Below are 72,089 nucleotides of genomic sequence, written 5' to 3'. Positions count from 1 at the left end.
TTTTAGAAATAAACAAAATAAAATTCAACAAATGTAAAGACAAGGAAACTTAGTAATTAAAGAACGGAAGTTACGAGCAATTTTTAATTTAAAATACTTTTAGCACTTCGAAAAATTTAAAAATTGTAAAATACTCGGTTGATATTTAAATTTGAAAAAGTCAGTTTCAAAGTTAGCATATTTAACCTCTGCAACTTTCCCCCGTAGCCAAACAGAGTACTAGAGAAAGCACGAGTGAAACACTTAATTCTATTCAGTGGCGTTAAAAATGGAGGTTTGAGAAGCAACAATCTGACTTTGTTGGCCTAATACGTGGGTGCTTAGTGTGACAAGATACTGATTTCCAGAACATTAAGAAATTAAGCTTAAAACAAACATTGAGATGAATCTAAAAAATAATTAAAAATCAATACGAGCAAATAAAAATTAAACTCTTAAAACGGAATGTAGATGAGCTTAAAATTAAATGACTACGAAAATGGCTCTTACAAAAATTAAATTTCAAGTAAAAAGGGAAGAAACGTACCTGAATAAGCTGGAGAGTGGAGACCAGAAGTTTGAAAGATCGGCGCAGTAACGAGAGGTTTGAAAGAAAAAAAATTATTCATAAACTTATCCCTAATATTTGGTTAAATTACAAGTTATATCGTATACAATATTAGGATTTATAAATTAGTCTCTAAGATTACACCTAAATTCATAATGGTCCAAAATTTAACGGATATTTAGTTGGGCGGGAATATGTGGGGTGGGCGGATGTGGGGCGGGTAAGGCCTCAAACCCATTACCCGTCCACTATCCGCGACGGGTATCACTTTCTAAATCCATACCCGCCCACTACCCACTAAAATTATACCCATCCCCGCCCCAAGTGGAGTGGGTACGGTGCGGAATCCACGAAATTATACTCGTTTGCCATCCCTACTTTTCATATAATTTTAATTTTATTATTTCTATATTAAATAATTTAAATTACAGCTACATAGCAAGGCAAGTACGCAATCAATGTGCATACGTTTATTCTTCTCGGATTCATACAACAGCACCCACACGACCATATCAATAATCTAAAAAATGAATAACACAAAATCAACTTATTAAATTACATATTAATGTCACTTTACAAAAAAATTAAAATAATTACACTTCTCTGCTTACCACACCACCAGCCTACTGACAGTTTCAATGTGTCAACGTCAGCTACTGTAGCGTGTTGGTTTCCGAATGTGATAACAAGTTTGCTACATCATAATGTTTTAATATTTTTTTAAATAACCACTTAAATAACATTCACAAAGTAGTATTACTACTTACCTTTTTTATAACAGACTATTTCATATATAATTGCACATTGCACTTTTAAATTCTCCAATCTATCATGGTATTTTAACCTGAGCCAATAGAAAACAATATTAGCCGCAACACAAGAATTCAATTTTTGTTATTAATCTTAGCTTTTGTTTTTTTGTGTGGTGCAGGACAATCAAAATCCAAACCCTCAATCGAATTATCATGTGTCCCCATTTCACCTCATCAATTCAATTATCTTTTTTTTTTCATTCTTTACCTCTTTCACTCCATCCAACAATTCTTTATCATTTTTTTCAAGTGTTCCAAGATAACTCTTTATCTCATTATGTAACACCTAAATTCGATTTAAAACGAAACCCAGTGGGTTTAGACATTACACGAGACCATCGAAGTGGCCTAAATGTAACACCCAAATCCGATTTAAAATGAAACTCGGTGGGTTTGGGCATTACATGGGACCACCGAGGTAGCTAACCCAAAATTTTTCTTAAAACATTTCATTTTGCAAAATCATAACTCATTGTCTTGAAGCAAATATAATAAAATAATTAAGTTTATATAATATGGGAGCTCCCATATAAATTCTCAAAATACATCAATCCAAGAGTAACAACTTAAATACAAAAGGGTATATGAAAATACATGCCCACTAATATAATCAAGACATACTCTGCATCTGCTGATATATGGAATATGACTGATTGGCGATAAGCCCCCAAGTCTGGAACCTACTAACTTGCGAACGAAAACAATTTCGAACGCTAAGCTACAATTGCAGTGCCACATAAACGACTCCAGTATACTACATGCATTCATTAACTACGAATGCTTAGCAAGTTAATTCATATTGCAATGAAATGCATTAAGCATAGATCACAACATAAGGATATGTAATAATACATCACATGAGCCGTAATATGGGCTTGCCATTAAATCACGGAAATGTCTTAGCACTAATTCTAAAGTGCCTCAGCACTGATACAAAATTGCATTTGCACTGATACAAAAGTTCCATAGCACTGGAAAAGAGAATCTGGATATCTCTACTTACATATTTGAATAGTACATGCATATGCTCAAGTATCCCAGGTGTCCTCGTTGTTTCCCAATCGTCAAAAAAAGGCTAGTTTATGCCACATAATTTAATGTTATTTTTCATAAGGGTTTCAGTTAATATTCTCACTTATAGTCTCATTTAAAAACCTTCGATGCCTTCATAATCCCCTTTTTAAGCTTACGAAGTTAGCAAAGTTTCCTGCCCAAACAGGACATCAGTACCAATATTGGGACTGTCAGTATCGATACTACCCTGAGTATTGATATCAATTTTAGCTTTGATGTTCCAATTTAATTCCCAGTATCAATACCTCGGTGAAGAGTATCGATACTCCCCCTTGGTATCGATACTTCTATGAGTATTAATTAGTACCTAAATTGCATTTTGGAAGCCTTAAATTGTCCTCATATCGATACTACCCCTTGATTATCGATATGAGACCCATAGTATCGATACCCCTTGAAGGAGTATCGATACTTCCTTCATTAAACCCTCGTTTTTGTCCTATTCAAAAGAGAAGTATCGGTACTGTTCTTCGAGTAACGATACCCCTACTTAAAAATGCCCTGTTTAGGTATAAAAATGACTTCTTAGAGTCCCTCATAAGCCCCTTTAAGGCTACCCAACATTTGTTAAGTCTTATGGGGTTTATTAACATCATAAGAAGCCATTTTAACATAGTAAAAACATAAAAAAAGGCATGCTACAATTAAAACCCATTTTATAACACATAAACTCAACAAGCAAGCAAACAAAGATTTATGCCATACATATAGTAGGGGTTATTCATGTGTTACCTTAGCTCTAACTGATAGAAGAGTCCACAAAAGATCACCCTAGTACAAGTTTCTCCTTGTTCTTGCTCTTGGAGTTCTCCCACACTTCTTTTACGAACCAGGCAAACAAAGGAATTAATATCACGTTTTGAAGCTCTAAGTGTTTAGAAACATGTTTCTAAACACTTAGAAACAATTTAAAACCACTATTAGGCCCTAAAATAAAACTGCTCTAAAGTTCATACTTTGGTCACCATGGCCAAACCTCAAGGTTTTGAGCTAGAAAAGAAGCCCTAAGGATGAAGATTATTTTTCTTACCTTCAATTTCCTAAACTAACTATGCAAGACACTCAAGCTTTAAACTTTAAAGCTCACAAGAGGAAAAATATGAAGAATAGGAGAGGGAAAATATGAAGAATATGAGAGGGAAAATATGAAGAATAGGAGAGGAAAAAAAAGATAAATGGTGAGTAAAATGAGAGAAGAGTGTTTTCAGCTTTCCCCCGTTTACATAGTCAATCTTAAATGAAAATCAACCATATTTTCAAACAATGGTCTAATTGCCCCTTTAGTGTAATGCCCCGAAATATGTGTTAGTAGTTTTGAGTTATGTGAATGGACTTTAGAATAATTTTTTGTAGTATACGAAGTGTTGGACCTAAGTAGATTTTATTTGGGCTTGGGATGAGCCCAAGCTTGAAAAGGGATAATTTTAATCATGTATCAAATGAAGGAGGACTAGGGAAGTAATTAACCAAATTTTTGAAATAAAGGCCGAATCCAATTAATTGGGAATGATCTCATGTCTTATTTTTGTGCTATCTCTTTTTCTTCATCATTGTTTTGTCTTCTTTTTCTCTACTCTTTGCTTTCCTTTCTCTTAAAGAACAAAACAAAGCTAGGATATTTAAGAAATTCAAGCCTCTGTTATGAATTCTAAGGTAAGATTTACCATCTTCATCCTTCAAGCTTTCATTCAAACCCACTTTGGTAAGTTTTGACCAAGTTTTACAAAAAAAGGTTTAGTGAGGGGTTTTGAGATTCTAAGTTTTGGTTCGTTTTGATTGGTAAAAATTGTTATTGCTTCTCCCTAAGGTTAAAAAATGAACTAAAAACTCATTAAACTTGTTTTGATTAGTTCAAGAGCAAGGAGAGACCTCCAAGGCTAGAGGCAAGGAAAAGCTTACCCTTAGGTGATTCAAGGGTGTTTTCAGTCACTTAAACTCAAGGTAACACGATTCTGACTTGTCCATACCACATGTAGTTCATTGTATGTGGATTATGATTTGTTTAGTTCATGAAGCATGCTAGAGTAATTTCCATGGCAAGATTCATATTTGTGTGTTGCAAGCATGAAAATTAGTACCTTTTGACCTCTAAGAGACTAGAAAAGATGTTAAGCATGTTTGCTAGTCTTAGAGGAATTATTTGGTTAATTTTTTTTGGGTGTTTCCCAGGCTTAAGTAAGTCATTCCCAAAAAAAGGATCGATCCCTCGACCAAAGGGATCGATTCTAAAGTTTCTGTCTAGTAAAGGATCAATCCCTCGACCAAAAAGATTTATCCCAAACTTTATATTGTGCATAAGATCGATCCCTTTTCCAAAAGACAATCCCTCAAGGAAAAAGATCGATCCCTCGAAAGAAAAGATCGATCCATTTGTTGTTTACTCGATGAAAAATGGTGAACTTGCATTCTTAAGGGGTCTGAAGTATTAAGAAATGTGGTCTTGACCTCAGCATGTTTGAATGAGTTCAATTTGGTTCATTAATTGATTTGCTTAAATACTTAAACCCTTAATCTAGATATCATCGATAATGAACAACTCGACTAATAACATTATGAAATAAATTGACATAAAACTAGCCTTTGTTCGATACTCGAGAAATGACTATGACACCCGAGTTACTCTAGCATTATGATGTTTGCCTATTATGTTATATTGATATCTGAATATCTTTTGTTTGGGTACACATCCGATGCACGGAAATTTTGAGTCGTACTGGTATGAATTTCGATGCACGTAAATTTTGGAATTGTACTTTATGCTCGATTACGTACGGGATGTGAGCTTTTGATGCACATAAATTTTGAAACTCTCTTGACTTCTCGAGGATCCGAGGTAGACTAAGGGCTTTAAGTTTCGATGCACGTAAATTTCAGTTCTTACCCTGAAGCTATCATGTTATAGATAGGCTAGTGTATTGTTTGAGATGCACGTAATTCCTCTGACCACATTACTTGGCCTATCTCATGTTTGATATGTATTTATGCATGTTTATGAGTCTGCATACCAACATGTTCATATAGAGAATGTATGTAGTATCGTTTAGTTATTTTCGTGGCACTGAGCTTATGAGCTCAGCTATGAAATGTGTTTCCATGCGTAGGTTAGTAGAGGGGATCATTGAGAAGGCTTTCACATTCGTACATTCTAGACTAGAAGATTACCAGAGTATGAGTTGAATTTATTTTAGAGGGAATATATTCAATATAAACCTTATATAATCATGTCATAACTCTATTTTGGAGTTTTAAATTCTATGATTATGGTTTAGATATTTTGGATGACTAATATATTTTGTAAACATTGGATTTGATTTCTGTTGCAAGTGTGATTTATTCTAATGTTAACAAATATTTTCAAAGAAAATTTTGGGTTGACCATTTTGATAGTTCCATGTGGCATCGTAATCCATAGATCTTCGTGTCAGATTGGGTTAGGGTGTTACATTTAGTGGTACCAGAGTGTTTAGGTTTAGTCATTCCTAGGACCCGCAAGTCAGATTCAGTAAGTGTCTGTGTGCGTACATGCCCCTAGAGTGTCAATGGTACTTAAGATTCTGGAATGGTGATAGTGACCTCTCTTTTCCCTTAAATTACAGAGATAAGATATGATTGATGATGACATCCCTAGTTGCGAGTTCTAGGAGGAGAGTCGCACCTCTCTGGGTGGAGATTTTGGTGACTCGTTCGCCCCTGATTATGAGAAGAGGATACCTACAGACGCAAGAATCGATGAGCTGACTTTTTTCCACAATCTGACCTCAACCCTTAGACAAATCATCTGACCTATTTTGAATCTGTCTGTTACGCCACTTCCCCGTGTTTACCCTAGTTCAGTTAACCATGATACCTCAGGAATCCCCGATCGAGAGACTTCGTCATTATAGGACGACTGATGTTTATAGATCTGGAGACGATGACCCTATCTCCGTAGATCAGTGGCTCTAGGAGACGCTCTGTATTCTTCATCAGTTGCACCTAACTCCCGAGGGAAATTTAGAGTACATCACCACCCTTTTGAATGGTGATACAATTGACTAGTGGGAGACTGTAGAGTTGGTGATGGACCCAAAGAGACCCACCTGGGAGTATTTCCTATCCGAGTTTTATGAGAAATACATCGGAGAGGCTCATATTGATGATTTACGCGACCATTTTTTACACTTGAACAAAGTGGACATGACCATACTCAAGTATGATAATGAGTTTCTCAGGCTGAACAAGTACGCACCCAAACTTATTTGGACTGAGTTTTACCATTGTAGGAGGTTTAAAGATGGCCTCCATTTGGATATTCAGAATCAGTTAGCAGCCAATCCCTATCACGTATTTATGGATCTGTCTAACCAGGAAAAGACAATATAGATATGATTCTAAACAAAAATGCTCAGGTAGCGAACGACTCAGTGGGCCAGAATAATAGGGTTTTAGAGATATCTAGGCAGTTCGAGTCATCAAAAAAGAGAGCATGGGGGCCCTAGAGTTTAGGGAGATCGTCGTTAAGACAATTTAGAGAAGTGGCTCAGAGTTCGTACAACGGAGGTAGATCTGACTACCGTAGGAGACCTTTGTCATCAACGGGTGGTTCGAGTGTTGGTAGATCTGAGAAGACACCGTCTCACCCAATGTGTTTGACTTGTGGCCGTAGACATTTCGAGGAGTGTTATAAGGTGAAAGGAGGTTGTTTCAACTATGGATGTTTAAACCACTATGTCAGGTATTATCCTTGAGCATAGAGTGCATCCCTGCATTTTTGCAGAGATGCATACATTCTGTTCAGTGAAGTCGAGGGTCCTCGAGGGGTGACAGAGCCAGTTTAGGACAGTTTGATAGGGACACTTCCATATTCGTGTCCGTTCAGGAGCCCAGAGTAGCCTCGCGCCAGTATGCGGTCAGAGCCTAAGAGGAGTGTGACGCCGCAGATATGATTTTAGGTATATTCACAGTATTCTCTATTCCTGTTACCACTTTGATAGATCCAAGTTCCACCTACTCTTATATTTGCTATGACATAATCCGAAAAAGGAATATCTCAGTCGAGAATTTAAGGATTGGAGTCAGGGTGTCTAGTCCCTTAGGATTAGACGTGTTGGTTGACAAGGTTTACCATCGTTGCCCCTTAGAACTCCAAGGTGAAGTGTTCTTATCTGATTTGATGGAGCTTCCGTTTCATGAGTTCGATGTAATTTTAGGTATGAATATGCTTACCAAGCATGACACGAGTTTAAGGTGCAAGGTTAGACGACTTAAACTTTACAATGATGATGAGACCATGGTAGTTATGACCAGTGAAAGTTCAGGTTGCACTACCAAAGTTGTTTCGACAATCAAGGCTCAAAGATTGTTAAATCAGGGGTACAAAGCCTTCTTGGATCATATGGTGGATATGCGAGTTTCTGTCTTGACGGTTGAGGACATCTGCACCGTTTAGGAATTCTTCGAAGTATTTCTAGAGGATTTACCAAGGCTATCTTCTGAATGGAAAGTCGAGTTCAACATAGAGATTGCACCAAGTTCAGTTCTGGTGTTCATTTTACCCTATCGCATGTCCTTGATGGAGTTAAAAGACTTAAAGAATTAGCTTCAAGAGTTGTTGAATAGGGGTTTCATCATACCGAGTATTTCACCTTGGGCAGTGCCAGTCCTAATTGTCAAGAAGAATGACGGATCGATGAGGCTGTGTATTGATTATCGATAGTTGAATAAGTTGATGATCAAGAACAGTTACATGTTTCTCGGAATTGATTATCTATTTGACAAACTTAAGTGCGTCTGTTTGTTCTCCAAGATTGATTTGAGGTCTGAATATTATCAGTTAAAGGTCAAGGTTACAAATATTGTCAAGACCACTTTCACAATGAAGTATAACCATTATGAGTTTCTTGTGATGTCGTTTGGACTCGCCAATTCCCTGAAAAACATTTATGGATTTTATGAATCGAGTCTTCTAATCTTATTTTGATCATTTTATGGTGGTTTTTATCGATGGCATCCTTGTGTACTCTCGGTCCGAGTAGGAGTATGATCAACATCTCTATATCATTATGCAAATGCTTTGGGAACGTTAGTTCTATGATAAGTTTGGGAAGTACGAATTTTGGTTAACTGAATTGGTGTTTTTGGGTTATGTAGTGGCAACTAATGGTATATGGGTAGATCCTCAAAATATTAAGGTAGTGTTAGACTAGGAACCGTCTAAGAATATTATCGAGATACGCAACTTCTTAGGCCTTGTAGGATATTATCATTGTTTTGTTAAGGGATTTTCTATGATTGCGGTACCGATGAACATGTTACTTTATAAAGGGGTTTCGTTTGTATAGAATAAAAAATGTTAAGAGGGTTTTGACCGGCTAAAAGAAATCATCACGTAATCCCCCATTCTAACACAACCAGAGTTTGAAAATTACTTTACCCTATTTAGTGATACGTCACTAAATGGTTTGGGATGTGTTCTAATGAAAGAGAAGGAAAAGTTATGGCTTATGTGTATTGTCAGTTAAAGCCACACGAGCAAAACTACCCTACACATGATTTAGAGATTGTCGTAGTGGTTTTCGCGTTGAAGATTTGGGGACACTACTTATTTGGGGGGAAAGTGTCACTCTTCACGAATCACAAGAGTCTTAAGTATTTTCTCACTTAGAAAGAGTTGAACTTGAGACATTAAAGATGGGTAAAGCTTTTGAAGTAATACGACTGTGTAATCAATTATCACCCGGGTAAAGCGAACGTTGTGGCAAATGCCTTGAGCATGAAGATCGTAGTAGAGTCGAGATTTATTAGTACATCTATGTTTGTCGAATTCAAGTTTTCTACTAGATGAGTTAATAGCTAAACCGAGCTAGTAGGAGAAGTTAAGAGGTTGTAAGGTTCAGATGACCGATTGAAGACTCGAGTAGAGCAAGTCCTCCGAGGTGAGGCTCCGGGTTTTGAGCTCTGCGATGGATGCATATTGTACTTCCGAGGATGTTTATGTGTGTCATCCGATAAATAACTTTGTGAAAAGATCTTTCATGAGTTGTAGCCCCTTCACTGTTTATCCGGGAAGTAATAAGATGTACTAATAGCTCCGACCATGGTATTGGTGGAAGGGCATAAAAAGAGAAGTATCTAAATTTATTGTCAAGTGTCTAGTATTCCAACAAGTTAAGGCAGAGCATCAGGTTCCCTCTAGATTAATGCAACATATCCAGATTTTGCAATGTAAATGAGAGAGAGTAACGATGGACTTTGTAGTCTATTGATGATGAGGTTTCAACATGATATCGTATGGGTCATAGTAGATCGATTGACCAAATCTGCTTATTTTCTTTTGGTTTGGATGGACTTCACGTTAGAGACATTAGCATAGTTGTATATCCGTGAGACCGTGAGGGTTTCATGGAGTCCCCATTTCGATCAAATCTACCAGATATTCGTGTTTTACCTCTCGATTTTGGAAGACCTTGCATGAGGCTTTGGGTACTAAGTTGCACTATAGTACTACCTTTCATCCTCAGATAGATGGAAAATTCGAGCGTGTTATTTAGATTCTGAAATATATGCTCCGATGAACCTTATTGGATTTTGAGGGTAGTTGAGAGGATCATTTACCTTTGGTGGAGTTTGCCTACAACAATGGTTACCAATCAATTATTCTGATGGCCTTGTATGAGGCTCTTTATGGGCGCAAGTGCATAAATCCTTTGTATTGGACAGAGCTCAGTTAGGGCAAGAAAGTAGGCCTCGATTTGATCAGAGAAACTAAAGAAAAAGTTCAACTTATCCAGAATCGTCTGAAAGAGGCTTCCGATAAGCAAAGATCGTATGTCAATTTAAAGTGCAAAGATATTAAGTTCAAGAATTGAGTCAAAGTGTTTCTCAAAGTCTCCCCATGTAAGAAAGTACTCTGGTTTGAGTGCAAAGGTAAATTGACACATCGATTCATCGGACCATATGCTATTTTAGAGAGAGTTGGGCCAGTGACTTATCGTTTGGCGTTGCCTCCAGAGCTTGAGCACATTCACAATGTGTTCCACGTTTCTATGCTTCAAAAGTACCGATTCAATCTTTCCTATTTTATACCCCTTGAACAAGTTAAAGTGAGACAAGATCTGACTTGCGAAGAAGAACTGGTTCGAATCCTTGCCAATGACGTCAAATAGCTTCGAAACAAGAGGATACTTTAGTAAAGGTTTTATGGAGAAACCATGGCATCGAGGAGGTAACATGGGAACCTGAAGTGGATATACAACTTCAGTATCTGTACTTTTTCTATTCAGGTAAATTTCGAGTCCCCTTACTGTTCATCCGGGAAGCAAAACGATATACCAAGAGCTCCGACCATATTGGTGGAAAGTCATGAAAAGAGAAGTGTCTAAATTTGTTACCAAGTGTATAGTTTCCCAACAAGTTAAGGCGGAGCATCAGGTTCCCTCTCGATTACTGCAGCCTATCCAGATTTCAAACTGGAAATGAGAGAGAGTTACGATAGACTTTGTAACTAGTCTATCGATGATGAGGTTTTGACACAATGTCGTGTGGGTCATAGTAGATCAATTGACCAAATATGCTTATTTTCTTTCGATTTGGATGGACTTTACGTTAGAAAGATTAATGCAGTTGTATATCTATGAGATCATGAGGTTGCATGGAGTCCCCATTTCGATCATATCTGAAAAAAATTCGCATTTTACTTCTCAATTTTGAAAGACCTTGCATGAGGCTTTGGGTACTAATATGCACTATAGTACTGCCTTCCATCCTCAGAAAGATATGCTCTGAGGCACCGTATTGGATCAGAAGGGTAATTGGGAGGATCACTTACCTTTGGTGGAGTTCGCCTACAACAACGGTTATCAAGCAAGTATTCAGATGGCCACGTATGAGGATCTTTATGGACGCAAGTGCAAAACTCCTTTGTGTTAGATAGAGCTCAGTGAGGGCAAGATAGTAGGCCTCGATTTGATATGGGAAACCAAAAAACAAGTTCAGGTTATCCAGAGTCGTTTGAATGAGGCTTCCAACAGGCAAAGATCATATGCCAATTTGAAGTGCAAATATATTAAGTTCAAGAAGATAAACAAATTGTTTCTCAAAGTCTCCACATAGAAGAAAGTACTCCGGTTTGGGCGCAAAGGTAAATTGACATCATGATTCATTAGACCATATGAGATTTTAGAGAGAGTTGGGTCAGTGGCTTATCATTTGGCATTACCTCCAGAGTTCAAGCGAATTCACAATGTGTTCCATGTCTTTATGCTTCAAAAGTATCGATTTGATCCGACCCATTTTATCCCCCTTGAACAATTCAAAGTGAGACAAGATATGACTTACGAAGAAGAATCAATTCAAATCCTTGTGAACGAATTCAAAGAGCTTCGAAAAAATAGGATACCTTTAGTAAAGGTTTAATGGAAAAACCATGGCATCGATGAGGTAACATGAGAACCCGAAGAGGAGATGTAGCTTCAGTATATGCACTTCTTCTATTCAGGTAAATTTCGAGGACGAAATTTCTTCTTAGGATGAGAGACTCGTAACTTTCCAAAATATGAGTGTAGATGCTCGTTTTTGTCCGGGGCTAGGTCGCTAAACCTAACCCCAAATCCGTTGAAGGCCCGATTCAAGTCCAATATTCCTCAGCAGAGCAAACCAGTCCACGTGAAGCCTGGAAAAAAATGGTTAGAAGAAGTTAACAAGGGTGAAAAGACAGTTAACAAAGAGGAGCACGACTGGGGAATTAAAAAACTGAAAAGGATCAGTTTAAAGGGGGTAACCACTGAAAACTAAAAGAGGAGGGAGGAGATAACACATAAAGAGGAAATTAACTAAGTGAACAAAAAAGGGGGGACCCCACTGATTCTTTGTTTTGGGAGAGAACAGACAGACAGAAAAGGGGAGGGGGGAAGAACAGAGAATTTTTACACAGACACGAAAAAAAGAGAGAGCATTTGAAAGGGAGGAGACACAAAAAAAACGGAGTCCTTTAGATTCGTTTTTACAGAGCAAAGCAAATATAAAAACGGTGTAAATAATATTCCATCACCGGTGTTCAAAGAGCAAGCAATATAACGGAGATTTAATTCCTGTAAGATTTTCTTTTCATGACTATTTACAGTTACATTTTTTATATTTGTCTTAATAGCTTTCAAAATAAGTACGAAACTCTAAATAAAAATGAGAGAGGTTGGGTTTACCTTCGGCTATGTGTGAAGTCTAGGTAAATGAGAGATAACTATTAGGGTTCTTTCGTCGAGATTACAATGTCGCCAGAGTTGGGTCCAAGGCCGAGGCGTTGGGGATTTTTCGGGAGGCTTGCAGGGTAATATTAGAGTTTAGTTTTCGTTTAGAGTTTTTAAAATATCAAAACATAAAATAAAGAATTTAGGAAGCAAAGTAATTTTCTTACCTCAGTTATTTGAGTCCATCACCGAAGAAATAGAGAGTCATCGTTGAGAGTGGATTTTTTGGGAGACGGAAAATCGAAGTGGTTAATCGAATTGGGTTGGGGTGATGCACGGTTGTAGTCGAATGGAGGGAGGCCATCGAGGCGGTGGTCGGCGTTAGCTCTGCTGGGTCTCGTTCGAAGCGATGGTGGATATTTTTTTTTCTCTGGCCCCTGGTTTTGTCGAATGAAAGAAGAAGAAGATGAGGGGGTTGAGATAGTGAAGGGTTGCATGGGATGGTTAAAATGATAACTAGGGCCATACTTTTAGTCTAAGTGAGAATATAAATGAAGTATAAAACGACAGTGCTTAGGCTTAGGAAAATTCAGTGCCTGAGAGGGTTATTTGCAGAGCAAATTCTTTTTTTTAATGCATTTAATCCATGTCTCATATTTTTAAAGTTTCAATTTTTTGTCATCAAATTCTACACATGTTATATTTTGGTCCTAGACTACACTGTTTAAGTTTTCGGTTATTTTACATTTTTGACATAATATTTTTTTTACATATAAGTCACTGATTTATTTCTAATTTACAAATTTAATTTTACATTTACTTGAATTTAGTCATTATTCTAAAATTAGTGTATTTAACTTAAATTAATTCTCGCAATTAAGTTTCTTTTAATTTAGTCCTGTTTAGGTTTGTTTTCTTTAATTAGTTGTTTATATTTATTTTGTATGATGATATGCTTACATAGGTATGCGTATGTAAATAATTCAGGAGTAAATCGCATGATATTACTCTTTGCACAATTTGTATGATATCCTCATTTGCATAACTCGACATATTACATAATCGGACTAAAGGGTAATACCCATTTAATTTAAAATTGTCATGAGTGGCCTGTCTTAACTGATTAGAGGGTCATTTTGACGATTTTAAACTAAAAGTGTATCCCGAAAGTGAAACAAAAAAATTGATTCGTCACCTAAAATTTGGGAACGAGAGAAAAGGAAAAATTTATCGAGAAAAGGTTGTTATAGCTTTAAGATCTGGTCTCGATATTTGTAAATAATCGAACATTCTTTATCTTTCTAAAACGACTTGGTAATTTTTAATTTAATTTATTTGAGTGCTTTTGATTTTTTTTTAATTTACATATTTGTTTTATGGGATCAAAAGCCAAATTAAGTTCGAGTTTATAAAGTTCATTGCAAAGTCGTTAATTAATTGACTAGGTACCGATTTAGGGCGTTGTGGGGGTGCTAATCCTTCCCTACACGTAACCGACTCCCGAACTCATTTTTTGGTAATGCAGACCTCAATTTGTTGTTTTAATTAAAATTAATTTCTATTTAAAATGACAAATCATTTTTGGGTGCCCAATCACATCCTAATCAAAGATTGGTGGCGACTCTTTGAACCGTATTTTTTCGATTGTAAAGAAAATCTAAAATTTTTCGAAACTAGAGGTCTTTTAAATCACATTTGTTTTTAAATTAAAAAGTGGTAATCAATAATTAATGTGGTTTTCAAAAATCTCACTTTTTCACCTTTAAGGAAAAAAATCGTTTCGACAGCTTGGCTACTCTACTGGGGATTTCTTTTTGATAGTCAGGCTGATAGTCGATTAATTAATTGTCTTTGCAATTGAAAATTATAAAATTGTTTTAATTTGGTTTTTGATCCCTTGCTTTGTTTTTAATAAGTTTTGTTTGTATTTTGATTTCTTTAATTTAATTTGATTGATAATTAAATAGTTGTACTGATCTGTTTGCTAATGGTTTCAGATTAATTGTGTGAATTTAGGAAATTTTGAGTGTCTTTATTGTGTGTTTTTTTTCTTTTCGCTTTTCCTCACACACTGCACAGTTGCATTTTCATGATATGAGCTAAAACCTCGCTCCGTCCTATTTAAGTAGGAGTGAGAGACTATGCCCTCATGTGGTTTTCACCTCCGCATGGGATAGTGGATCGCTCCTGGAGCTCACGCCTTATAGTCCTCGTGATGGTAATTACCTCCGCATGGACATAAGGAGGTGTGTTCCCTTGAAATTGAACTCGATCCCCTAAAGCCTATGATGGGCCAAGATTGAGGGTTCAACAGCCCAAGGGGGCACCGACAAGGATAATTCGAGAACCTATTACTTTAGAACCGAACCCAGCATATAGTAAACATAGAGTCTCGTGAAGAGGGTACACAAGGAAAAGCTTTTTGAGTCATTTATTTTCACTTTTCGAATAAATACATGCGAACTAGAAATCATGCGGTTAGGTTTATTTTTCTCGAACAAGCATGCGAATTAGATATCATGCGGTTAGGATTTTTGTGAATAACAAAGCATGGGGTAGATATCATATTGGGTAGGATATACTAAAGCATGATTGGGTAGCCAACATGTAAGGGTAGGTTTTATTTAATGATTATGATATTTATTATCTTGTTGCTGATATTATGTGTACTAACCCATTTTTTTTCATGTCTATTTTATTTTGATTTTATTGCATTCGCATCTTCATGTCATCACAAGGTGTTAATTTGCAAGTGATTGACTAATAAGAAGGCTGGTCATATTGAAACAAGAAATTCTTAACCATGTAGTCAAAATCAGGAGATTCAAAGATGTTCAAATGATCCATGAAGAAGGACATCCGATGAATGAAGAAATCTGAAGCTGATTGAAGACTTCCTTTAAAGGAGTGAAGGCCAAGATATTCATTTAGAAGATAGGTACAATTATACCAAGGACAAGAAGACCCTTCACAAAGACATGAAGATCACTTCGTATTGAAAGTAAAAATGGAGACCTCAAGATTCAATTTAAAGACATCTGGCGTCATCAAAGGTGATAAAGTACGCCGACAACTTTGGGTGCAATATTAGATTCCATGAAGAGTACGACTCAAGAAAATGAAGAAATGAAGAATCACATTTATATTTTGACTACATGGTATACTGAATTCTTGTTGTCTAAATGAATGTTGTTCTATGGTGGTCACTTTTAGAATTAACACCTTGTGCATTTGCATTCTTATTAGCATTAATTTATTTATTTTGCTATTATTGCGTTTTGTCATTTTGTTATCTCATTTGTACTAACTTGTTTCTATGTTGTTTTTCCTCTTTGTACGCATTACATGATCATGACATATTCAAAAGGTGTTGATTTGTGAGTAGTCATCATAGTAAAAGGTTTTCATGACGAACAAGGGGTTTTGTGATCAAACAGACTATAACACAGTCAAGAAATGACATCCTGAGAAAGCTTCGAAAATAGTGGAGAGTTGCGCACATAAAGATCATATGTTTGACAAAGAGCGCAATGAGATAAGAGAGATAAAAGAGAAAATGTCCAAGATGATGGATATAATAGATGTTTTACCCAAAGAAAGAGAGACTTCTACAAAAGAAAAGAAAGAACTCAATAAAAACAATCTCGAGGTGTCAGATACGCAATAGACTACTTTAGAACCTGTTGATTCTAATCAATATGAGAAATCACGCACAATCATTGTTCGTATCAACAAGTTGTTTGGAAATGCCAAGGAAATAGTGGCAACTATAGAAGTTCATAAGGATGAAAATAAGACATGCAGTCAGAACTCGTTGGTGTTTGATAGTCTACTCCTAACATCAGGGGAAATAAAACTAGAAACTCCAATTCAACCCAAGTTGAGAGGTGGCTCTCCTTGTGATTTCATCCCAATATCATATAAGGAGTTGTATGATGAACTGTTAGAAGCCCAGGAAGTGGCCCCATATTATGTGAAACCTCTGCAGCCTCCATATCCAAACTGGTATGACGTCAACGTTCGTTGTGAATATCATGCCAGAATTCAAGGACATTCTATTGAGAATTGTTCTACCTTCAAACGTCGAGTCCAACTTCTTCTAGATCATGGAGTATTGGAGTTTGAATTGAAAGGACAACCCTGTTTGAAAACGGATTATCCTATTGAGTTTGAATCAAAAGAGACCAAAGGTAAGGGTATAAGTGAGGACATCCAAGAAGAAAATTGTTTGCCAAAATATGAAACTCTGATTCGCCATTTAAGGAGTGAAAATGATAAATTGAGTAGAGAGATAGAAGCTATGCAAGATGTTTTTCAAAGGATCAGTCAAGCTTTTAAATTTGCTGGTATAGGAAATGTCCCAGATGAGTGGATAATAGGGGTCACTAAACTTAAGAATGATATTGAACAATTGAGAAAGAATTGCAAGGTGCACGAAGGTCGAGCCGAGAAGTTTTCTCATGATTTACAAATTGCAGAAAAAATATGCAATATAACTGTTGATAATTTGGGAAGATATCAGGCCAAAAATCAGATGTTGAATAGGTCCATTGCCAATATGGAAATTTTATATCAACTCCACAAGCGAGAGAATGACGCTGAGCTAGAAGTCGTTAGAGCCAAGAACAAGAAGTTGATGAATATTATGGATGATTGTAGTGATCTTATGCAAGAGCTTCATAACCACAATGACTTTCTTGCAAGGAAGATTCAACAGCAGTGTCTACAGCTCCGGGAATCGACACTCAAGATAGAGAAATGGGACAAAGTCATGAAAGAAGCTATGACCCAAGCAAGCAATGTGGCTCACAAATGGGTTGACTTAGCTGGCTTTGCAAGAGAATTGAAGCAGATTGACAACTCGACCCCCGAGCATGAGTGGAAATTAAATTGGCTTTTGAAGGAGATATAAAAGTTCGGAGTGAAAGTTGTCCATTATATATAAAAGTTTGTTTGATGTACCGAGACCTTTGTGTTCAATGAAAGTTGTTTTAAGATGATCACTCTGGAATGACACCTTTTGTATTTGCATTTGGCATTTGGCATTTTCATTTGCATTGCATTTATTTATTTAGGTATTTTACATGCATTAATTATAAAAACACAAAAATAACTTATGGAAGGTTATGTGACAGTAGCAACAAGATCATTCATTCATACTATTCCTTATAGTCATGAACAAACAAATAGAAGCAATGGAACAATCTAATGAGAAATTACAAGATCGGTTACAAGAGCAGTTAGTCGGGTTACAACAAGATATGAAGAATCAAGCATCGGGTTCTCTGCAAGGGGTATCAAATCAAATGACCCAGGTGTTGGCAACTAAGGCTGCTGATATAGAGGAAATCACTGATAAAGGATACCCGTCTCATCAGATTATTACGTCGAGAATCATAACCTACCCTGGAGCATCTAACTCAAACCAAGGGAAGAGCCTCGTCAATTATGAGCAATTTGAAGACAAATTCAGGTGGTTGAATGAAGCCATTAAAGATATAAAGGTTGTTAATGCCCCTCACAAGGAGTTAGAAGCTAGAGAACTCAGTTTGGTCCCTGATTTGGTCATCCCACATGAATTTAGGGTGCCTAATTTTGAGAAATATGATGGCACTAGTTGTCCCCTAATTCATCTGAAGATATTTTGTAGAAAGATGGAATGGTACCTAAATAATGACAATTATTTGATTCATTACTTCCATGTTAGTCTTGCTGGGCCAGCTGTAGTATGGTATAACCGTTTGAACAAAGAGCAGATCAAGACGTAGGTCAACTTAGCTGATGCTTTTCTGGGACAATATCAATATGTTAAAGGCTTAGCCCCAAAATGTCATGACCTTCAAAGGATAAGAATGAAAGCTACTGAGAGCTTTAAAGAATATGCCCTAAGATTGAGAGGAGTGGTATCACAAGTTTAACCTCCTTTGTTAGAAGACGAAATATCATATATATTTCACGATTCACTTCCAGCTCCTTTCTTTGAGTTAATGTTGGGAAAGTCGACGAATAACTTCAAGGATCTTATGAAAGCTGGAGAGTTAATTGAGGATGCAATCAGCAAAAGGAAACTTGAAAGACACTTCTAGAAACCCAACCGATCAAAAGGAACAAACTGATGAGGTGAATGAATATTACGTCCAGAGCTCTCAAAGTCGTAAAAGAAAAGGGGTAGCGGGTTACTCGAGACGTCCAAAGAAAGTCCCAAGATCGAAAAATGCTTTGAAAGTGTTCCAAACTCCTATCTCAGATCTGTATCCCCATTTGATTGAAGGTCAATACTTCACACCGAGGCCAGTGAAAGTGCAACCAGACCCTTCTGCTCATAGCTATGATCAATATAGTGTCTGTGATTTCCACTTGGGGGCATTGGGACATTCTACGGGAAACTGTAGGCCGCTGTTAAAGGAGATAGAGACGCTTGTGGTAAATGGGACGTTAACAGAGGAATTAGTGGAACAGTGGATGACGAGCTCGAGTGGGGCATCAAAGAACAATATGTAATATCCGTTTGAGTTAAGTACCATGACATTAGATGGGTAATGGGGCATCCTAGGTAGGAAGAGATCATTTCATTCTATCATGAAGCTTTATTCCATTTGCAACATCATGTTTGAACTTGTTTTTCATCATTTCTCATTTTTTTTTGTAATGATGTTTAAATAAATTCATGTTACTTTAAGGATGGTGAGCATTGAATCAAATTTGCAACTTGATATTCTTTGAATATCAACTGAATTAAAAAACTCTGTAAATGGTCAGAGTTATTGTTCTTTGACAAAGTGACATGATTGAAAATTGGTAAAACAAGGACCTTGAACCTTACCCCCAGGATATACAATCGAACACCATACCCTTTCTTGCAGGATATAACATTCTCCTCTTATAAGGGAATGAACAAGAGGCTTGGTATTCAGGTATGTATAGGAGCGGACAACGTGGGGCATCTTTTGTGTATGATGTCACGAAACTGAATAGACCACACTTTTGTTGATGACGTTCAATGATGATTATGATCTTTACGGATGGAATAGTCGAGTAGGTGAATCTAGTCTAGGTCAGTTGCTTGGGAATTGAACTCTAACGATGAGATTTTCTGACTTTCAACAACACCTAGACTATGACAGGTTCTTCTTAACAAGCTTAAGAAATTGGATCCGTTTACCCAGATTATAATATTATATGTATTAAATAAAGCTTGAGCTGTCCCTCTAGAGCAATTGGTTAAACGCCCCAGCTTTATGGACAGAATTCAGCTAGCCTAATAAAGGTGATGATATTATATATATACAATAAAGCTGAGCTATTCCGCTAAGGCAATTGGTTGTAGAGAAAACTCGAATGCCCTGGCTTTATGAATAGATTATATTCAAATCATGATCTTGATCGGGTACTTGGCAATTCAGTGTATGCTCAACTGTGATTGTCAAGTCAAAGACTTTGTGATGAGATGAACCCTTCAGCTAGCCTGATAAAGGCAAATTACAATAAAGTTGATTTCAGTTAGCCGGGCAATGGCAAATTAAATCAATTTTATAAATAAGGAGTTTCGGTAAAGATGGACTAAGGGAGTCAAGTAACACCTGTTATAGTCAATTTCACACGAGCACTCAGAAATTTCATTTTTAGACTGATATTTCTGCATTGCCTTTGTTAGAGGAGTCTACGAAGCTTGAACAAATGGAAGATTTCAGAGAACTGAAATAGAAGTGTTCTAGAAAGTCTAGTAATTGATTATGCTAGTTGCGCCATTTTGTCCGTATCCGATTAAAATACCAAGCCAGAAGGAGGGGCATGTTGTGATGTTCTCAAGGACCGAGAAAGAAATGTAAGTTTGTTGGCCGAAACCTTAAAAAATAAGAAGCTAACCCATCAATTTTGACACTTGTCAAAGAGTTATAACTCTGAAAAATTAAATAGTTATTGATTATTTTGATATTCTGTGAACTCATGGTTATAATTTGATTCGATTGTGAGCCTGGATTAAGGGGCAATGTTTTATAAAAATCCTTTCATTCTTTGATCCCTATAATAAGAGAAGAGAAAAACATTTTCAAACAGGACAGTCTCAAATGTCAAAGGTCCTTGAAGTTGGAAAGATTCATTCTGCCTCTGTTGTAGAAAAAAATAAATGATGACAGAATAGTGAAGCATTTCACAGTATTGAAAGTAAGTGGTCCGAGAGATTAGAAAGACTAAAGAATACAACTTGTAGCATTTCCTTGTGACGTTGTTAGTAACCCACTAAGAAGAAGATGGTCTCATTTTGGAAGGGCCCTTATCTCGCTTGTAAAAATGCAAGACATTTTTAAAAAAGTTGATCACTTCTTAAGTGTTTATGGAAACATGAAGAGAAGCCCTCGAGCTATTTGCCACTACTATGTAGTGACACTAGATTGAGACTATTCAAGATTAAAATATTTTGGGCACGAAGGGAGCAATGAGTACCCACATTGGGGTATAACTAGAAACCCAGATCATGTTGAGATGACAAGATTCAGACCAATAAGACATTGAGAATGAGTCTTACCACTTGAATGTCAGGGCAAACCGTGAATTGAGTAGAGCTTACCTTGTAAAGCAACCAACCGAGCATCAATCAATGGCAGAGTCTGAAAAGAACACTTAGAAAGCGTAATGAGACAAGGATGAAATAGGCACACAGTGGTATTTCTGATCATAGCAAGAAGTTGAGAGAGAAAACAATTTCTCCGAAATGAAGATAAAAAAATGAAGACAACAAGAAGATAGAAGAGATCAGAAGGCTCTTCAAAAATGCAAGTTGAAAATTATGAGTTGTTTTACGGATATCTAAGTAACCCCGAAGAGGAATGATCAAGAAGAAGACTAAGTTTGTCACTTTGAGGTCAAATGAAGATGGAATCGACATTTATCATTTATGAGAACATCATTTGCATAAAGAAAATGCATTACATTGATTCATTTAATTTCATTCATTTTCATGCATAAACCATGATTTTGACAGATCTTCCAATGAAAGAGAAAATGCAGGATGTTAAAATTCCGACGATTGAAGGTAGAAGTCAAACATCAAATAAGAAAGTTTCTTACCCAGTAAGCAATTTAAGTCCTTAGTGTCATCGTAAGTCTTTCGAGCATGATGATGAAGTCCTTCGGGCCATCAGTAAGTCTTTTGAGCATGATGATTAATCATTCGGGTAATTTGTAAGCCTTCACCAAAGAGTAGTGAAGCACCATCTTAAGCCTTCACGAAGAGTAGTGAAGCAAATCCATCTGTAAGTCTTTACAGCAAGATGATAAATCTTCGGGACATCCGTAAAACCTTCGGGTAAGATGTTTTCACATGAATTTGAAAATGAAAAAACCATGTTTTGAGAAGATGAAATTTTGAAAATAAAGATGCAATTTCAAATTTCACAATTTACAAGTCCTTCGGCCATCAGTAAGTCTTTCGAGCATGATGAAAAATCCTTCGTGTCATCAGTAAGTCTTTCGAGCATGATGATTAAATCCTTAAGGTAATTTGTAAGCCTTCATGGAAGAGTCGTGAAGCAAACCCATCAGTAAGTGCCATCAGTAATCTTTCGAGCATGATGATGAAATCCTTCGGGTCATCTGTAAGTCTTTCGAGCAAGATGATAAGTCCTCCGGGCTATTTTAAGCCTTCTCGGAATAGTGTTGGAGCAAGCCATCAGATCATCAGATGTGGGAGGAAATTGAAGGTTCTAGAGTACAAAGAAGCGGATCAATTGATTAAAAGAAAATGCGCACGGGGAGTCATTAACCAATTCAAAGTCCCAGGAAGAGAGGTTAGATGGCATCGAGTCCAAGAATATTCTCATATCTAGTTGTGCGAGATAAGCTCCCTCAAGAGAAATAGATTCTCAAAGATTCTCTTAAATTCTAAATTTTTCTAGTATAATATTTTTCAAATCTTCAGCATACATTAATAATGGAAACGTTAATTTTCAGGTTTAACCTTTGAAGTTGAGCCCTCATGGAAGAATAGTGAAGCAGAATCATACCAGAAGATTGTTCGAGTTCTACTCCCTGAAGCAAGAGGGAGCGAACCCGTAGGCAGAAGATTGTTCGAGTTCTACTCCCTGAAGCAAGAGGGAGAGAACCCGTAGGTAGAAGATTGTTCGAGTTCTACTCCTGAAGCAAAAGGGAGTGAACCCGTAGCAAAGATTGTTCGAGTTCTACTCCTTGAAGCAAGAGGAGTACCCAAACAGAAGATTTCGGTTCTACTCCCTGAAGCAATAGGGAGCGAACCCGTTTTTAAAAGATTATTTGAGTTCTTTAATCCCTGAACAAGAGGGAGCGGACACATCATTTGAATATTTTTCAAGTCTCATTTATCCCGAAGTAACAATGGGTGGTTTAATCTTTTGAAGTTCTCAGAACCGGACAAACTCGATCATCTTTTGATCTTTGCTATATTCTTGTTACACGATAACGAGCAAAGAGGGGAAGCTGTAGATGCTCGTTTTTGTCCGGGGCTAGGTCGCTAAACCCGACCCCAAATCCGTTAAAGGCCCAATTCAAGTCCAATATTCCTCAGCAGAGCAAACCAGCCCACGTAAAGTCTGGAAAACAAAAATTATTAGAAGGAGTTAACAAGGGTGAAAAGGTAGTTAACAAAGAGGAGCACGACTGGGGAACTAAAAAACTGAAAAAGATCAGTTTAAATGGGGTAACCACTGAAACTAGGAGGAACACTGGAGTAAAAGGGAGGGAGAGATAACACAAAAGAGGAGGAATTAACTGAGTAAACAAAAAAAGGGGGACCCACTGATTCTTTTTTTGGGAGAGAATAAAAAAAAAGGGGAGGAGGGGGAAGAACAGAGAATTTTTACACAGACACGAAAAAAAGAGAGAGCATTTGAAAGGGAGGAGACACAAAAAAAACGGAGTCCTTTAGATTCGTTTTTTACAGAGCAAAGCAAATATAAAATGGTGTAAAATATTCCATCGCCGGTTCAAAGAGCAAGCAATATAACGGAGATTGCCCTACCTTTTTTCGAAAGCGATACAAAGCAGATTCAAAATTTAATTCCTGTAAGATTTTCTTCATATTTACAGTTACATTTTTTATTTGTCTTAATAGCTTTCAAAATAAGTATGAAACTCTAAATAGAAATGAGAGAGGTTGGGTTTACCTTCAGCTATGTGTGAAGTCTAGGTAAATGAGAGATAACTATTAGGGTCCTTTCGTCGAGATTACAACGTCGCCAGAGTTAGGTCCAAGGCCGAGGCGTTGGGGATTTTTCGGGAGGCTTGCAGGGTAATATTAGAGTTTAGTTTTCGTTTAGAGTTTTTAAAATATCAAAACAGAAAATAAAAGAAATTTAGGAAGCAAAATAATTTTTTACCTCAGTTATTTGAGTCCATCGCGAAGAAATAGAGAGTCATCGTTGAGAGTGGATTTTTTGGGAGACGGAAAATTGAAGTGGTTAATCGAATTGGGTTGGGGTGATGCACGGTTGTAGTCGAATGGAGGGAGGCCATCGAGGCGGTGGTCGGCGTTAGCTCTGCTGGGTCTCGTTCGAAGCGATGGTGGATATTTTTTTTCTCTGGCCCTGTTTTGTCGAATGAAAGAATAAGAAGAGGAGGGGGTTGAGATAATGAAGGTTGCATGGGATGGTTAAAATGATAACTAGGGTCCACTTTAGTCTAAGTGAGATATAAATGAAGTATAAAACGGCGTGCTTAGGCTTAGGAAAATTCAGTGCCTGGAGGGTTATTTACAGAGCAAATTCTTTTTTTAATGCATTTAATCCTGTCTCATATTTTTAAAGTTTCAATTTTTTGCCATCAAATTCTACACATGTTATATTTTGGTCCTAGACTACACTGTTAAGTTTTCGGTTATTTTACATTTTGACATAATATTTTTTTACATATAAGTCACTGATTTATTTCTAATTTACAAATTAATTTACATTACTTGAATTAGTCATTATTCTAAAATTAGCGTATTTAACTTAAATTAATTCCCGCATTAAGTTTCTTTAATTTAGTCCTGTTTAGGTTTGTTTTCTTTAATTAGTTGTTTATATTTATTTTGTATGATGATATGTTTACATAGGTATGAGTATGTGAATAATTCAGGAGTAAATCACATTTGCTTTTAAATTAAAAAGAGGTAATTAATAGTTAATGTGGTTTTCAAAAATCTCACTTTTTCACCTTTAAGGAAAAAAATCGTTTCAACAATGAGTTAGGAGTTTCGGGTTATGCGAATGGGCTTTAGAATAATTCTCTTGTAGTATATGAAGTGTTGGACCCAAGTAAATATGATTTTGACTTGGGATGAACCTAATAAGCTTGAAAAGGGATGATTTAATCATGCATCAAATGAAGAAGGACTAGAGAAGTAATTAATCTAATTTTTGAAACAAAGATTGAATAAAATTAGTTGGTAAGTTTTTGCCAAGTTTCACAAAAACATGTTTAGTGGGGGTTTATGAGATTCTAAGTTTTGGTTTGTTTTGTGGGTTTTGATTGGTAAGAAAACGTTCTTGGCTTCTCCCTAAGGATAAAAAAAATGAGCTAACAACTCATTAAACTTGTTTTGATTAGTTCAAGAGTAAGGAGAGACCTCCAAGGCTAGAGGCAAGGAAAAACTTACCCTTGGGTGATTCAAGGGTGTTTTCAGTCACCTAAACTCAATGTAACACGATTCTGACTTGTCCATACCACATGTAGTTCATTGTATGTGCATTATGGTTTGTTTAGTTCATTAAGCATGCTAGAGTAATTTCCATGGCAAGATTCATATTTGTGTGTTGCAAGCATGAAAATTAGTACATTTTGACCTCAAAGAAACTAGATAAGACGTTAAGCATGTTTGCTAGTCTTAGGGGAATTGTTGGGTTGATTTTTTGGGTGTTTCCCGAGCTTAAGTAAGTCATTCCTAGAAAAAGGATCGATCCCTCGACCAAAGGGATCTATCCCAAAGTTTCTTTCCAATAAATGATCAATCCCTCAGGATGATCAATCCCAAACTTTTTGTTGTGTATAAGATCAATCCCTTTTTCCAAATGATCAATCCCTCGGGGAAAATGATCGTTCCCTTCGCTGTTTTGCTCGATGGAAAATGATGAAATTGTATTCTTTAGGGGTCTGAAGTATTGAGAAATGTGGTCTTGACCTCAGCATGTTTGAATGAGTTCAATTTGCTCCATTAATTGATTTGCAAAAATATTTAAACCCTTAATCTGGATATCATTGATAATGAACAACTTGACTAATAACATTATGAAATAAAGTGACATAAAAATAGTCTTTGTTCGATACTCGGGAAACGGATAAGACACCCGAGTTACTCTAGCATTATGATGTTTTTATGTTATGTTATTTTATATTGATATCCAAATATATTTTGTTTGGGTACGCATCCGATACAAGTAAATTTTGGGTGTACCGATATGAATTCTGATGCACATAAATTCTGGAATTATACTTTATGCTCGATTAGGTTCGGGATATGAGCTTTCGATGCACGTAAATTTTGGACCTTCCCCGACCTTTTGAGGATCCAAGATAGACTAAAAGCTTTAGGTTCCAATGCACGTAAATTTCAGTTCTTACCCCGAAGCTATCACGTTATAGATAGACTAGTGTGTTATCCGAGATGCACGTAATTCATCTGACCACATTACTTGACCTATCTCATGTTTGATATGTACTTATGTATGTTTATGACTCTGCATACCAATATGTTCATGTAGCGAATGCATGTAGTATCGTTTAGTTATTTTCATGGCACTGAGCTTGTGATGTCAACATATGGAATGTGTTTCCGTGGCGTAGGTTAGTAGAGGGGATCGCTGAGAAGGCTTTCACATTCGTACATTCCAGACCAGAAGATTAGCAGAGTATGACTTGAATTAATTTTAGAGGGCATGTATTAAGTATAAAATGGCTGACCCTTTTTCCCATATATATGGGGTAAGGGGGAGGTAAGATAGTAGGCTACCCCCAACACCAAGTTGAGAACAGCTTCCGTAAGAGACCTCCGAATTATGAAATGCCCTCCGTGGGACTCGATCCCACGACCTCAAGGTTAAGAACCTTGTGCTCTACCAACTGAGCTGGATGGTTTCATGTATTAAGTATATACCTTGTATATCAAAAATCTATTTTGGTTTTTTAAACTCTATAGTTATGTTGTACGTATTTTGGAGGACTCTTATATTTTGTAAAAATTGGATTTGATTTCCGTTGCAAGTGTGATTTATTTTGATGTTAACAATTGTTTTCAAAGAAATTTTCGGGTTAACCATTTTGATGGTTTCATGTGGCATCGTAATCCATAAATCTTCGGGTTGGACTGGGTTAAGGTGTTACATTTAGTCTTTCCTCTTTCAAGCCCAAATAAAAAATGCCACTTTTATCAACTTGTGGGCTTTCTTAAAAGCCTAAAACATTTTTTTTATTTTGGCCCAAAGGAATTAAATTGATATTATAAGCATTCTAAGCCCAACGACAATACCCGAATCTACTAACCCGGTTTTCGGGGTGTTACACATTTATTTAAGCCTTATTTTCAATAACTTTAGTCGCCACTCCATTCTTTTTCAATTCATAATCTTATCAATGAATTTCTTTTCCATTGACCCAATAGAACTATTGTTCTCCTTCATTTTACCCCTTATTTCATCAACACACTATTGATTTTTCGTTACCCCTAATTCCTCTTACGTCAATCAACACTCTATCCAATTTTCTTCATACTCATTTCCGTCATACATGAGATTCTCAATCGTCTCTTGAATTCTAATTTGTCTATCCAAACAATTAAAAACAACTAGTTTAATCTCCATCAACTTAAGCATACAAACTTCAAGATTCTCCAATATCGTATCTTCCCTTAAATCAATCTTTCTCTTCAGGTTTTATACATCAATGGAAAAAGCTTGAAAAAATTTAAATGACAATATTAAACAAGTTTTTTCAATGTTTCATATCACAATCTTACTTTTACTTCTTTTTCTCTTCTTTGGTATTTCCACTTTCAACTTTGCCATTATTACACATGCGAAGTTAAAAATAAAACAAATAAACTTGCAAGATTCAATGTAGCAATTAATCCAAGTAACTGAATAAGACACGAACCCAAAGTAATAACGAAATAAGAAAATAAATTGAATGGAGAAATAATTCTCTCAAGAAACTTTTATTGACTCCTTTTTTTTTCTCTTTCTCTTAAAAAATTCTTTCGTCCAATTACAAAATAAGAGTGCCTATTATGGGCTCCCAAAGCCCTAACAAAAAAAACTAACATCTTTTCATTAATTCTAGATATACTTAATTAATAAAAGTAATGTTAAAATAATGAAAAGATCCTAACTGCGTAAATAAATAAAGAAAATATAAAACTGAATTTAATTATAAATAATCCATAAAATAATTGAAAACTCGTATAAATCTAAATTATTATATTGGACCCATACTCAATTTTTTGCACGTGCAGTCTTCGCTAAAATAAGCATATCTTGAGTTCTCGATATTCGATTGAGACATTTCAAAATGCACTGGAAAGTTAACCGAAAGCTGATTTTATATCAAGAGGATGTCATTCCCTGAAAACGTTTGGATCTTGATTGAAAATTTATTGCAAGTCGAATGATGTTCCAGACTTCAAAATAAGCTCAATAAAATGTTTGGGCCTTGGAAAAACTAGGCCGGACGAAAATTGGATATTCACCAACGTATAATGTTATACAACACATTGTTTCCATGCAACATATAAAGTATCAACACTTTCTGATTAGTATCAGTCCTAAACTCAAACCCTAAATCCAAATCTTAAACTTTGAACTCAAACCCTAAATTTAAATCATAAATTCAAAAAATTACAAAATTGGGTCTCACAAACATACCTATCTACTTTTCGAATTGCTATTTTAGTTTTGTTCACACCCTCTCTGAAAGTATCGATACCAATTGCTCTCATGGAAATTGGATTTAATATAAGAAAACCCTTTTTTCTAATTCAAGTAATGCCTTTCTCTTACCTAAATCGATTATGTTATTTATAATTAATTAATACTTTTCCCTAAGTATCAATATTTGTAGAAATGTTTGATACTTTACATAATTTTCATTTTCCATTTTATTCTAAATTCGAAAGTGTCAATATTTTTGTAAAAGTTTGCTACGTTCCAGTCTTCCCATTTCCATGTTTTTTAAAATTCGATAGTATCGATATTTATGTAAAGTATCAATATTTAAGTAATAGTTATAACCTAATATATTACATATAAACGGATTTGTTATAGGTTATTATAATATAAACGATTAAAGCCTTATAACTTAACCAGTTTAAAAATAAAATCAAGGCACACTTATTACGTTACCATCGAAACTGGATTTGTTATAGGTTATTATAATATAACGATTAAAGTCTTATAACTTAACTAGTTCAAAATAAAATCAGGTGCAACCTATTACATTATCACTGAAACCATATTTGTCATAGGATTATAATATAACAATTAAAGTCTTATAACTAACCAATTCAAAAATAAAATAAAGGCGCAACCTATTACGTTACCATCGAAACTGTATTTGTCATAGGTTAATATAAACGGTTAAAGCCTTATAACTTAATCGATTCAAAATAAAATCAAGGCGCAATCTATTACTTACCACTGAAATTGGATTTGTTATAGATTATTATAATATAAACAGTTAAAGTCTTATAACTTAACCAGTTAAAAAATAAATCAATGCACAACCTTTTACGTTACTATCCCGACCGAATTTTAATAGGTTTTAATAATATAAACAATCATGTCCATTAGTATTGATACTTTTACCTAAGTATCGATACTTACCGTTAATATAAGTTTATCGGTTATTCCATTTTAAAATAATTAAAATAGTTGCACATAATATTGCATGCAAATCAATATTTCCAGTCGCACTAAACCGATTTTGTTAAGACTCTTTTCAAATTCTGATTGTAGTTTTAACCTCATATAATTTATCTTTTTTAAGCATCTCCGATATGTAAAAATGTCATGAAATCTCAAAATAAACTGTCAATGTGCAAAACTACTCTCAACACAGCCCACTTCCTTTACAAATAACGTCTTTGGCCGATACTTGCCTTTAAATTGCAGATTACAATACCTATAATTATTGACGAAGTTTGACCAATTGGTCTAATTGTATGTATAAACACATAATGCCCAACGGAGTCGGAACATCAAAAGCTTGAAATCAAACCATCAACTTTGCCATGAACACATTTATTTAGATATTAATTTTTAATGTTTAAATATAGTTTAAAAATTTATACGGCAACTTCGATTGAATCTATAGAATGTATTTCAAACCTTTAAATAAGGTTATGTTGTTTCACGAAAAACATATTCCGAAAAATTATTTCCATAAAATGAATTACATTTATGAAAAAAAAAATTCTAAAATCATTTTACGGTGTTATGATATTATGTAAATCATTTTTCATTGACTGATAACTTTTTAAAAATTATTTATTATAAACATCGAATACAATAATAATATTATTAATTAAAAATAAATAAATATATTAGTTTTAAATAATAATAATTATTATATATTATGTTAATATTATTGCACGAATCAATTTACCTCAATGGTTAAAGAAATTGTTGTTCTTATATGTCATGAGTTCAAGCACCAGTTGCAGGATGGTGATTGGACGTTCATTGTTAATAATTGAGAGTATTTAGAACATATACTACTTTTAATCACCTTAGCTTAATAAAAAAATATATGTCAATATTGTTATTAAAATATTTTTTTATAATTTTATAGAATAAAAATATTAAGACTATTATATTTTACTAAAATAATAAATATGATTAATTATTTATTATAATAAAAATATTATATTATTAATTATATAATAATTATTAGAATAAAAAATATATAATATTAAAATTAAAATATTAAATTATATTTTGGAAATTATTAATAATATATTTAAATATTTAATAATTTAATATTATTAAATAAATATTTTAAATATTTAATAATGTAATAATATTATTTTATGAAGTTAATAAATAAAATTAATTTTATTAATAGTTATTATATATTAATAAAATAAAATAACATATATTATTAATATAATTTAATATTATTATGACGTTAAAATATATTATATTATTAAATTATTAGTAATATATTTTAGTAATTGACATTTTTATTTAAATCATGCTAAAATAATATATTAATAATAAATACAAAAATATTATTTTAAGTGATTTTATTTTAAAGTGAAAAGTTTAGAAAATGATTTACAAAATTAAAGCGTAAATTATTTTTCGAAAAATGCAAACGAAATTATATTGACAAGGAAATGAATTACATTGATTTTATTTTTTCCACCAACCAAATATTAAAAAATAAGGAAAATTTTTCGAAAAACTAATTACACTGAAACAAATAGACCCTAAAATTATAAGTATTTTCAATCATTTTATATTTTAATATAATTTTTAAGTAAATAACTAAAATCTATTACATAAAATTAAAAGATGAAACTAATAAAATTATAAAAATTTCTATCACTTCACGGTCATCACCAAAATTTTCTTAAATAATTTTAAAATAATATTTATTTTTAAATAAAGCACAATATAATGTATTATTTTTTTTATTCAACATCAATGAGTTTAACAAGAATTAATTTATTTCAATGGTTAAAAAAATTGTTGTTGTTCCTAGAAGTTACAGATTCGAGCATCAACAACTACAACATGATGATTGAACTTTCATTGTTAAATATTTAAGAATATTTAAAATATATTACTTTATAATTAATTAAATAAAAAAACATCTGAAACATAATGTTTTAAAAAAGCCTATCAATGGTCTCAAAACAGAATAAATAAAAGAACAGCAAAAGTGGGCATCCATTCCCTCCTCAAACATTGGATAAAGGGTTTACTCACTGTTCTTTGCTAATTCCGGAATAATATTATTATAACCCCCACTCCACATCCAAACACCACCTGTAACTGGGACCCACACTCACCTTCCTCTTTCCCTTCCCATTGGCTCAGACATTGGGGTCCCACTCCAATTTCACGCTCATGCCCATCCCACTCCCTCTTTCTTTTTCCATCAACGGTCCACAATCTCCCATCTCCCCAATCGAATAGTCCAGATTCATTTACGCGTTACACGCGTCACTATGTCAGTGTCCAGTCAACCTTGTCTCGAACGAATACATTTCACAGATACTCTTCACTCTCTCTCTCTCACTGTTTCTCTCTATCTGTAAAGTAAAGCCTCTTTTCTTTTTTATCTCAATTTCTGAGCTCTCCATTAATAATACTACTCTATTCGCCCCCTCCTTTATTATGCATGTGAATTTCGGTTGCTTTTTACTGTTCACTTTGCTGTAAAGCTGAGTTGTGAAGGGACGTTGCAGTGTTTCGCCGCTGCGAGTCGTGCTACTGTGTTTTTGCTTCTTCTAGGTTCCTTGATGTAGAAGGGTTAGGATTACTAGAGTTTTGAGTGATGGATAACCCCTGGCGGATCAAATTCGAATCCACATTGCAGTCAACGATGCTTTCGAGGGCTTCATTGGCATCGCAGGAGCCTCGGTATCAGGTAATCTACGCCTTTATCTATGTTTATCTTTTTAAAAGTTAAGGTGAGGAGCCGTTGATGGAAGTGCGCTTAATTTATTATTCTTTGAAACGTGCGGTGGTTGTGCAACAACTTCTGAGCTCTGCTTATGTGTGGAAATCGGTGGGGAGGGAAAAATAATTATATCGGAAGGGCAATATATTGAATCAACGGTGCAGATGAGTATGTGAAAGTTGTTAGCTAGTACATTAGTTTTCACTGCGGAAAAGTGTCAGGATATTATCAAGCACCTTGCCACAACCAAAGATATTGAAGCCGATGATCTATATTTTTTTTATTTTAATAGGAATCAAAAGGAGGATTTTGACCATAATCATTCATGTGGTCTGAAATTCCAGTGTCGAGTGAAGTAGATATCATGCCCTTAGAATCCAAGTTTGTTGGGAGGGGGATATGTTGCATGGACGATTGTACAATGTAGAGTAGGAAAATTGCTCGATGAATGCTGCTATCATCCTTGTTTATACTTGGAAAGGAATGATACATGCATGCATTCAAGTTTCCTTTTCTGGGTATTATTTCTTCAAAATTTCTGGTGTGCAAAATTGTAAATGTTATTCCTGATTCTATTTTCTGTTTCAGTCATTATTTATGAAGTCAACGTATTCATTTGTTGTTTCTTTTGCCTTTTGAGTTTGATATACTTTCCTCACACCTACCTTTTCTTGTAATTATCATTACTTCTAAATACAGATGGAGATGAATTATGGCCAGTATTTTCGCCAGCATGCTACAGAAGATTTAAGTTCAACATTGCATGAAAGATTGCATGATCCCATGCGTTCGAACAACACAAACTTATTTCCCACAAGTCAAATCAAGCTGAGCTGGCAAATTCATTTCTAGCTCTTCTATCTGGGCCACCGTCACTTTACAGTGTGATTTTCAGGAACCGTCAAGCCGAAAAGTATTCAGTGCCTCTAGAAATGTCAGTGATCTTGCAGGTGAAGTTTCACGAACCTATGGGACATCACTGCCAAAATCGGAGCAATCAAATCTCAGAAAATGAGGCAATTGTTCTGCTGTTCCATCTAGATTGGTATTGAGTTCTAGCAGTAGTGATGTTTCAGTTTTGCATGGTAACTGTCTTGTGTCTAACTTAAATCCTCAGACATCAGATCTGGCCAAGGTAGTCAATCATCACATGGTTCCCGGTACTGAAAAGTAATGGACTTTGCTACCCTGAAGGGGATTTGTACGGTACCGGCGCTGCAAAAGTTGGGAATCCCCATAACAAAAATGTACAGATATCAACAAAAATATTGAGGAATCAAATTCTACTCTATCTGATCAGCCATCAACCATTTTAAGTGGTGTCCTCGCGTATTCTGGTGTCCTCGCGTATTCTGTTTGGGTACAGGTGAGTCCATGATAAGTGATTCGTGCTTTTAGTTAATAGTGGTGCATATTGGATGTGGCCTAACATGTTTTCTTTTTTACTTTGATGGAAAAGGTGGGTATTTGCTTCTCAGCAATACAGGACTTCTTGGTATCGTTTGCTCCTGTCATTTTTCTCACACTGTCGCCAAATTTTGCGAGGTAACGTGCTTATGTTTGCTATGTTTACTTGTTTTGTATCCCTAAGACATGTGTTTGCATTATGCCATTATCTATTTGGAGTTGGTCATGCTTACAATTTGCTGCCACTGCTGTAATATTGCAGCATTCAGGATTATGTGATATGAACCCTGGAGATGCTGTCCGCATGGAAAGTGGAGAGACCATTGCACGATGGCGGAACTCAGCTTTGAGAAGTTTGGGGTAGGAGTTACATTGCCCTTGTACCCAATGTTTGCTTCAAATGAACTCTTGAGCTTTTGCTTCATTATCACAAATATGCATGTCTTATGCATATGTTTCCATATGTCAATAGTGTGTGATTTAGAATTTGAGATAGTCAACTTCCTTTGAGGATTATTTTATATTTAAGAAATATGACTACTGTAGTAAATCAATATTTCTTCTAGAAGATGATTAATCAAGCTTCTTGAAAGTGTGGCCCTTAGGCCAAGAGGGTCATGCTCCATAGTTTATGTTAGCTCTTTTATATGTGTTTGTTTTCCTACTTTTCTGTAAATTTTGTGTTATTTAATTGTGAAAGTCAAATGCTTCAGGGAGGGTTTTTTTTGTTGGGGGGGGGGGTTGTGGGGGTCGGTGTTGGGGTGGGGGCACATAAAAGCAAACTCATACCAGGTTTCTTATTGCAATGGTATTATAGACCTTACTACCACTATTCTAACAATATATTATCATTTCCCTATTCCTAACCTTTTGGATTGAAAACTGTATTTCTTATTGGCATGTGTTTGAAGCAACGAGAACACTGGATGGTGATGTTTTTCTGATGCTTTAGATCAGGGTTCCGGAAGATCATAGTGGATGGGACTGGCCTGAAGGACTAATCCAACTACTGATTTGGTGAAATCCAGTGCAGCCATGCTGAAATATCTAGTACTTCTCATGTGGCTAATCTGGTTAGTTCATCTCAAGGTTTGTCAAGGTGCATGGACAATTCCATGTTTCTGAGTAAAAATTCTGCCACTGGTCTCTTGCCTAACAAACAAGAGCGAAAGAATGAGGGTAATATAACTTTCTTCTCAAGCACATTTTTGGTGCTTCCCGAAGCAATTTGCACGATGTTGCTGATGGCCAGATAATGGAGTCTGCTTTCTGTAAGAGTTCAGCAATGTCAACTTCTGGTGATAGGGATTCAGATAATGGTTGTCAGTCCATGTCTGCCTGGATTGATTCTATATTGAAGACTGGAAACTCATCTCTTACCCACTCTAGTTTGCAAAATTTAAGAACCTTGGGCCGGAATTATGATGCAAGTGCATCTAGAATCACAGATGATGTAATTTCTGACAGACGCCGCTTCCTCAAATGTGGAGTTAAAGCTTGGACAACCATATCAGCCAAGTCAGTTATAGGAAACTATGCTTTACCAGTTATACCCAACATTTTGACACGGGTATTAATCCTTCTAAGTCATGCTATTCTGAGAAGATGGTTGGTCGTGGTGGGTAGATCTCTCTGCTCATTTTTCATAGGATGCATGTTATAGGTTATCTTTTTTGTATCATTTAAGGTTTTTGTATCATGGCTAAGTAATCATATTATGATTGATGCTGAAACATTGCAGCTACGTTTTGCGGGGAGGAAGAATCTAGGCAATATTGTCATCAGGCTGCAGACTCTTATAACCACTACAAGAAAACCACAAAGCCTATTGGACTTTGGTAACCATGTGTTTGCTGCCAGCAGTCTTGTGGATGCTACCAAACCAGAAAGCAGAGGTGATGTCACCAAAAGTGTAGTAGTTCCCTTATTTCCAGAGCTCCCGCTGGAAGGGAGTGCATGCTCTAAAGGTACTAATAATATGGTCAGTGAATGTAGTACGCCAAAGATATTTCATTGTGGATCTAATACTACCAAGTTTGACCCACTAAATGCTCCCATGAAAACTGGAAATTGTTCAGGGAGGCAGTTGAATATGCCTGAGTTAGGTTTCTGCAGATTAACAGAAAAAGGAAAAGTTGCAGGATTGGGATGTGTTCCTGTTGGCTTTTCTGATGCAATAGATCCGCATTTAGAATCCATAAGGAGGTGGAAAGTTCTAGGAATGTCACTGGTGTGGTGCCTGGATTTTCTGCAGTGCTCGACATGCCTGTCAATCGTCTAATAATCCTCCTGGTAGATTTGATGAGAGAAGCTGTCTGAACCTTCCTGGGAACTCTACTTTGACGGAAAATAATGCACATACTGACAAGCTTTTCTTACAATGAGTTCATATTTGGGCTCTCGACATATTTCACAATCTTCTGCTACTTCAACTTCAATACCAGGTTCAACTTCTACCTCCTCAAAACAAGAGGGCCCTTGTTTTGCTTGATGATGGTATGGGACAGCTTGCGTTGAGGCAGATTTCTGAGTTGTCAAAGCACATGCAATTTCTTCAATTGGAATGAGCGAGCTAGGGAAATTGGATAGAACTTCTAATCCGAATGTGCAGCAATCTCTTCTTGGATTACCAAATTCTAGAGAAGGAAAGCATGGATCTATTATTCCCTGCAGGCAAGATGCTTTTGAAGTTGCTTCACTGTCATTTCCATCAGGTGTTGAGAAATCAATCTCCATGACAGGCAAGTGATAATGTGAAAATTTTGCTTGTGACTTGCACATGTTTCCTGGTTTTCTCTAGTTTATATATTTTTAATATGTTTGGTCTTCATCATCCAGGGTTAAACAGTTGCTGCGATTTCTCAAGATTGACACAAGGTCTTCTTCAATCTCCATGTCAATTCCCTAATGACCATTTTGGTGATCAGTCTACATTGAGGTTAGTCTTTCAAATGCTAGATGATTATGTGAAATTTGCAGTAACTTGAAGCTTTCAAGTTTAATTAATGACTAACGAGTTTTCATATCCCTTACCCAGTCGTTTTTGTTCCTAACAGGCTGCATGCAACATCTTACATTTAAACTTTATATCATATTTAGTACATGCTAGTTGGTTAGGTACTTAGGTGTGTATTGCAACACTGGTCTGAGTGGTGAAATTTGCTCTGGATGCTATCCTCCCTTGTTTTAATTTTATTATTCAATATTTTAGGCTTATCAGAGGTGAGAGCATCATACATTCGAGTGGGCATTCAAAATGCTGCCAGAGAGTACCTTGCATTTATACTCGGGGTGATTGCGTCTGCTCAGCCCATGCAAAGTGCTTAGAAGGATATTCCAAGTGTAGGTTTGAAGGATCTCATGTTGCCTCTAAAGAACAAGCAGTTGTATGTTGTGAAGCAGCTATTCCAGCTGCTTCTGAATTTATTAAAGACCATCTTATTCCGAATGAAAGAACTATACTAGATCCAGTAGGAAAAGTGAATGGACAACTTCCTACGAGAGTTGTCTCATGCCTCTCAGTGGAGAGATGTTCCAAGCAAGCAAAAGGAGTTTCGTAAAGTGGCACACATTAATTCATCAGCTGATGCTATTGGATGTGCAAAAGATCAGCTTGGAACTGCTGCAAGCATGCATGCCGTAAACAGAGCTGACTCGCCTAAATGTCAGGGCATGTCAAATGTTTCTTCCGGATGTTCTGGTCCTGCTGTCACCCAGGCATCGACTGAGGTTAACAATATGGAATCTTCTACCATTGAAGCTGGGGATAATGAATATAGACATGGTCTTGTAGTTGATCAGGGATCTGGTATTGATAAATGCTGTTCATCAAATGATGCCCTTGAAAGTGAAAGAAGTGCCGAGTTTCTTGGTGCTCCTTTGAGGAATAAGGTAAGGAATAACAATTCCTCCAGAATTCCGAAGTCATCTCGTAGTCTGCTTGATGAGCTTAAACTCATAGATTCATTGATGTGGAAAAAAGGTCAAAATCAAAGTTATATGAGCCATACTGGTGGTGAGAGGATCAGTCATTTGAAAAAAAGTAGGAGAAGCTTGAAAGGTGGCAAGAGAAAGAGAGCAGTTAAATTTAGGATGCTGGATAGATACTTTCCTTCTAAAGTTTCCTTTCAACATTGTCTCAAAGATAATGACAGTCGTGACATGCTCTCTTGTTTCAAAGATCAGCGTGGCCTCATTCCTTCTGGTTTAGATTCACATGGTTCTACTCATTTGATTCAACCAGGAGAGTTGGCTTCGGCTAAAATTGTTTTTCGGAAAAGAGATCTGTGTGATGTGTATAATGACCAGGATTGTGAAGATTATCTGGTTGAACCAAAAGGTGATGACAGGGTTGGCAATATCCTTGAAGTTTCAGATAGAAAAAAGTTGAGAAGGGCTTTGGCCTATGATTCTTTTGATAATTTAGGGTCACCAAAGCCTTTTAGAACTGTTGAAAAGACTTCTAAGAGCAATTCTGTACATTGCATAAAGTGTTTTCAAATCTTGAGGTGACTGCTTGTGATGAAAAAGCTAGACCCATCGTATGTGGAGAATATGGTGAAATATGCAATTGCAAGTCAGCCACAGATAAACTAAAGCCTGCAAAAATTGTTCCTCTTAGCAGGGTTATCAAAAACATGGAATCTAACCTTCCAAAGAGCTGTAACCCCAAAAGGTCTCGGAGGAAGTCGAAGAAAATAACAGCTGGCAGCCCAGCATACTTGGATTTATCTTCTGATTTGAAAAAAGAGGACAAAAATAGACCCTCATGTTTATTCTTTCATGAATTAGATAGTTGTCTTGTTGAAGGAGGCAATAAGACATGTCTGGGAGGAATTAAACAATCCCATAACAAGCCTTTCATCATGGAGAAAGGAAATGCTGATAGAAGTGAGAAAGATGTATTTCAGATTCTATCACTTATAATCGTTCAAATGCAAGATTCAAAGAAATTCGCAAACGTAGCCTTTATGAGCTAACCAGAAAAGGTAAATTTTAATATTTATTTCATTGGTTGAATCCCAATAATATATTTATTCTTGTATTTTGGTGGAAAGGGCATCATGGTTGTTAATAAAGGGTTTAGGGTTTAGGGTATGGACTTCACTAGCATTACCTTTTCAATGCATGGCATTTTAGGGAAAGCAAAACTTTCAGCTAGAAATAATAAGTTTATGTTGCACTGTATGCCCAGAACACTGCTTCCAGCATACATTTACTACTGTTACACTTGTAGTGATTTAGCAATTTTCAACTCTTATTTGTGTATTTTAACGTAGATTCAGGTTGCAAAAATCTTATATATATGGTTTTGATGGAATTATAAAATACCTGGATTATCCTGTCCTCTCTTATCCTTTTCTCCTTGCTTTTTCACAGTGGATATCATTTCCATGTCTATCATCTTTTCAAAGAAATTTGAGCAAACCTTCCCTCCCCCTTTTTTGTGGACACTGCAGTAGGAGTCATTTCCTATCATTCTTAACAGTTGCAATTCATGGAAATCCCTTAAAATTTGAACTTCTAGCTGGAGAGGCTATGGCTCATGTCTCTCTCATCTGATGAAGTGATGAGCTGCACCATCCATTACATGTTGTATGTCATATTTGGTGTGCTTAATAAAATTTGCATATGCTGTTAGTGGTAGATCTTCTTAGAGCATTTGATGAGAAAGAAGCATCATAGAATCTCTGTTCAGCATTTAAGTGAATAATTTTGGATATGCTGCAAGTCGTGCTACAATGAGTCTGGTTTTATTTCCCCCCTTTGATTAGCAGGAGAAGATTCTGGTTCTGACAGTTATCATCCTATGGAGATCTCAAAGTCCATGTCTCAGATGAAAGTGGGGAAAGATTTAAAGGAAACTGGTGATGTTGAATATCATGGACATATATCATGCAATAAAGCTGAAAGTAAGCTTGTGTGAATTGATTCTTGATTCCTATGGATAATTTCACAAAATTTTGATAGATGCTTGTACAACCTCAAAATTGACTAGAATTAGATTATAGCTAACTGCAGTGTTATTATAAATTATGTTACAGAGCTATTGAAGATCTTAGGTGCTCATCCAGTGTTGATTCAGATGAATTCTGCTGTGTTTGTGGAAGGTCAAACAAAGATGAATTTAATTGCCTATTGGAGTGCAGTCAATGTTCAATCAGGGTACTTTACTATCTCAGGTTTGTCCCTCATTTGTTGATTATCATTCTCTGATTCTGTTTTCATGAGACACAGGTGCATCAAGCTTGCTATGGTGTTTCAAAAGTCCCGAAGGGCTACTGGTATTGCAGACCATGCAAAACAAGTTCTAAAGATGTTGTAAGAAATTTTGACTCTTTAACGTATGAGTCTTTTACACTTCAGTTTCAACCCTTGGATTGATTGCTAATCTTTCTTCGAGTTTTAATGTTGCATTTTTTATGTGCATAATTTTATGACATTCTTTTTGTTCCATGTTTCTCATGGTTATGATTGTCATTGTAACTGTTTATTATCATTTAGGTGTGTGTTCTCTGTGGATATGGTGGTGGTGCCATGACTCGGGCATTACAAAGTCATGCATTTGTAAAAGGCCTTCTAAAAGCTTGGAAGACTGAAGCAGAGTGTCAGCCTAGAGTCCCAAGCTCTGCTGAAACTATGGTGGATTATCAGAGTCTAGTTGTTGGTAATGAGTTATGTAACTTGCAATGTAAAGATCGTGGGCTATTGAGAACTGCTTTGTGGGAAAAGGACGTGCAGAATGGTTTAAACATTATTGAAAATTCCTCTTGCTCTGTTAGCAAGCTAAATGTATACAATAGTGTAACAGCAGGAGTAATTGATCCTTCTGTAAAACAGTGGGTTCATATGGTCTGTGGGCTCTGGACTCCTGGAACACGGTGCCCAAATGTTAACACTATGAGTGCTTTTGATGTATCTGGTGTTTCAGGAGCAAGAGCAAATGTGGTAAGTTTAATGATTGAGCAAATTTGGAATACCATAAACAGTGCCCGCACTTGCAAATTTGACATGTATTCCCAAATGTTAACACTATGAGTGCTTTTGATGTATCTGGTGTTTCAGGAGCAAGAGCAAATGTGGTAAGTTTAATGATTGAGCAAATTTGGAATACCATAAACAGTGCCCGCACTTGCAAATTTGACATGTATTTTTGGTCATGCATACCATGGAAATTTTATTTCTTGTTTTTCTGGATGTTATGTCACTGATGCTAAAACAAGTATTCTAAATGGATTTTTCCTCTTATTGTATTTTTTTGCCTTCTCTTTGTCTGTGCAAAAGCAAAAAGAGGTTCTTGCATATTTTTTAGCATAAACTAAAGATGATATCACTTGAGGAGGTTGATTGTATTTTGGATAAATTCTCCTTGAAGTGACCATAAAGTTTATTTCTTCCAGGTTTGCTCTGTATGTAACCAATCGGGTGGCTCATGCATACGGTGCAGGTGTGGATTGTTCGATTCAGTTTCATCCTTGGTGTGCTCACCAAAAGGTTTGTACTCGAGAACCTGAATTTAATTGCAATATGTTATATTATATCGGCAATTAGTTTTATCTTAGGTTTAAATTGTCCCCTCTATTGTAGGCTGTGATAGAATCACAACTTTACATTTTCAAAATGTCTTGAATGCTGTAATTTGGTGTGCGTATATAATCTCATAGGGCTTTTCCGAACACTTTCTATTTTTCAATTAAACGTACAAGGCATCGAAGATATGGTTTTGCTGATTGTCAGATAGCTCTGTTGGGTTTTCCTAATTACTTTTTTATACATACAGGGTCTATTACAAAGTGAGGTTGAGGGGCTTGATAATGAAAATGTTGGTTTCTACGAAGATGATGCTTCATGCCTTAAATCCCGCATGAGTCTGGTAGTGATCCCTCTGATGCTGAACTGAGCTTTTCTAGGACGGGGGAATCAACCTGTGCTCGAACAGAGGTATGTTTTCTATTTTCTTTGTGGGAGTGGATTCATGGAGATATCTCATCATTGGGACACATTTTTATGATCTATGAAAACTCTGGTAGGGCTTTAAAGGCCGCAAACAAGATGGCTTTTGGCACAACACCAATAGTCGGACAAGAAGAAAGATGGATGCTTTGTTCCTCAAGAGCAGTTAAACGCTGGATTCACATTAATGGGCAGAAACCATACATGCAGGGGATACCTGAGCTGCCAAAATTAGATATTGAGCATGATTGTCGGGTACATATTTAAGTTGCTTTTCAACAGTTAACTGCTCTTTTTCCAGTGCCCGCGGCATCGATTCCTAATCCCCCCATATGGTAGCATTCTAATTGTAGGACTAGATGATTATACCATAATTAGTCCTTGTAACTAGTTGTAGGCCTAACCGTTCTATCTTTCCCATGACATGCAGAAAGAATATGCTCGGTACAAAGAAGCAAAAGGTTGGAAGCATTTGGTCGTTACAAGTCTGGCATACATGCACTTGGTCTTTACACATCAAGATTCATTTCCCGCGGCGAAATGGTTCGTTCTCCTCATCTATCAAGTAAACCCTAGTTTTCTTCATAATCGCAAAAATATGTAATCAGGTCATGGTATATTTTTAGGTGGTCGAGTACGTGGGTGAGATTGTGGGCAACATGTTGCTGATAAAAGAGAAGTTGAATACCAGTCTGCAGAAAGTTCAGTACAAAAGCGCTTGCTACTTCTTCAGGATAGATAAGAGCATATCATTGATGCTACTCGCAAAGGGGGGATTGCACGTTTTGTTAACCATTCTTGTCTGGTAATTCTCTCCTAGAATTCTACTTAAATTTGTTTATAGTAGTAGTTTCCTCCTTTTAGGAACATCTACCTTGTGTCTAGGGTAAAGTACACCGTAGGTCATTGAACTATATACTTAAATGACTGTTTAGGTCACTAAACTTTCAAAAATTATAAAATGGTTATTAGATCTTATCGAACTGTCCTTTTTGCTACCATCAATCAAGCTTTCTGACATCATGCTCTATATCTTTGACAGCCTAATTGTGTCGCCAAAGTGATTTCTGTGAGGAATGAAAAGAAGGTAATTCCTAATTCTGATTCCGGTAGTAAATCTTAAATCTTAATCACACATAGTGCTTGAGTTGCATCGTATGCTTGGTTGGTCTAAAATATATTTGAAAAGAAATCAACTCATGTTTAAGTTGAACTTGGGGGGTAGGGGGTTATATATAATTGGAATTTTGGGTGGGCAGGTGTGTTCTTCGCAGAGAGAGACATATATCCAGGAGAGGAGATAACATATGATTACCATTTTAAACCACGAGGATGAAGGCAAGAAAATCCCTTGCTTTTGTAATTCCAAGAATTGTAAGCGTTTCCTCAACTGATTTTCTTTCTACCCCACTCCCCCTCGTACATGACATGCAATTCTTCTTACCAGTTAATAGTCTCTCTCCCTATTTCGTTTTATTTTATATCTATAGAAAATCGTTATTATTGAAATTAACCTTTCTCTAAAGCACCATTGGAATTAAGGTTGTTTAATCGATTAATTCGGTCGACCGTCGATCTAATTAGTCAATTCATTTCTTTAATAGTTAATTGAACTTAAATATTTTTAAAAAAAATATTAATTAAATTGAATAAAGTTAGATTGATTCGGTTGGTTTAATCAATTAATTGAAATTTGATTTAAGTTATAGTTAAATTGATTTAGATTTAATTTAAGTCTTTATTCATTTTGATTAAAATTTAATTAGATCTTAATAGTTTAATGGGTTTAATGTAGTAAAAAGATAAATTTTGATTTTTGACGGATCTGAACTTGTTATATATATAATGTATTATTTTCGATTATTAATATATTTCAACAAGTCAAATTGATAAACTTTTAAAATTTTATCAACCGTTACCTATTCAATATATATATCCATCCGAATAATGAACTAAAATTGGCTCAATTGATTATTATGATATAAACTGAACAAGGAACGCAAGCTGAAAATTAGATCAGTTCTTCCCAAAACGAAGTGTTACAACGTAGTCAAACAAGAACAGGTTTATCTGTTCGTTAACAGGCATTTTGGGTTCACACAGGACCCACTCGTATGCATAACTTTGCTGTCCCTAAGCTCATGAGGTATAACCTAGTACCTATCTTAACTTACCAGAACAGAACATACAACCAAATTTCTTCCCTGGCACCAAATGTCTGAGCTGACAACAGATGGGGCTCTTTTGCCTTCATCTTGCATTTGCAGCCCAACCCTTTTTCCTCCTATGAACCCCAATTCGGAATGTTAGAGGTGGCTTCATTTACCATTTAACCAGAGTTACCTGCCACAAATACCCTTGTATCTTATTACATCATCCAACAAATGTCAGTTTTGAAAGTCACATCAGCATTTAAACGGATTCGCTCAACATTATCGGCTATAAGATCTTGCACCTGTTATACGTATCGAAACGATTTTTTTTTCTTAAAAAAACACACGAATTCGATTTTTTAAAAGATCTCACCTCGAATAATTTAATGCTGATTAATAATAAAACGTAATTCGAGGGTCGCCACCAACCTTTGATTAGGGTGGGTTGGGCACCCAAAAAGTATTTTCATTTTAATAAAAGTATTAATTTTAATTAAAACAACAAATTTGCGTCTTGCGTTACAAAATTTGAGTTCGGGAGTCGGTTACGCGTGGGGAAGGATTAGCACCCCCACATCACCCTAAATTGGTACATAGTTGATTAATTAGTTGTTTTGCAATGAAATTTACGAATTCGAGTTTAATTTAATTCAAGATCTCATACAAATAATATTCATTGAATTTGGGACGAAACACAATAATATTTAATTATTTCCTATCGAGAAAAATCGATCTCTCATGCCTTAAAGCAGTTGATTCTTACCCTAATCGAAATAAAGGAATATTACAATTCCATCCCCAAACTTCAACATTAATTCCAAGTTTAAATGCACAAATAAAAATAAATTTAATACAACAATAAAAAGCTTTGAATTTTAGGAGGGAAAAAGGAAATATTTAATTTCTATCGAGAAGAAACGACCTCTCATGCCTTAAAACAATCATTTCTCACTCCGATCAAAATAAGAAATATTACTATTTCCTTCTAAAACTTGATATTAATTCGAGAGAAAACAATAATTTCTAATTATTTTCAATTGAGAATAAATGACCTCTCATGCCTTAAAGCATCACTTATTACTCCAATCAAAATGAAGAGATATTACTATTTCGTCCTAAAATTATATTAATCTGGGTGTTATTTATTTTGAAATCTCAACGAAAATACATGCTAAAATAACACATTAAAGCATACATCAGCAAGTACAATTAATTATTTATTTTACCAATCTTTAATGAGAATAAGATGTTCAATTATTTAAGTACATCGGGATGAAACTTGAGAATAAATGACCTCTCATGCCTTAAAGCATCACTTATTACTCCAATCAAAATGAAGAGATATTACTATTTCGTCCTAAAATATATTAATCTGGGTGTATTTATTTTGAAATCTCAACGAAAATACATGCTAAAATAACACATTAAAAGCATACATCAGCAAGTACAATTAATTATTATTTTACCAATCTTTAATGAGAATAAGATGTTCAATTATTTAAGTACATCGGGATGAAACCTTAGATCTGATCTAACAGTCTTTTCTCGGTGAACTTAATAAAAGAACATGATCTTTTTCTCAATCCCGAATTTAAACTGGATTCAATTTAATTGTGTCACTTAATGGGATACATTCATTTTAAAATTATCGAAAATAACTTTCTTATACGTTCAGAAAATCACTTTACGACAATCTTAAAATGAACGAATATACCCTTAGTCAAAATATTTGATAGTCAAGTAATGCTTATGAGGTTTCATGCAAATTAATTCAAATTAGGGAACAAACTAATCAGTGACTAAAATAAAATAACTAAAAGCACATGCAAAATTAAATAAAACAAAATGCAAATGTGACTAGAATAACAAATAGATCAGCAGATTGAAATAAAACAAAGTGCAAGAGTTACCACAATGAACATAATCAACGTTAAGCTAAAATTATAATAAACAAAAATAAATAAGAAACGAGGACCAAAATGTAATCAGATAAAAAAACATAGCCAAATCAGAAATAGACAGTGACTATAATGCACAAAAGAAAGAACAATGGATAAATCAGAAATACATTAACTAAAATTCATAAATTAAAAATACAACACAAAATTCATGAAAAATAATAAAACAGAATACATCAAGTGACTAAAATAAAACAAAACAAAAGTCAACGAAAAATTTCAAATAAATGGAACCAAGATGATAACCAAATTGAAATAAAATGCAATAGATGTCAGAATTAAAAATACATAAACAAAACATGCACTTAATGACTAAAATATAAAATAAGACAAAGTTCTGAGGACCTATGTGTGATTAACCCACGAGATATGACCTAAATACACAGTACGCCAAACGAGAATGACCTGTCTGTGATTTACCCTAACAATGATGACCAAAATGAAAAAAACACGGGTAAAGAATAGGACCTGAAAGCAAATAAATCAAAAAGTTAATATTTGAGCATAAAATGGAAAAATTATAAGTAAAGAAACATTTTAAAAAAAAGAAATTTATCATAAAATAAGTGACCAAATTGTAAATGATAGAAAAGACGGGATAGCGGGAGGGATTAGACCATTCGGTCCCAAAACACACAGGACCGAGACCGAAACGACATCGTTCGGGTGCCTATATAGTCACTTTCTTTTCATTATGCTTCCTACTCTCTCTACTTCTCAACTCTATCCCATTCTCTCTACACTTCTCTTAAAACTGATGACGAGCGTCGTCGCCTACAGCCGCGCCGCCATCGATCGTCGTCATCTCCGGTGGCCAATGTCTACCAAACTTTACAGGAGACTCACCTCGACCCTTCGTCTCAGATCCGGGGTCCGTTTCTCATGAAATGGGCTCAAATGTCGTGAAAATGGTTGAGACTCTTCGGCTTTCCAAGGCCCTGTTGTCGTTTGTGTTATCGAGTCGATCTCGAGGTATGAGCATCCCTCTCCCGATACTTCTCTTCACCGACCGAATTTGGCGATGAAGGCTCCGAACGCCGACAAAGCCTCGATTGAAGGTAAAATTTCCCATTTTTCTTATTTTTACTTTTTTCATATCTCTTTTCTAAAAATAAGAAAAATTTAAAAATATTTTTATTCATGCCATCACTTCTTCCGAAGAAAGAGGAACCCCTTTTACATCTCTCTTGGGTTTTTTATAACACCTATTACATCCTAAAAACAAAATGAAAATGATTGTTGGTAGCGTGTTGGAGCAGCAAAAGTGACAACGTGGTTGGAGATGGCGATGGCAGGGGACTGGTGCAACAAAAGTGACTGGCAGGGGAACGATTGATTGAGGTGATGTTTCATGAATTTTTGGGATTTGTTTCATTGTTTAATGGGTCTGATTTTGCTATTGATGTGAGTGATGTTGATGATATGTTGACATGACAGAGGATGACGGAAGCTGGTGGCCGAAACAGTGATGATGATGCGATCTTCTCGGTTGATAGTGGAGTCGATAGTGATGTGGGAGGATAAGGTTAGGCTAGGGTTTCAACAAACCCTAACTTTAGTGGGCTTGGGCCTACTGTTTGGGTTTTGGTTTAGGCTCATTGTGTCACTTTGGTTGGTTGTATTTGGGGCCCAATTTGGGTTTGTTATTTGCTGCCACAGAAATAAATAAATATAAATATAAATAATAATGATAGTAGTAGTAGTAGTAGTAGTAATAATAATAATAATAATAATAATAATAACGGTCTCCGAAGAAAAAATGGGTGTCAACAGCTACCCTCTTACACGTTCTATGTTAACAAGAATAGGGCAAAGACGAAGAGCATCACGTTTTGTCCAGTGGAATGTGCTTGGAAATATGATATCGTCTCAAGTGAGACTGGATTTGAACAATATCTCAAGAGAGATTTTGAAGATCAAATCTGAAATGGGATCTGGAAACGTTGATTCATTATGTTGTTCTTCAGGGAATTGAGGTAGACTTGTTCCACTGCTTCTTCAGGGAAGATCAAATCTAGAAAAAGGAGATCTATTCCACTGCTTCTTCAGGAATACTGAATCAAGGAAGACTTGTTCCATTGCTTTTTCAGGGAAGATCAATTTGGGAAAAGAAAGGGGATATGCTCTGCTGCTTTTTCAGGATAAATCATATCCAAAAAAGTTAATTCATTTTTCCGTTCTTCAGGGATATAATAGAGGCAGAGTTGTTTCGCTGCTTCTTCGGGGAAGATAAAATATGGAAAAAAGAGGGCTGTTTCGCTTCTTTAGGGAAACTTAGATCTAAAAACATTGATTCATTCCACTGTTCTTTAAGGAAACTTAGATATAAAAACATTGATTCATTCCACTGTTCTTTAAGGAAACTTAGATCTAAAAACATTGATTCATTCCACTGTTCTTTAAGGAAGATCAAATCAGAAAAAAGAGGGAACTATTTCATGTTTCTTCAGGGAAATTCAGATTGGAAACTTTACTTCATTCCATATTCTTTAGGGAAGATTGAATCAAATCTGATTTGCTTCTTATCTTCAAGAATATCAAATCTGAAATTAAACATTACCATTTGTTAGTATATGTTGGAGAATTTGAAACATACCTGAAGGTTTGGAATTTAAGAGAACCAGTGACAATTGATTTTCTCTTGTTAAAATTTGTCTAGAAATCTCGAATATGGGCCTCAATTGAGTATCATTGAACTCTCCCTTTTTGGGACTTTGAATCGGTTTATTTTTCAAAAATTCTATTTTCTGAAAATGCTAAATGAGAAACTTTGAAATCAATTTCTCATTTTTTGGAAATACAGTGAAACATCTAGCCTGAAGGTCTTACATATGGCCCAAAAAACTTATCATCTTGCTTGAAAAGGCTTATAAATGACCCGAAGGATTTAATCAGCATGCTCGAAAGACTTACTGAAAGTCCGAAGGACTTACAAATTTGGAAATAGTTACTAGGTAAGAAACTTTGGAAACCGTTTCTTACTTTTCAAAAATTTCAATTTTCATAAAAGATTAAATGAGAAAATTTGGAAATCGTTTTCTTATTTTTCAAAAAACATGTGAAAACATCTTGCCGAAGGTCTTATGGATGACCGAATGACTTATCTTGCTCGAAAGACTTACAGATGACCCGAAGGATTTAAGCATCATGCTAAAAGATTTACTGATGGCCGAAGGACTTACTAAGCAATAAACTTTGAAAATTGTTTTCTACTTTTCAAAAGAAACCCAAATTTTAGAAAAGTTTTAAATGAGAAACTTTGGAAATTGTTTTCTCTTTTTGAAAAACAAGTGAAAACATCCTACCGAAGGTCTTATGGATGGCCCAAAGGACTTATCATCTTGCTTGAAGACTTACGGATGACCTGAAGGATTTAAGCATCATGCTCGAAAGACTTACTAATGGCCCGAAGGACTTACTAAGTAAGAAACTTTGGAAATTGTTTTCTTACATTTCAAAAGAACCAATTTTCCGAAAAGGTTTAAATAAGAAACTTTGGAAATTACTTTCTTATTTTTTTAAAAAAAATCATGTGAAAACATCCTGCCCGAAGGTCTTATGGATGGCCCGAAGGACTTATCATCTTGCTCAAAAGACTTACAGATGACTCGAAGGATTTAATAATGCTCGAAAGACTTACTGTGGCCCGAAGGACTTACTAAGTAAGAAACCCGTGAAAATCAAGCTTATTTCTTAAAAATTTTTGAAACCTTCATATTGGTTGAGTGATCGTCAAGAAACCTCTTAAAATCAGACTTAGTTTCTTTAAAAATGCATATTGATTGGGTAAAATGTCCTACTTTAAAAATGATAGTTTTGTGGATTGTGTTCCTCAATTAAGGTTCTACCATTCTGAATGTAATTCCCTCCATTCAAGGCTTGAATCCTAACTTTTTTTTTGCTTTTCTTGAAAAACATGTAGAATATATATGTATGTATGAAATGATGTAGGATGTAATGACACAAATTTATATATCATGTATAAATGCATGCTTGATCTGTGGTAGGAATGGCTGCAAGAGCGATCTTAATTATGTTCCTGATTAAGTTGTCTTCACTTTTGTCTGTACCGGCGTGCACTCTTGTAATTCTTGACTTGTGTCAATTTCTTTTTACCCAACAAATTTTTACCCCTGATAAGATTGGCTTTCTCAGCCTGAACTTGGTGTAGAAATCCGACAAAGCTTTCATCATTGAAAAGAGGATCCACCATTTCAAGTTTTGGAGACTATGTACGTGCTGCTACCATGTAGCGGGAAATCAAAAGCCAATTCCTGAATCTGACCATCACATCAATTGATGGAATACTAACTACCAAGGAGGGCCATGAGACACGCCCATGCAAGGATGATGGTTTAAAACCTTAGAAATAACTGGAATTGAAGGTGTTTGCTCTGTTTGCTCAATTACTAACCTCGAAACTTAGTCTTCTAAGCTTTGCGAATTCGTAAGGTACTATACACTTGAAGAACTATACCAAACTCAGCAAGATTCATAAAGATCATAATTTTCTTATTGTAAAACTAAAAGAGGAACTGTGGAGCTTCAGGAAGTTTAGATTGGATGTCCTTCAAACATTTTATCCGCTATATCAACATGAGAGCATTGCTATTCTGATTTGACTCTTTAAATACATAAAATGGAGGGTCTATCTTAATTCCTTTCATTTCTCCTCATCTAATTAGATATCGAACAAGGATATTTGTATCACATTGTGTCGAGAAGTTTAACAACAACCCATCGTCAATCTTAGTTGGCTCAACTAGTTTCTTGCTGTTAAATTCCATCGACCATTTCATGGAAAGAAATCTTCATAATCCTCACTTTAACCCGGGGTTATAGAAGACAACCTTCATCTTGGGTACATTAGAATTTATGGAGACACCACATGATCACAACATTGATTAAACACCATAGTTATTGATTTGTAAAACATTCAACAACTTATTCATTATTTATTGTGGCTTTTGTATAGCGTTGCTATGAACCAAAGAATAAAGCTCAATGGGAATATAAGGGCCACTTCGGTTTTCCAATATTAATGCATGGGAAATCACCCAAAATGCAACTGTATGTTGTGAGGATGGACAAAACAATCATATATAGTAAGCTCCATCTGTCCTTGTTTCACCATTTTCATTCTTTATACTTTTCTTTCTCATTGCTCAATTCCATGATCTTATATTCCTGGATGATATGGGCCTTAAAAAATGCCCCAACATTTATTATTTCTTGCTCTAGCACTGAGCTCTGTGACTGAGAGACACGTGTAAACTACCAAGATATACTCCAGAGAGATTATCTTATTTGAGAATATTGAGTTAATCGATCAACGAAATAGCCAAGAGGGGTGAATTGGCAATAAAAATTTGGTGGAAGCTTTTGCATAAAATAGAAAATTGCACAGCGATTTAGAGTGGTTCGATTTTCTCAACCAATTCTACGTCCAATACCTTAACTATCCACACTAAGGATTTTCCACAAATTCACTAATTTGTCTTTCTTTTGAGGACAAAGAGTAACATTACAAATCCCTAAAGAATTATACCCCAAATTCTAAAACACTCTCCCAAAGAGAACAATACAAATTTCACAAACTTACAAAAAATCTCACAAGGCAAGATGTTTCACAATTCTAGAACAAATAAAAAACACTCAAGAATAATACAATTGAGCACAATAAGTGTTCTTGAAAGCAAAGATGAATGAATGAATAGGCTTGAAAATGCTCAAACTTGGGTTTGATGTTTTCTCTTTGATTTCTCTCTCATTCTTCTTAATTGTTGTTGATCAATGGCTCCTAAGCTTATTTAATACTCATTGGATCACTTCTGAATATTGAGATCATTAGTGGAGTCAATAGAGCCGTTATTGTGTGAAAAATTAAATAAAATAGTTGGGAGCGTGGGGTATCGATACCCATTCATAGGGTATCGGTACTGCATTGTAAAATTCAAATATTTTGACCATTAATTGACTAGGGGTATCGCACCTCCAGGGGGTATTGGTACCCACAGAGCATTATGTTTTCCTCGGAGCCAAAACTTGCATAGGGGTATCGGTACCCTGTAAGGGGGTATCAGTACCCCTGGACAATCTATTTTTTCTTGAAATCCTTTTATAAGAAGATATATTTGGCTCGATTAAGGCTCGAAATACTTTGTAAAATTTGTTTTAAAAATTTTAAGATTAAAACACAGTTTTAAACTTTAAGTAAGGATTGAATTTGACATTTGAAACTTGGAGTAATATTTTAATATTCGAATAATTTAATTGAATATAATTAAATATAAATCTTAAAATTCATTAACACTTAATTTTTTTATCGAAACATCAAAATGTTTTCAACAATCTCCCCCTTTTTGATATAACAAACATTTAAGAAGTTTTAAGATTTTCTTTGAAAATTATTTTTGAAATCAATTTTGTCTTACCCCCCTTACTATAACACTTCTCCCCCTTTTTGTTTAAATCAAAAAGACTCTATAAACGTTTTGAAACAAGGGTTTTGAAAAACTTAGCCAATTGATATTTAGAAATTTAAAGCTTAAGCTGCTAAGAACACAATCAAGAGAAAGGTTAGCCATTAGTGTCATAAATCAATATTCATTAATAATATGCAATGATAATTGGTCATATTCTAATATGATGCAAAAAACTTAAAATCAAATTAAAAAAATTCAAACAAACCAAAATACATATTAAGTTCCAAACATCCAAACAGAACAAACAAATCCAAAAACATCAAAATGTTAACAATAAGTTCTAAATCAAACCAAGAGAAAACTAAAGCAATGCAAGGTTTAATCCATAGGAGGATCGGAGGAGGAGGATAATGTCTCGTATCTCGAGAGTAAGAGCATCTAAACATTCATTCATCTCCCTTTTGAGCCCCATTACGGTTAAATGGGACTTTATGAATGCAAACCTTAGATTATCTCCATAAATGATCGAAAGTATGGAGGCATTTGTTCTCTTGGTGCGCCGGAATGTCCTCGGGTGATTCATCATCAATATCTTGCATTAGTTGTTGAAGCTCTGGATCATCGTCTGTGTATCACCAAAGGTCTAAGGCTCTAAAAGGAGTATTTGCCTCCAGATGGTCTAAACCACCAAGAGATCATCAGATGAAGAAAACGATCTTGGTGATCTAACACACTCGCACTAGACTTGATTGTAAGGAGAACCTACTGTTTCTTTTCATTATCTAAGCCATCATTATCTAAGCCAAATGCTTTAGCAATGTACTGGGAATTATATAGATGAATCGACCTAGAAGATAGGATCGAATTCCTATTATTTCGGTTTGGAATACAAACGTATTTGAATAAAAAATTCGAACAAGTTGTTGGTAACTACTGGTTCAAGATGAAAAAGTTTATCAAATTTCTAATCTTGAAGAGTAGGAAAATATCTAAAGTTTATTGCTCTATAGCTCGAAGAGAAGGAATACGTTCTTCTCGGATTTTGTATGACTCAAATATAGAGAATACCTAAAGAAGAGATTTTGTCTACGACCAGGTTTGTTAAAGCACGAATTACGAATAATCATATCAAGATCATCAGGATTAGGATTTTTTGAATAGGAGGGGATTTAGAGGTGGGTTAAGTGGTTGGTTGGAACGACTAGAGGATGTCCTAGGGTTTTTGAGACATGATTAAGAAATCGAAAGAGTAACCTTGAAATTTGAAGATGAGTGGATTTTGATGTTATTTACAGAAATTAATGATGCTAGCAGGTTTAAAAGTTGAAAACTGCGTGAAATGACTTGAAACGATAATTTTAGACAATATAGAGAATAGGGGTGAGACAAGGGGCGCACGGTGTGAGAGAGAAAGAGAGGGTTTTGGCACAAATGGGGTTTTGGAGTTTTGTAACCAGAACCAGAAGGGGGTATCGGTACTCTCAGGGGGGTATCGGTACCCATTCAAAGAGGGGTATCGATACCCATTCAAAGGGGGTATCGAACCCTACCGCATAGAAAAGTTAAAAATCTATTTAAACACTCAAATGCTAAATTAATTTACTCTAGTGGTATTGGCAACTCATTTTAAGAAAATTAACTATGTTCAATTAATCAAATCTATCCTTAAACATAATTTGAACATAATTAATTTCACTAATAATCATAAACTCCCCCTAACTAATAGCACATAATGCAAAAAAAATATTATAAGCATTTTTCATTTAAAAGTGCTAAACTTATTTTAAGCACTAAGTGAAGATAGGTCAGTTAAACCTAATTCTCTCCTAAGTGTCCAAAATCTTTCTTTTTCTAAAGGTTTTGTAAAAATATCCGCTAATTGATGCAAAGTAAATAAATTCTAGAACTACATCTTCTTTAGCAACATGATCTCTAATGAAATGATGTTAATTCAATGTGCTTAGTTCTAGAGTGTTGGATGGATTTTAGTGTGACAAATATCACTAGTATGTCACTTGATAGGTATGGTACTACTTCAATTTCATAATCTAAAAGTTGTTGTTCCATAAACTTGTGCACAAAACTACCGGCTAAAATGTATTATGCTTCAGTGGTAGATAATGCAACACAATTTGTTTCTTGAAAACCATAAAATCAACATATTTCCTAGGAATTGGCAAGTACTGGAGGTGTTTTCCTATCTATTTGCATCCTCCATAATCGCATCAGAGAAGGCATGCAAGCTAAAGCTAGAGTCTATAGGATACCAAAGTCCTAACTAGAGTGTCCTTAAGGTATCTAAAGATTCTCTAACAGCTAGTAAATGTGATTCCTTAGGACATGATTGAAATCTAGCACATAAGCAACACTAAACATAATGTCCGGTTTACTTACTGTTAGATAAAGCAAGGAGCCAATCTTGACTATACAATTTAACATCCACACATTTACCTCATTCATCTTTGTCAAGCTTTGTAGAAGAACTCATTGGAGTGAATGAGGTGTCCCATTTCCAGTCCAAACTTCTTGAGCATATCCTTGACGTACTTAGCTTGATGATGAAGATACCATCTTTTCTTTGCTTATTTGGCGTCCCAAGAAATATGAGAGCTCCCTATTCATCTCGAATTCACTCTGTATTAGCTTAGAAATTTTTTGGCAAAGAACATCATTAGTAGAACCAATATTATATCATCAACATAAATTTTAACTACTAATAAATCTTACATTTCTCTTTAAAACAATGTAGTGTTAACCTTCCCTTTTGAAAAACCCTTTTTGATTAAAAAAATTGACAATCTTTCATACCAAGCTCTAGGAGCTTTTTAAACGTATAAAACTTTTGTCAATTTGAAAGCATGATCTGGAAATTTGAATCTTCAAACCTGGAGATTGTTCCACAAACACTTCTTCTTTTATAAACATTTAAAAATGCACTTTTAATATCCTTTTGATAATTAAATTCATTGAAACATGTAAATGCTAATAACATTTTAATTGCTTCCATCCTAGCTACGGGAGCGTATGTTTCATCAAAATCTATACATTCTTCTTGAGTATACCTTTGAGCAACAAGTCTAGCCTTGTTTCTCACTATATTACCACTCTCATCAAGCTTATTCCTAAATACCCATCTAGTACCTATAGATTTATTACTAGGCCTTTCACTAATGTTCATACTCTATTTCTCTCAAATTGATTTAACTCTTCTTGCATAGCTGTAATCCAATGTTCATCATTTAATGCTTGTTTAATATTTTTAGTTATATGCATGAGATAAGCAACAATTAATATATTTTTAAGAGAAGATTGAGTTGTTACCCCTTTGGATGAATCACCTATAATCTCACATCCTTGACATAGTTGTATTCTCTTGGGTAAGATATTTCCCTTTCTTCAATTGTTGGATTCTCGAGAACATCATGAGTTTCCTCATCTTTCACTTCTTCCTTTAATGGTTATCCAACGTCATATCTAACGTCATTTGTGTTTATAATACCTATCATCATTCACACAAGAATCCTTCCTCGGAAGGGGATTATCATCGAAAACAACATGTACAGACTCTTCTACAACTAAAGTTCTTTTATTAAATATCCGATAAGCTTAGAATTTAAGGAATAACCTAGAAAAATTCCTTTATCACTTTTAGCATCAAATTTGCCAAGATTTCTTTATCGTGTTTAAAACAAAACATTTACATCCAAAAGGATGAAAATAATGTTAGACTTTTATTTTTGAAAAGTTCATATGGAGTTTCTTTAAAATTGGCCTAATCATTACTCGTTTATAACATAACAAGCGATACTTGTGGCTTCAGCCCAAAAATATTTTGGTCAATTGTTTTCACAAGCATGGTTCTAACCATTTCTTCTAAAGTTTGATTTCCTCTCAACAACTCAATTTTGTTGAGGGGTTCTAGGTGCTGAAAAATTATGGTTAATACTTAGAATTACAAAAATCAATAAATCAAAGATTTTTAAATTCAGTACCATCATTCCTAACACTAGTTATGGAGTAACCTTTTTCGTTTGGATTACCTTTGAAAAGTGATGAATTTTTCTAATGATCATATTTAGTACGTAAAAATAAAACCAAGTATATAGAATAGTCATCTACCAATACAAAGTAATATGTTTCCACCCAAGCTAATAGTCTTAATTGGCCCAAAAAGATCTATATGGATCAATTGTAACTACTAGTGATACATCATTAATGGACTTAAAGGAAGCTCTACATTGTTTTCCTTTAGCACAAACATCACAGATTTTTATTATCAAATTTTAGCTTTGATAACCTCTTACAAAATCTCTTTGAATTAGTCATTGTAAAACACTCATACTAGTATGTCATAGTCTCCTATGCCATAACCAACTATCATGCTCATCCTTAGCAACTAGGCACAAGAGTCATATTATTGTATCTAAATGCATCATATACATGTTTCCTATTCTATGACCAACAAGCATAATCCGATTAGATGCAATGTCAATTACTTTACAACCATTAGATTCAAATAAGACATTATATCCTTTATCACAAATTAACTAATACTCAATAGATTATGCTTTAAACCATTAACATATAAACATTTCTATTTGTATGGAACATGTTACCTATTGTACCTATACCTTCAATGTGACCTTTGAATTATCACCAAAAGTCATTCTCCTCCATTTGTCTTTAAGCTCTTTGAACCGACTTTTGTCTCCGGTCATGTGTCTTGAGCATCCACTATCAAGGTACCATGAGTTGAATTTGTTTCCCGTGCCTTGTAGCAATGCCCTTTTCCTACAAACATAGATTAAAATGGATTTTTGGTACCCAAATTCTTTTGGATCCATATCATTAGTCTCCAAAATCCTAGTCCCTTGGGTATCATTTGTGTAGGATATCCTTATCTTTAGTAGTAATGAGTTCTTTAGGAACCCATACTTCTAACGATTTTTCCATTTGAGGTTTTTTGGGGACCTCTATGATTGTAGTTTTTAAAACTTTTTCTAACAAAGTTGATTTTTGAACTTTCTCCATTTTCAAAATGTTTTGGTTCAACTTTATTAAAAGAAGCTTTAAGATCACCAATTTTATTTTGATGATCGTCATGAACTTTTGAAAGTAAGTTATGCAAATCATATTTTTCTTTAAAAATCTTCAATTTTGATTTGCATTTCTTAATTACGTTCAAGATCATTGTTGGTTTGGTCATAAGACTATTTTCATTTTTCAATTTGAACTATCATTTTGTATTTTGAAAATAAAGTCTTATAATCCGAAGTCAACCCATTATAATCCTCTAATAACTCATCATAAGATAAATCATCTGAATCAAATGAGTTAAAGGTTACCAAAGAATTTCCCCGATGGCCATTATGCATAAGTTTGCTACTCATAGCAAATAATAGGGTCTTTCTTATTCGATTCATTTTTGAAGCCTTTGTTTCGTTTGTTCTTTTTCTCCTTCTCCTTATTTGTCTCGTTAATCTTCTCGAGGTCTACCTCATCTTGAGCATCATTTCATAGTGAGGAGAGAACCAATTAACTCTTTGAGAGTTAAAGACTTTAAGTTTTTAGCCTCGATGATTGTCGTCTTCTTTGATTGCCAAGATTTTGGAAGAGAGTAAACTAACTTCCTCACAAGCTTTTTTTTTTTGAAATGATCTCTCCATATATTTGAGACCATTGACAATCGTGGAAAATCTATCCATCATAGCTTTGATATCTTCATCCGGTTTCATCCTGAAAATTTCATAGTTATGAGTTAGAAGACTAATTTTAGATTTTTTTTACCTCATATGTGCCTTCATGAGTGACTTGAAGTTTATCTCATATCTCCTTGGCGGTTGTACAAGATGAGGCTCTTCCGCATTCATCGGTACAAGAGTACAAAAATAATATGGATAGCCTTTGAGTTGAGCTGGAACATTCTTGTCTCTGCTTCACTCCACAATCTTGAATGAGTAGAAGGAATGAAGTATCCATATTTTATGATATTCCATGCTCCCATGTCACTTGCTTGAATGAAGTACCTCATTCTATTCTTCCAATAAGCATAATTAGCTCCATTGAAGAAAGGAGGCTTGTTGACGGGCATAAAATCAAGACCGAAGTCGGAGTTTGAAGTGGAGGCCATTGATGACTTGAATATCGATATAATTATTCCTGAATCAACTCAAGAGGGGATTAAACCTTCAAATGAGTATGGCTCTTGTCGTAACTGGTTTTCGCCCGGGCACGGATTTTTATTTGGCGGGAAAATTAAATGAATAAATAAATGATTTTGATTTAAAATAAAATATTTTGGGAGTCGCCATTGACCTTTTTGGGTTAGGTAGGTCAAATACCTAAAAACAATCTTTTAAAATAGTTTTCAAGAAAATATAATTTAAAAGATAAACTGATCTGCGTGTAACCAAATTTTTTTTAATAAAGAAGGGATTCGTGGTCGATTACGTTTAGGGAAGGATTAACACCCCTATTATGCTCAAAATTGGTACTCATTAATTATAAATTGTCTCTATTATTAGAAATTTAAAAATTCAAAGATATATTTAATTTATAATCCTATTGTTTCAAATTTATTACTATAATTTGAAGAAAATCTATTAATATATATATAAGATATATTTATTTATTTAGAAATATCAGAAAATGGCTTCTAGGTGCTTTAAGACAACTCTTTTCTTAATATTAAAAAAATAAATAAATATTAATAAAGTATTTATCTAAAATAATTAAAAAATATATATAATTTATAAAAGTAAGATATTTATTTATTTAAAAATATCAGAAAATGGACATCCAGTTGCTTTAAGACTGCCATTTCTTAATATTTGAAAAATAAATATTAAAATATAATTACTTTTCTTAAAAGTCATTTATAAAATTAAATTTATAAATAGGATAATAAATAAATAAATATTATTTATTTATTATATATATTTAATAATAATAATAATAAATGTATTTAAAAATAAACATATAAAATTAAAATTCATCTAAATAGTGACCAAAATAAATAAAATTAAAACTATATATTTTAAAATATAAAGCAATAAAGCTTGTAATTGAAAATATTAAAATTAATGACTAAATTAGAATATATTAAAATTAAATATCCTAAATCATAATTAATTATTTAAAAATACAGTGGCTAAACATGTTATATTACCTATTTGTTAATGTAGGGATTAAAATAAAATTATATAAAATTCGAACATCAAATTGAAATAAATTAAAACATGATGTTCGATTAAAATAATAATTATTAAAATCATAATGGCTAATTCGGTTATTTTACCTATAATTAAATCAGTGATCAAATTATAAAAGAATTAAAATTCATATACTGAATTAAATCAATGACTAAAATATAAAGTCATAAATTTATAATGGTTGGGGGTATAATTTACCCATTCAAAATTACAAAAACACCCCTCCTCAAAACGACGTCGTTCAGGGAGGGGTATTTAAACCCTAATCCAAACAACCTTAAGGCCAAATTTTCATTTATCTTCTCTTTCATTCTCTCTCTAAACTAAGAGAGTTTTAAACTCTCTCGCTTCTCTCTAAAACGGAGAGAGAGAGAACCGACCGGCAGTCGAAATTCGGCGCTGACCGCCATCGCTGACCACCTCTTACGGTGGCCGGAACTCCCAAATTTCACTAGAGCATAGGTTTTGACCTCCTAAGGCCGAATACAACCTCTGTTTTCCCTAAATCCCCTTAAATGTTCGTAGATCTAGGAAAACTGAAGCCTTTACCTCGGTTGATACAACGTCTTCGGCGTCGATTGGGCTCTCCTCGGTGGTAAGTCCCTCGTTCTCGCTCTGTTTTCTCTCATTTTTTTGTTTCTGTTACTGTTGTGCGGTTATGTTTGCTTGTTTTTTTTGTTTCATTGTTATACTCTGGCTTCCTCTCTATCTCTTCTCTTTGCAGGGCTCGGTGGCTTTTATAGCCACCATTGGCGATGTCTTCAGACCGGTCAATAAGGGAATCTTGGTGAGTCACCAAACTATGTGGTGACTCGCCGTAGCCTTTAACATGGGCGGTCGTTGTTGAGGCTTCTGGAGGCTTCGTGGCAGCGGCTAGATTGGCGTAGACCGGTGGCAGCAAAGGCGGCCGCCGCGTGGCTCTAGGGTTATGATACCCTAGGGTTTTAAGCTGGTGCATCTGGAACCGTTGGATCTCATTAGATCCAACGACTGATGATTGAGGGCGGTTGGAGATATTAATACAAACCCTAAATGGGTTTAGGGTTTATTATTAGGCCGGTCTGGGTTTTCTTGTAACTGGGTCGGTCTGGGTTGGTTTCTTGTAACTGGGCCGGTCTGGGTCTGTAATGTAAATAATAATAATATAATTATAAAATAATAATAGTAATAAATAAAATAATAATAATGATAATAAAACAAATGGATGAAAAATTAGTATCTTCAGCTGCCCCTCTTTGCTCGTTCTTGTGTTAACAAGAATAGGGCAAAGACAAAAAGATAATAAGTTTTTTATCCATTTGACTTCACTTGATTATGATGGCAATGTTGAACGAGTTCTTCTTATTATGAACTCTTCCATTTTTCCACTAGGGATGACAATATATCTTCTTCTTTGATATAATCTAGCAAAAGTTGAACAAATTCTTCTCATTATGAACTTATTCTTCTTTTTCAGATGAGTTGTTCTCATTATGAACTCCTTCTGGAAATGTTAATCTTCAAAAGAGGTATTGTTGATTCAATTTCAATAGGTGATGAATCAAATTAAGGTTGAACAAGTTCTTCTCATTATGAACTTCTTCTCCTTCTTCAGATGAGTTCTTCTCATTATGAACTTTACCTGGCGATGCTGATCCATCAAGTGATGAATTAGAGCAAAAGGTTAAACAAGTTCTTCTCATTATGAACTTCTTCTTCCTTTTTCAGATAAATTCTTCTCATTATGAACTCTTCCGGAAATGTTGATCCATCGAATGATGAATTCAAGCAAAAGGTTAAACAAGTTATTCTCATTATGAACTTCTTTTTCCTTTTTTTGATGAGTTCTTCTCATTATGAACTTCTGGAATAGTTGATCCATCGAATGATGGATTCGAATCTTTGCTAAAATCTTTGAAATTCCTGTCAAATATTTAACATGGATAAAATGAATGAAAATGCACCTATTTTGCAAATGTTTAAATATGATGCATGAATGTTAAGTTCATCTTTATTTGATTTCAAAGTGGTGAACTTGGTCTTTCTTCAGTTGTGTAGAAATCCAATAAATCTTTTTTCTTTGAAAAGAGAATCTATCATCTTTGGAGAGTGTAAATGTAGATATGCTTGAATTTTTGTATGATGTCACAAAACCACTTGAGAATAAAACTCAATGATATAGGCTCATGAAAAGTCTGCACTCATCCAACATGTTGATTCTGATAACTACTCATCTGATTATGAAGCGATTTTTCAGGATGATTTCACAGATATTGATAGTTCTTCTGATACTGAGGAAATCCTGAATTCTGATTCTGATGAGGAGAATAAACTGTTATACTTGACGAAAATGGGGTACTCATAGGCTGAGGCTTTAATAGTCATGGAGAGATGTGGTCCGGATTCATTAATTACAGAGTTGATAGATTTTATATGTGCTGCTCAAATGGCTAAGGCTACTGACACACTTCTTCTGGTAGAAGATAGGAAGCCATTATGCAATGATCCCAATTACAAGAAAAGGTGAAACTTGGGATATGATTTTTGGAAAATGAAGAAGCAGAGGAAGCTGGAAAAGAAGCTTCTTAATGACGACGATCATACAGTTCATCTTTTAAATCCAATGATTGGTTTTGGGGTTCCTACCAAACCAAATCAGATAACTCAAAGAACACTTCCAGAAGATGCTATTGGGCCTCATTATTTATACTATGAGAATGTGGCACTTTCTCCAGTTGGTGCTTGGACCGAAATGTCACGGTACTTATACGATGTAGAGCCAGAATTTGTTGATTCGAAGTATTCTTGTGCTGCTGCACGGAAAAGGGGCTATATTCATAATCTGCCAATTGAGAACATATTTTCTCTATTTGCTTCCCCCACGCACTATACATGATGTTTTTCCATTGAAAACAAAATGGTGGCCATCCTGGGATCCAAGAACAAAATTGAACTGTATACAAACATGTACAGGAAGTGTCAAATTGACAGAAAGGATCCATAAAGCTCTTGAAGCTTATGGCGATGAGCCACCTTCGAATGTCCAAAGTATGTTCTTGATGAGTGCCGAAAATGGAATCTGGTATGGGTTGGAAGGAATAAAGTTGTTCCACTTGAACTTGATGAGGTGGAAATGCTTCTAGGTTTCCCTAAAAACCATACACGAAGAGGAGGATCTGCTAGAGACATGTTCCCCGATGGTATCAATGTCCTGTCTCTTTTCTCTGGGATCAGTGATGCAAAGGTTGCCTTCTATTGTCTTGGCATATATTTGAAAATAGATGTGAAAGAATTGAATGGTGATCGGTTGGAGTAATTGGTGAATAAACTTAGCGGATTCGACCTTGTTGTCGATGGCATCCTGTGTAACAACTTTATTGGAAGAAATAAACATCATCGGGATGAACTAGAAGATTTTTTTTGTTGGTGCATTTTCTTGTAATGACTGCTACAGTGACTGTCTCTTCTGCTGCTTCAAGATACTCACTGCTATACCTTACTCTTCCAGAACCATGGAAAGGTTTGGTTGATGATAAAACTGGTTATCTCTACTTTTGGAATATTGTAACCAATGTTACCCAATATGAAAGGCATACAAATGTAGAATCTGTTCCGATTGTCAAATTTAAGTTCAACAATCTTTTGAAGGACATAATGATCGACCTGGAAGAAGTTGTAATGATATATCAAGACTTGAGCCAGTATCACAATATAACCAGAGTGCATATGGGGACTTGTTCATTCCTATAATACACCTTAATGGGACTTATAGCTCTGTGATGTAATCTTATAGAGAACATGGATTGATGGCTGGGGAAAATAATTTATTTTGTGATGCTTATCACCTTCAGCATGAGATAAGTGATAATCTTTCTTGATGAATTGTTAATGTGAAAGAATAAATTGAATTTCGAATATAAATTGAATTTCAAAAAGATAATCTTGGAATAAATAATAAATATATATTCAAAGTCATGGCAAACATAGGAATGATAAAATTCAAATGACTCAACAAATTATTAGTATAAGTATTTCTAAACTAATCAACTTGATATAATTTAGAGCACTGAGGTAAGCTTATATCTAGAAGATCTCAAACGTTGCCAGAATGCTTGTAGATGTAAAGTTCCTCCCAAAATATCAAGCTCTTAAGAGGATTTAATTTCCAGATGCCTAAAATCACCATGCATTTGAGCAGCCCTTTCAGGTTTTCAACTCAAATCCTTCCTTTGGTTGTAAGACCCCCTTTTCGGGTTTTCATCTTGACCCTCATTTTCTTTTCATTTTTTTTTCATTTTTTTTCTTTTCATTTTTTTCTTTTTCATTTTTTCTTCAAGCATAATATTTCTTGACAAAATCTGAGTTTATTGGGTTTCTCAGAACTTTTCCATCCATTTTTTCCAGAATCAATGCTCCTTCGGAAAAGGCCTTTTTTACAACATATGACCCTTCCCAATTAGGCATCCATTTTCCAGGGAAATCTTTTTGTATAGGAAAGATCTTTTTTAGCACTAGATCACCCTCTTGAAATTCTCTTGGATGCACTCTCTTGTCATGAGACTTCATCATCCGTTTCTGATACATCTGTCCATGACAAATAACTTTCAATCTCTTCTCCTCAATAAGGTTCAATTGATCAAATCGAGCTTGGATCCATTCAGACTCATCTAATTTTACCTCTCTCAAAATTCATAGTGATGGGATCTCAACTTCAATTGGTAAGACTGCTTCCATCCCATAGACTATAGAAAACGGTGTTGCCCCAGTAGATGTTCGCACAGTAGTTCGGTATGCATATAAAGCAAAAGGTAACTTCTCGTGCCAATCTTTGTAAGTTTCAGTAGTCTTCGTATTGATTCTCTTGATATTTTTATTTGCTGGTTCAACTGCCCCATTCATCTTTGGACACGCCACTGAGTTTGCATGCTTGATTTTAAACTGTGCACAAAGTTCAATCATCATTTTTTTGTTCAAGTTCAGAGCATTATCTGTAATGATTCTCTCTGGTAGCCCGTACCAGCAGATTATTTCTTTCTTTATAAATTTGCAAACTGTAGATCTCTTAATATTGGCATATGAAGTAGCTTCAACCCACTTGGTAAAATAGTCAATTGCCACTAGGATGAAACAATGTCCATTTGATGCTTTTAGTGTGATTGCCCCAATGACGTATATTCCCCACATAGAAAATGGCCAAGGTGCTGTCATTACATGTAAAGGCGATGGAGGTACATGAATCTTATCTGCATATACATGGCATTTATAACATCTTCTTGTAAAATCAATGCAATATGTGTACATGGTAGCCCAATAATATCCATATCTCATTATTTTTCTAGCCATGGAAAGACCATTTGCATGTGTTCCACATATCCCACTGTGTACTTCCTCAATGATGCTTCTGGCTTCGCTCGTATTTGCACATCTCAATAGAATTTGATCATTGCTTTTTCTGTACAAAGTCTCGTCATCAAGAAAGTATCCAGCAGCCATTCTTCTCAATGTTCTTTTATCAATCTCAGATGCATTTTGTGGATAGCTTTGATACTTGATATATTGCAAGATATCATAATACCATGGCTTGCCATTTGTTTCTGCTTCCACACTGTAGTAATGTGCATGAGTTTCATATACTTTCATTTTGATCGGCATCATATCAACTTTTTTAGTTTCTTGAAATATAGCATCTAATGTAGCCAAAGCATCTGCCATTTGATTTTCCTCTCGAGGGAGATAATTGAAGGTGACTTTCTCAAATTCTTTCACTAATTCGAGGGTAAAATTTCGGTATTCCAGCAATTTGGGATCTTTTGTTTCACATTCTCCTCGTAATTGATACACCACTAACGATGAATCTTCGTATATCTTGAGACATTTAATTTTTCTTTCTATGGCTGCCTTCAATCCCATGACACAAGCTTTATATTCTGCCATGTTATTGGTGCAAAAGAACTCCAGTCTGCTTGTGAAAGGATAATAGATATTTTCTAAAGAAATTAACACTGCCCTAATTCCTCTTCCCAAGGCGTTGGATGCTCCATCAAAATAAAGCTTCCAGGATTCATCATTTATTTTGGCTTCTTCATTCATGGATATGCATAAAAAACTGGAAAATTAAAACTCAGAGACTGATAATCATCAGATACACGACTGGCCAGAAAATCAGCTATGACACTTCCTTTTATTACTTTTTGGTTGACATATACAATATCAAACTCGGATAATAACATTTTCCATCTAGCCATTTTGCCTGTCAAAGCTGGTGATTCCATTAAAAACTTTAAAGGATCAAGTCTAGATATCAGCCAAGTGGTATGATATAATATGTATTGTCTGAGTCTTCGAGTAACCCACACTAAAACACAACATAATTTTTGTATTGGTGGGTACCGAATTTCACAATCAGTAAATTTCTTACTCAGATAATAAATGGCTTTCTCTTTTCTTCCAGATTCATCATGCTGTCCTAGTACACACCCCATCAAATTTTCAAAGACTGTCAAATAGAGAATTAACGATCTATCAGGCACTGGTGATACTAAAATGGGGGCATTGGATAAATATTTCTTAATAATATCCAAAGTTTCTTGACATTCATCATTCCAAACTTCAGGATTGTTCTTTCGAGTAACTTGAACACTGGATCACATTTGTCAGTTAATTGAGAAATGAACCGAGATATATAATTTAATCTTCCCAAAAAGCCTCGAACTTCTTTCTTTGTATTAGGTTGCGGGAGATCTTGAATTGCTTTTACTTTATCTGGATCAATCTGGATTCCTTTTTGGCTGACTAAAATCCCAAAAGCTTTCCTGATGTCACCCTAAAGTGCATTTAGCGGGGTTGAGCTTTAATTGATACTTTATCAATCTTTGGAAAAGCTTTCTTAGATTTTGAATATGTTCTTCTTCAGTTCAGGACTTGGCAATCATGTCATCCACGTATACTTCAATCTCTTTATGCATCATGTCATGAAACAGAGTTACCATTGCTCTCTGATACGTTGCCCCTGTATTTTTCAATCCAAATGGCATTACTTTATAACAGAAAGTGCCCCACATGGTTACAAATGTTGTTTTTTTCATGTCCTCAGGGTTCATTTTTATCTGATTATACCCTGAAAAGCCATCCATGAATGAAAACCATGCATGTCCTGTAGTATTATCCACCAATGTGTCTATGTGAGGTAATGGAAAGCTATCTTTCGGACTAGCTTTGTTGAGATCTCTGTAATCCACACACATTCGAACTTTCCCATTCTTCTTTGGTACAGGAACTATATTGGCTACCCATTCTGGATATTTGGCTGCCTTTAGGAAACCTGTATTAATCTGCTTCATCACTTCCTCTTTAATTTGCAACAACATTTCTGGCCTCATTCGTCTGAGTTTTTGTTGAACCGGTTTATATTCTGAATTGATCGAAAGTTTATGCACCACTATATCTGTACTCAGACCAGGCATATCTTGATAAGACCAGGCGAAGATGTCTTTGAACTCTTGTAGGAGATCTATCAATTCTCGTTTTATTTGGGCTGACAAAGTAGTACCAATTTTCACTTCTTTCATTTCTTCATTGGTTCCCATATTTACAGTCTCAATTTTTTCTTTGTGAGGTAAAATTTGTTTGTCTTCTTTTTCTGCCAGTCTTAATAATTCAGTAGGAACATCACATTCTTTTTAATCCTCACACTCATTGACTTCCTCCAAACATATGGGCCGCTCTAAATTTATCTCATGATTAAATTTAGGAATAATCAGGCTATTAACATTGTGACACCTGCAAGTTTAAGTCAGACATATTTCCGAAAGGATATAATAAATTTATGAAATAAATATAAAGAATGAGAAATAATGAATGTAAAAATGTAAAAAATGTAAAGAATGATTGCCATTTGAGAATTTTAAGAAAACTTTTTATATTTGATATTAAGTGAACTTAACAACTGCTCTTATAAGATGAAAAACTTTTTATATTCTTGGGCTAAAACATAAAGATTGGTTCTGAGTATTAGTCTGTGTTAATACTAAAAATTACAGGGAGATCTTCAGCAGTCCAATTGTTGAGTGTTTCTCCAGGGAGACAAGGGCGAATCCCAGCCAAGTATTTACCAGTCTTGTTGTCATTAGTGATCATGTTGATAACTAATCTTCCCATAGCTTCTTCAACTATGTTTTGATCTTTTGTCAACTTTTATTCTTTAAGAGCATCAACAAGCTGTTGTTCTATATTAACCATTCCTCCTGATTTGAATGTGGTCTTCAACTGAGGGAAAGACATGCATTCCCAAGGGATTTCTTCTCCTTTCAACCTTGCCTTTCTATCTTCGCATCTTCTTTTCATCTCCTTGTTCCTTTGCTGAAAATTAGGCTTAAATCCAAGCCCAAAGCGATCTTTCTTCATCTTCATATTTACAAGAACTGAACTTCCCTGAAGATTCTTTCCCAAACCTTTCCCAGTTTTAGCTCCAATGCCTAAAGTCTGTCGTACAGTCATTTTGGTGCAATCGGACAATCTAGGATGTGAAATTTTGCTTCCCTCAGCAATAAAAGTTGTATTGACAAATTCCAAAGCTCGGAAAGAGCACTCGAGAGCATCATCATTGGTTTTGATATACGGAGCATCACTCGTTACAGAGGCAATGATTTCTTCCTCAACTCCTACACATATCAGTTGACCGTTAACAACGAACTTCAGTTTCTGATGCAATAAAGAAGGAACAACTCCTGCAGAATGAATCCACGTCCTTCCTAATAAACAATTATATGTAGGGTGGATATACATTACCACAAAGTCAATATTGTATATGACTGGTCCGATTAGCAGTGGTATTTCCATTTTTTCAAGCACTTCTTTTTGAGTGCCATCAAAAGCTCGCACTATATTCTGATAACTCTTTATGTGCGATTTATCTATTGGCATCCTTTGCAATGTAACCAACGGCATTAAGTTAAGAGCAGATCTATGATCAATTAGTACTCCTGGCAATACATGGCCATGACAATGTGTTGTAATTTTTAAAGCTTTCACTGATCACATTCCGCCTTCAGGTATTTCATCATCCGTGAACGTTATCTAATTATCAGCGGCTATGTGCCCCACAATCCTGTCAAGCTTGTTGAGGGATATATCTTCAGGGATAAATGTTTGATTAAGAACTTTTATCAAAGCATTTCTGTGTACTTCTGAATTCATCAACAGATCAAGAATTGAAATTCGCGCTTGCTGTTTATGTAGTTGTTCAACCACACTATATTCTCTATGTTTCAGAAATTTCAAGAATTCTTGTGCTTGCTTTTCTGTTATGGGGTCATTGATTGTTGGCGGGAATTTATCATCAAATACCTTTTGAGGTATCACTGTAGCTTTTCCTTTTGCCTTTGCCTGTTCTGATGCATTCGATGTCTCGGGAGAATAACATCTCTCACTTCTTGTAAAGAATCTGACTTCACTTACTGCTTCAGATGTTGAATCCACATTCTGTACTTTCTCTTTTGCTTTTTCCAGAGAAACAAATCCTTCTACCATTGAAACACTGGTAGTATAATTCCAAGGTACCCTACGGGTATCCTTATACGGAAATGGTAAAGGAGTAGTAATAACCACTTTCGTCTTTGTTGGTGCATGATTCACTGTAGATGCCTTTACAGTGATGATCACGGGATCACTTGTTCTCTGCTTAGGTTTAGAATCTTCCGATGCGCAAATGTCATCTTCTCTTTTTTCCTAGTTCTCCTTCAAAGAACTCTATCTCTTTGTTATTCATAAGTTTTTGCACCAAATCCCTGAATTCAGGGCATAATTGAATTCCATGTCCCTTTTCTTGATGATATTCACAATAATTCTCGCCTTCATTATCTTTGGCTTGAATTGTTGCTGAATCATACCAGATAGGGAGAGTTGTTGAAATATCCAACTAAAGGGGGATTTAATTTCATAAACATCTGTTTTGGCTTCCCTTTCCTTTTCTTCCTGGATTGTGTTCACATTTTTATCTCCATGATTTGGCATCGTATGATTTGATGTAGCTGGTGAATTGAATTCCCGTTTTCCAGTAGTAATCAAATTTTGGACCACCCTTTTGAATGCCAAACAGTTTTCAACAGAGTGACCTGTAATTCCGTCATTATAAACACAGTGTGCTTTCACATCATACCATGGAGGGAATGGTGGCTGCATAGGAATCAACGGATAGGGCCGTATAACATCTTCCTTTAACAGCGAATCATATATCTCAGCATATGGTACTGGTAAGGGTGTAAAGGAAAGCCTTTCATTTTCCCTGCGAGATCCTATGGATTTCGTTCGATTAGTGTTTGTTTCTTCTTTCTTAACCCTTGGTTGGGTTATCATAACACTTTTCAAGGTATCTTTGTTATAAGTGTTCGCATTGTTAACTTCATTCTTTTTTTTTCGGTACATGGGTCTTTTGGAACTAGACCCCTCACTTGATTCAATTTTGCCACTTTTCATGACATTTTCAATGAGTTCTCCAGAAATGACCAGATCTGCAAAATTTCTGGTTGTGTTCCCCATTAGATTGCTTAAATAAGGAGCCTTTAAAGTATGGTCGAATATAACTGTGGCTTCTTTTTCTGATAGAAGGGCTGAACTTGGGCCGCTGTGTCACACCATCTCTGGGCATACTGTCTGAATGTTTCATTGTTCTTTTTCTCCAGATTTTTAAGGGTCTATCTATCAGGGACCATATCTGTCACGTGGCGGTACTGTTCTAGGAAGGCTTTTGGTAGATCCTTCCAGGATCTAATGTTGGCTTTGGTCAATTAAGTATACCACTTTAAGGCTGGTCCTGTCAAGCTATCGTAAAAGTAATGAATTAACAATTTCTCGTCTTTCACATGACCTGCCATTCTGCGGAAAAACATGGTAATATGGGACGAAGGGCATGTAGTACCGTCATATCTATCAAATTCCAGAATTTTGAACTTGATGGGGAGGATTAGGTCCGGAACCAAACTCAATTCGCTAGCATTAAACCCATAGAATGATTCAGTTACTATTCTTTTCTCTAAGCTCTTGATCTGTCTAGTCAATTCTTCATTGGTTTTTTCTTTCTCATTCAGCTCATTCAAATCTGGAATCAGATGCTCAGCATTAAATTCCCCTATCTTTATATCCGATATAAGTAGATTTTTGTTTGAAGAAGCGGGATCCACTTGTTGACTTTCATTAGGTTTAGTTTCTTGAAGTGCCGATGTGCGAGCATGGATTTGTACAAGTGTGATGCCAGAATGATAAACCAGTTCCGGCGTGAAACCTAAAGGATACATAGGTTCCTGGTCGAAAGGTACAGGATTTTCATGAATTTTCCCAATGGTAGCTTGCTTCCTAAGCATATCTTCAATTTTCTGCATCATACTGTCTTGTGAGTTTGCAATGCTAGCTTCCATTTTTCTCTAACTTCATTCTCATTTCTGCTGTTCTTTATTATGATGTTCCTCAAGACGTTGTATTTTATCCTCCGTTTTCTTAGTAGCTTGTCTAGTACCGTAGTGATGTTGAATTTCTCGTTTGGATAGAATAACTGCGATTGAAAATCCTTTTAATATTATTTTTTTAAAATTTTATTTAATGAATGTTTATCTTAATGTAAAATAAAAATTATAAAGAAAATAATGCAATGAATAATGAATGTATGCAAAATGCATGTATGCAAAAGGTATTGATCCAAAAAGTTAACTGTCATAGAACAACTTCCATCGGCATACAAAAGCTTCTTTTATAATAGTTCATAACTACAAATACGTCACAGCTTTCCTATTAAGCTCTATGATTTCTTTCATCAGCCATGTCATCTTCTTTCCATACTTAGAAACTGGATTGACGCGATGCTCAATAATCCTTGCTTCAGTAGCTAACTCCCCAATATATTTGGCAACTTCACTCATTGGTACCATAGCCTCGAATACCATACTGCCTCTTTCTTCATTTCTTTCTTCAAAGAAGTCAGTAGATTTTTGCCATTATTCTTTAGTTCCCTCGAGAGTCTGCTCTAATTCAGTGATTCTGACTTAACAAATGTGCATAGTTTTTTCAAGATCTTGGATTCATCTTCGTAGTGAAGCGTTCTCCTCTTAACTCTCTTTAAGATCACTAGGTCCTAGACGAACCTTCTCTTGGAATAATGATTCTTCAATTTGTAAGATGTAAGCATTAAACTCTGAGTTTTTATTTCTAGACAGATCCAGATCCTCTTCAATTTTTATTCGTGCTTCTTGTGTTCTTTGACTGGTTTTCTGGATTTGCACATTCTTGTTTCTACATCGTTGCATCCAAGTGCTGGCCACTTCTTTCTCTACTTCAAGTCTGGTGTTGAAATTCTTCCTCTCCAACTCCCATCTTTCCTTTTCAACATCGAACTCTTCAATCCTTTGGCCCCTGACTTCAAGTTCAACAATCAGATTGTTCATTTCAGATTCAAATCACTTGAACATGGTGTTTTTCTCAACCTCAAACCCCTCAAGCATGTTATTCTTCATATCTTCTAATTCTTTGGCTCGATCCCTTTCTTTTTGCATTTCATTCATAATCTCACGATTTTCGGCTTTGTGCTTTATAATTCGCTCCCTTTTGTCAATCTCAATATCCTCCATTTTCTGCTTTCCTTTCTCAAGGCTTTTGAGCAAACGACTATTTTTTCCTTTCAAATCTTCAACTCGGCCTTTCTCGATGTTTAACTCTTTGGTCATTGATCCTCATGCTCTCTGGGATTTGTGTAGCTCATGGTAATTCTTTTTTAACGTTCTGAACTCACCAT

At 35.1% G+C, this 72,089-nt stretch overlaps 1 protein-coding gene and 1 pseudogene across 1 annotated transcript; both read left to right on the top strand.

The window, feature by feature from the left end:
- Window positions 1-33,716: 33,716 nt before the first annotated feature.
- On the top strand, window positions 33,717-35,913 carry LOC120197588. Its single transcript, XM_039199067.1, has 4 exons — window positions 33,717-33,770; window positions 33,895-33,992; window positions 34,544-35,250; window positions 35,374-35,913. The coding sequence occupies exons 3-4, from the start codon at window positions 34,888-34,890 to the stop codon at window positions 35,911-35,913; spliced, it is 903 nt and encodes a 300-aa protein (XP_039054998.1). The 5' UTR covers window positions 33,717-33,770; window positions 33,895-33,992; window positions 34,544-34,887.
- A 563-nt stretch (window positions 35,914-36,476) lies between these two features.
- On the top strand, window positions 36,477-43,030 carry LOC120197587 (annotated as a pseudogene).
- Window positions 43,031-72,089: the final 29,059 nt, after the last annotated feature.

The sequence above is a fragment of the Hibiscus syriacus genome, unplaced genomic scaffold, assembly GCF_006381635.1.
Source record: "Hibiscus syriacus cultivar Baekdansim isolate YM2019G1 unplaced genomic scaffold, ASM638163v2 tig00117048_pilon, whole genome shotgun sequence".
Classification (NCBI taxonomy): domain Eukaryota; kingdom Viridiplantae; phylum Streptophyta; class Magnoliopsida; order Malvales; family Malvaceae; genus Hibiscus; species Hibiscus syriacus.
This window is presented reverse-complemented; position numbering and strand designations above follow the sequence as displayed.

Bases quoted from the DNA above. Each gene is read 5' to 3' on its own strand.
- LOC120197588 (XM_039199067.1), top strand. From the start codon at position 34,888: ATGGAGTCTGCTTTCTGTAAGAGTTCAGCAATGTCAACTTCTGGTGAT. The intron at 35,251-35,373 runs GTGGGTAGATCT...GAAACATTGCAG, and splicing joins TGAGAAGATGGTTGGTCGTG to CTACGTTTTGCGGGGAGGAA.